The sequence below is a fragment of the Peromyscus eremicus genome, chromosome 23 (assembly GCF_949786415.1).
Source record: "Peromyscus eremicus chromosome 23, PerEre_H2_v1, whole genome shotgun sequence".
In the NCBI taxonomy this organism is placed as follows: Eukaryota; Metazoa; Chordata; class Mammalia; order Rodentia; family Cricetidae; genus Peromyscus; species Peromyscus eremicus.
In genome coordinates, this window is record NC_081438.1 from 42,861,148 (window position 1) to 42,913,289 (window position 52,142).

Genomic DNA, 52,142 nt, shown 5'->3' on the forward strand with positions numbered 1-52,142 from the left:
TGTGTTTACATTGTTTACTTTTTATTTATTTTGTATGTATGTGTGTATACACACATGCCATGGCACTGTCATAGAGATCAGAGGACAATTGTCACAGTTGGTTCTCCCCTTCTGCCTTATGGCCCCTGAGATAAACTCAGGTCTTCTGGCTTGGCAGCAGGGGCCTTTACCCAGTGAGCCATCTCAGCAGCCCTGCTATTTGGGTTTGGAGTTTGGAGTTTTTGTTGTTGCTGTTTTTCTTGTTTGTTTGTTTGAGACAAGGTCATATAATGCAGGCTTGACTCTAACAAGCTCGATAGGCAGCTGTCCTCCTGCCTCTGTCCTAAAGGATACAGGCATGTGTGCCACCATTCCAGGCTTTATGTGGTGCTGGGAATTGAACCCAGGACCTGAGCCAGCACTCTACCAACTAAACCACATCCCTAGTTCTGAGTTTGTGCTCCTGGGTTAAAGAACTCTTTGCTGTTCCTTCCTGGTCCCTTAGCATATGGTGTGCAGCTGGGGCGGCTGCCCGGGGTTGGGAGCATCCTCTACTTCCACTTCGGCAGCAGAAGCAGGGCCTGGATGCAGGGAGGAGTTTGCATGATCCTCCCAAGCCTGGCCGTGTGGGTGTGGGTAGAGATCAAAGATTGACTTGGGATGTCCTCCTCAATGGTTTCTCCACTTTATTTTCTGAGACATTTCTCACTAAACCTGAAGCTCCTGGTTTTTGGCTAGACCATCTGGCCAATGATCCTCAGGGATCCACCTATTTCACCCCACTGTGCTGGGGTTATGGACCTAGCCTGCCCTGTCCACTCCACATGGGTGCTGGGAATATCACTTGGGTCCTCAAACGTGTGCAGCAAGCTCTTTACTGGCTGAGCCATTGGGGTGCTCTCATTGGATGGAACAGAGCAGGTGCCATCCAAGAGGAGGGGGCCTGACAGGCTCAAATGATACTTGTAACAGTGAAATCTTCCAGGAGTTATGTTCGTCCTTCAAGACAAAGGCCTCTACACTTATGTTTCCAAAATTGAGATAAAATTCAGCACTAGGCTGGACATGGTGGCACACTTCTGTGATCCCAGCACTTAAGAGGCTGAGGAAGGGGGATTGAAATTTTGGGTTCATCTTGTGCTACACAGCCAGCACAAGGCTAGCCTGGGCTACACAGCAAGACTTTGTCTCCAAAAAAAAAAAAAAAAGTGAGGAAAGGGAGGGCTGGGTGGCTCAGTGGGTGAAGTGCTTGCTGTGAAGGCCTGAGGACCTGAGTGTGGATCTCCAGTACCCACATAAAAGCAGGACACTGTGGAACACATTGGTAACTTTAGTGGATTCCAGGGCTTGATGACTAGCCAGTCCAGCTAAATGCCAAACCCCAGATTTCAGTGAGAAACCTTGTCAAAAAAAAAAAAAAAATTGAGGGTCAGTAAAATAGCTTAGCAAGCCCAAGCATCTGACTTTGATATCCAGAGCCCACATAAAGACAGGAGAGAAGTGATGCCACAAAGTTGTTGCTTGATCTACACACACACACTCACACTAATAAATAAGTTGGAGAGCGGTAGAAGACACCTAACATCAACCACTGGGCACACACATGCATACACCTGCACACATGCATACACAATATAAAATAAAAACTCTTAAAAACCAAACAAATCAGCACTGAGAGCAGTGAGAGGCATTCTTTCATACAGACCCCCTTGCTGTTTTTCTCTACACGTCCCTCAGTTCTGTGAGTCGTTCCTTCTAAACCCTCCCACCAGCTCTGTTCAGACACAGGGAAAGGGGCCAGCCTTGTATCTGCCTGCTAGAATTTAATGGCAGGTTCTGGAAGGTTGAGTTTGAGTCATGGGGCCAGACAATGATAATCCCTGTGTCTCTCTCTGATTGTGTGTGTATGTCTGTCTACATTGTGTGTGTGTCTGTCTACATTGTGTGTATGTCTTGTTCCTGGGAGCTGAGCAGAGGGCTCCTGTTTTCTGGCCTGTGACTTGTGAGAGTGGGTTGGCAGCGCTGGGGAACGTGTACCGTTGTGAGATGGATCCTGGAAGGTGGAGACGGAAGTTGGTCCCTGCTTTTGCATGTGCAGCATGCCTTGGGCAGAGCCTCAGAAGGATCTACCATGGCTGCCCTAGGTGACAGGAACCCAATGTGGGCATTACTGTCCCTTGCTTCAAATGTCACCCCTGGATCTCAGTAAGATGCTCTGAGTTCATTTTCTTTTAAGATTTTATTTTTATTTATGTGTTGTGTTGTGTGTATGGCAGAGATTGTTGTGCATTAAGTATTCCAAGAGGCCAGAATAGGATGTTGGGTGGCTGGAGGCTCTAGAGCTGGAGTTACAAGTGGTTGTGAGCCACCCAGTGTAGGTGCTGGGAATTGAACTCTGGTCCTCTACAAGAGCAGTGTGTCCTCTTAACTGCTGAGCCTTCTCTCTCTCCCCTCTGGGTCATCATTTCTATCAGATAATGGAAATTGGGATTTTTTTTTTTTCCTTCAGTACTGGATGGAGACTCTCTTGCAAACACTCAACACTGAGCTACAGCCCCAGGCTAAAGGGGCAAAAAAAATGTCTTTTTGCAACATGGTTTCATGTAGCCCAGGCTGGCCTTGAGTGCCCTATGTAGCTGAGGATAACTTTGAACTCTGATCCTCCTGCCTCAGACCCCCAAGTGCTGAGATTACAGGCGTGTGCCATTATGCCTGGTTATGTGGTGCTAGAGACTGAATCCAGAGAACTGTACTTGCCAGACAAGTGCCTATCAACTAAGCCGTCTCCCCAGCCTGAGACTGTTTCTTTAAAGCTTTTTTCCTTAGGACACGGGAGTGTTTGGGGAGCATACAGGACCAACTGTCATATAAAGGATCTTGTTCTCTGGTCAGCTCCTTGCATGTATCTGATTCAGGATGAACTGGGGGCCCTGTCTTGTCTCTCTTGTATAGGAAGACTTAGTGCCTGCTCTCTTTCCCTCCTACTATATGGAGATAAATACCCCAGAGTGGTAACGAGGTCTGGTTGTGACCTGTCTCAGCCTAGTGAATAGGCTCTGAACCCCTCCCTACCTTGACCTCACCCACTACAAACCACTGGGAGAGACAGACAGAAAAAGGAGGCGTGGGTGCGTCACAACAGTTGCCTGGTGGCACAGATTCCCCATTTTCGGCCAGAGCCACAAGTAATCAGTACAAAGGGCTCCTAGGAAGCTGTTGATTTTGTTTCTCTCTCTTTCTCTCTGTCCCCCATCTCTCTCGAGTGTGTGTGTGTGCGTGTGTATGAGTGTTTGTGTGTGGGGCGGCACCTTCGGTCATGTGTCTTCCTTTGCCACTCTCTATCTTTTTTGAGACAGAGTTTGAATTGAACCCGAGGCTTGCCAACTGGGCTAGGCTAGCTGACCAGTGAGCCATGCACCACTCTGGCTTTTACGTGGGTGCTGGGATCAAACTCATGTCCTCACGGCTGTGTGACAAGCACTTTATCTACCAAGCCGTCTGCTTGCCGCTTTTGTTTTGTTGCATTGAGACAGGGTCTCTCTCTGTAATGAAAATGCTGGTCCCAAACTCATTTACGTTACAGCTTCCCGAGTGCTAGGATTACAGTGCCGGCCACCATACCTAGCTTCCCAGGAACTTGTTTAAGATAAAGGATAGATGAGGCCGGCAATATAGCTCAGGGTGAAGGCACTTGTTACCAAGTGGGATGATCTGGGTTCCACCCAAAGACCCACATGATGGTAGGAGAGAACTGACTCTTGGAGTTCTTCTCTGACCCCCATACCCACACCATGGCACATGTACGTACACACGTACACACACACACACACACACACACACACACACACACACACACACTCACAAAAGGCTTGGATGCTAACAGGGGGTGGGCTGCCCAGAGACCCTCACTTTTCGCTTCGCCCTCTGCCCTGAGCAAGTAGCTGACTTCCTGGAAGAGTGATGTCCTAGCTTGCATCCTACACCCCCGTGTGACTTAGGCCTGGCCTTTGCAATAATGATACCTTAGTAGAAAAGGAAACCAGAGATAGACAGAGTGGGCTGGCAGCCCTGGAGCCTGGCAGCCCAGCCCTGTGCCAGGCTCTAGCTATAGGTGTCACCCTGAGCGTTTTCCAGTTTAGGAATCCTCATGCTTCAGACATTCCAACACATTCCTCCCTCTCGGGGCCCAGGTTTCTTCCTTCTACCTCAGATTCTGGGCTCTAGTCCCTATCTGTACACTCAGGTGTCTTGGCACATGCCTCCAGGGCTCAGTAGCTTTCAGCCTGGCCACTCCCTAACCCTCCAGGCCCTTAACTAGAGCACAGCCACGCTCCAGCTTGCTTTTCCCCAGCCTGCTTTTCCGGTTGGGGATTGGAGGTGGTGCCCAGAGCACCCCTGTCAGGGGGCACACCCCGGAAGTCTTAAGCCCGGGGACACTCTGGTGGTAGGGTGGAGGTGAGAGGGCAGATACAGAGAAAAGCATACAGAATGAATGTCACAGGCTTCCTCCTTCAGAGGCGGTGGCTCCAGGAGGAGGCTGGAGAGCAGCTGCCCTGTGTTTTTACTCTCATGAGTTCTGAGAGGGCAGGCAGAGCAGCATAAGTGGGGGCTTTGGGGAGCAGGAAAAGCTACGAGCCTGGGGAGGAGTGAGTTCTGAAGGAAGCAACAAGCCCCAGGCTACGAGAAGAACCATATAGCTCATAGATTCTCGAAAGTTCTGGCAGGGCTGAGTGTATTGGGAGCACTGGCCTGTCTGCTCTCTCTGGGCTTTCCCAACAGGCATACCCTGCTCTCACCCTGTCTCAACCCCTCTTGTCTCCCTACTCCTCTAGGCAGGATGATCCCAGTGGCGGAGTTCAAGCAGTTCACAGAACAGCAGCCTGCATTCAAGGTGCTGAAGCCCTGGTGGGATGTGCTGGCTGAGTACCTTACTGTGGCCATGCTCATGATTGGGGTCTTCGGGTGCACCCTTCAGGTGAGGAGTAAGACAGAAAGGGCACAGCTGGCAGCCCTTAGGATTAGACTTTGAGGAAGTGCCTTTTTGACAAGGAGTGAGACGTGAAGAGGCAGGGCTGTGCTGTGGTACTGAGCTCTCTAGACAAGAGTCAGAGCAGACAGGGGAAGGGGTGTGAAGGATCTGGGTTTCACTTTGGCCATATTTGTGGCCATGCTAATGACTGGGGTCTTGGGTTGCTCTTTCCAGGTGAGGGGGAGGCCAGAGAGTGGTGAGGATGTGAAGGAGTGGCGCCACACCTTGACAATGCTCCTCATGAGGGTCTTTTTTAAAAAACGTATTTTCTTTTATGTGTATGAGTGTTTACCTGCATGTATGTACGTGTGCCACATGTATGCTTGGTACCTGTGGAGGTCAGAAGAGTGTATATTACGTTCCTTAGAACTAGAGTTATGGATGAGAGGTTTTTTTTGGGGGGCTTGTTTTGGTTTTTTTGAGACAGGGTTTCTCTGTGTCGTCCTGGCTATCCTGGAACTTGCTCTGTAGATCAGGCTGACCTCAGACTCACAGAGATTACCTGGCTCTGCCTCCTGAGTGCTGGGATTAAAGGCGTGTGCCACCACCACTGCCAGCTGCTGTTTTTTATTTATTTATTTTTTCTGGGTTCAAGTGTTCTTAACCACTCTCTAGCCCCTTCTGCCATAAAGGCACTAGGCTTCACTGTGGCTGTGCTCCTGACTGGGGTCCTGAGCTGCACCCTCCAGGTGAAGGGCAGGACCATAAGGGAGCATGGTTTTACCATGGCAACGCTTATGATTGGGGTGTCCTAACTGCACCATACAGATGGGTAAGGTCCTGCTATGATGATGAGATGGGAAAGTGTCCTCAACTGCACCGTCCAAGTAAAGAGTGATCTCTAAAGGAGTAGGCCTTGTACTTGAAGTCCTGAAGCCTTTAAGTCACCCAAGAAGAGGGAGAGAGAGCCTGGGCATCTTGGTGAGTGCCTATAACCCTAGTTCCTCTGTAGGCCGGGACAGGAGGATGACAAATTTGAGGCCAGCCTAGACATCTTAGCAAGACTATCTCTCAAAATTAAAATTAAGGTCAGGTGTGGTGGTATACTTCTGGATTCCTAGCACAGAACATGACTTGGGATCTAGGTTCAATAAAAAAAAAAAAATCACTAATAAAATAAAAGAAGGGGTTGGGGATTTAGCTCAGTGGTAGAGTGCTTGCCTAGCAAGTGCAAGGCCCTGGGTTCAGTCCTCAGCTCTGAAAAAAAAGAAAAGAAAGGAAAGTCAAACAAGAGGGAGCCATTGCCAAAGCTCACACACAGACCAATTCCGACCCTTACTTTCCTCGTCTCCATCCCCACAAGCAGTGTTACTAAAGTCTACAGTAACATTAGGGTGTTTCCCCCACTGACACACTTTTTTCTTTCTTGTGGCAATGGGGATAGAATCAAGGCTTCCAATGCTACACAAGGTTCCTACTGCAGAACCTAACACTCAGCCCCTCCCTGGGGGATTCTGGGCTAGAACTCTACCACTGAGCTGGATCCTGCCCACGTCCTTTCTTTGACCAGTGTCTACTGAAGTTGTCTAGAAGTTGCTCCCACTCTGTAGCCCAGGCCTCAGCTTCCCAAATAACTAAGACTATAGACTAGTATAACCAGCCCAACTTCCTTTTCTTATAAATGGAATTTTGTTATTGACAGAACTTTAAAATTTTTTAAAATTTGTTTTTTTTTTTTGGGGGGGGGGGATGACAGGGTTTCTCTGTGTAGTCCTGGCTGTCCTGTAACTCACCTTCTAGGCCCAGGCTGGCCTCAAACGCAGATTCACCTGCTTCTGCCTTCTGAGTGCTGGGATTAAAGGTATGCACCACCATGTCTGGTTTCACAACTTAAAAAAAAAAAAAATAGGTAGATGAACTCCCGATCCTCTTGCATCCACTTCCCAAGGACCGTATTACATATGTGCACATAACACTCAGTTTATACAGTGTTGGGGTGGGACTCCAGGGCTTCATCATGCTAGGCAAACACTCTACCAACTGAGGTATATTTCCACCCTAAATGTCTCCTTTCTGGAAGGATCTAGTCCTATAGGACTCATCATAGCCTCACTATGATTACCTGTGCAAAGACCCTACTTCCAAATGAGGTCACAGGGACTAGGGGTTGGGATTTAGTTTCTTTTTGGGGGACCACAGTTCAATACACATACACCCTCACACTCTTTTTTCTTTTGAGACAGAGTGTCTTATATCCTAGGCTGGCCTTGAACTTACTATGAAGCCAAGAATGACCTTAAACTCCTCATTCTCCTGCTCCCATCTCCTGTGTGCTAGGATTATAGGTATGTGTCACCAAGCCCAGTTTATGCGTTGGCGAGAATCAAAACTGGTGCATGCTAGGCAGGCACTCTACCAACTTAGCCACATCACCCCCACGCACACCCATATTCTTTTCATATGAAGACAGATGCTGAAGTTTAACAGCTCTTCCACATTTAAACAGCTGACAGCAGTCGAGGATCAGGGTCTCCCACCTCAGCCTGGTTCTCTTCTGTACAGTTCCCCAGTTCCTTCATTGTCTCTCACTTTTTGCCTATCCCCAGGTGACACAAGACAAGATCATCTGCCTGCCCAGCCATGAACCCCGAGAGAACTTATCAGAGGCTCCTTGCCAGCAGCTATTGCCTCAAGGGGTCTCTGAGCAGATGGGGGGCTTCCGAGAGCTGAGTGGCCTCAAAAACAACCTAGATCTCCAACAGTATAGCTTTATTAACCAGCTCTGCTACGAGACAGCCCTTCACTGGTATGCCAAGTACTTCCCCTACCTGGTGGTCATTCATACACTCATCTTCATGGTCTGTACCAGCTTTTGGTTCAAATTCCCTGGCACCAGCTCCAAGATTGAACACTTCATCTCCATCCTGGGCAAGTGTTTTGATTCCCCATGGACCACTCGGGCCTTGTCTGAGGTATCTGGAGAGAACCACAAGGGCCCAGCTGCTGGACGGGCCATGGTGACCACAGTAACCGCAACAGGGACAGGATCGGGAAAGGCAGGTGAAGGTGAGAAGGAGAAGGTGCTAGTCGAGCCTGAAAAGGTGGTGACTGAGCCTCCAGTGGTCACCCTGCTGGACAAGAAGGAGGGTGAACAAGCTAAGGCCCTGTTTGAGAAGGTCAAGAAGTTCCGTGTGCATGTGGAAGAGGGTGACATCCTCTACTCTATGTATATCCGGCAGACAGTGCTCAAAGTGTGTAAGTTTTTTGCCATCCTGGTTTACAACTTGGTCTATGTGGAGAAGATAAGCTTTCTGGTGGCCTGCAGGGTGGAGACCTCAGAGGTCACAGGGTACGCCAGTTTCTGCTGCAACCACACCAAGGCCCACCTCTTCTCTAAGCTGGCCTTCTGCTACATCTCCTTCGTGTGTGTGTATGGCATCACCTGCCTGTATACGCTCTACTGGCTCTTCCATAGGCCCCTCAAAGAGTACTCCTTCCGTTCTGTGCGTGAGGAGACAGGCATGAATGACATCCCAGATGTCAAGAACGACTTTGCCTTCATGCTCCACCTCATTGACCAGTATGACTCCCTCTATTCTAAACGGTTCGCCGTCTTCCTCTCTGAAGTCAGCGAAAGCCGCCTGAAGCAACTCAACCTCAACCATGAGTGGACACCTGAGAAGCTGAGGCAGAAGCTGCAGCGCAACACGCGTGGCCGGCTGGAGCTGGCCCTCTGCATGCTCCCTGGACTGCCTGACACTGTCTTCGAGCTCAGTGAGCTGGAAGCGCTCAGACTTGAAGCCATCTGTGATATCTCCTTTCCCCCAGGGCTTTCCCAGCTTGTGAACCTTCAGGAGCTCAGCTTGCTTCACTCACCAGCCAGGCTGCCCTTCTCTTCACAGATCTTCCTGCGGGATCGCCTGAAGGTGATCTATGTCAAATTTGAAGAGCTCCGAGAGGTGCCCCTCTGGGTGTTTGGGCTTCGAGGCTTGGAGGAACTGCATCTGGAAGGACTCTTTCCCCCAGAGATGGCCCGGGCTGCCACCCTTGAGAGCCTCCGGGAGCTTAAGCAGCTCAAAGTACTGTCTCTGCGTAGCAATGCAGGGAAGGTGCCAGCCAGCGTGACTGACGTGGCTGGACACCTTCAGCGACTCAGCCTGCACAATGATGGGGCTCGCTTGCTTGCCCTCAACAGCCTCAAGAAGCTGGCGGTGTTACGGGAGCTGGAGCTGGTGGCCTGTGGGCTGGAACGTATCCCCCATGCAATCTTTAGCCTGGGGGCTCTGCAGGAACTTGACCTCAAGGACAACCACCTTAGGTCCATTGAGGAAATCCTCAGCTTCCAGCACTGTCGGAAGCTGGTCACTCTCAGGCTGTGGCACAACCAGATAGCCTATGTTCCTGAGCACGTGAGGAAGCTCCGTGGCCTGGAGCAGCTCTACCTCAGTCACAACAAGCTCGAGACTCTTCCCCCCCAGCTTGGCCAATGCTTTGGCCTCCGCCTGCTGGACGTGTCCCACAATGGGCTTCGTTCCCTGCCACCTGAGTTGGGCCTCCTCCAGAGCCTCCAGCATCTAGCTCTCTCCTACAATGCACTAGAGAGCCTGCCTGATGAATTGTTCTTCTGCCAGAAGCTGCGGACATTGCTCTTGGGCTACAACCACCTAACTCAGCTTTCACCTCGTGTAGCCACCCTCCGAACCCTTAGCCGTCTGGAGCTCAAGGGTAACCGGTTGGAGGCTCTGCCAGAAGAACTCGGTGACTGCAAGGGGCTAAAGAAGTCAGGGCTGCTGGTGGAGGACACCCTTTACGAGGGACTGCCTGCAGAGGTGCGGGAGAAGATGGAGGAGGAATGAAGCCTGGTGGGGAAAGGGGCAGGTAGACACAGAGGCCTTCAGATGCTGCTTCTGCCCAGCTTTGTCTTCCAAGGGAAATGTCTAACAGGCCCAGCAGGAGAGGAAGGAGAGCCAGACATGTCAGTTTTGTGCAGTTCAGACAAGATCCTGGGACTGGTTTGTCTGGGGGAGAAATAGGAGCTGGTGGATTTGGGGTGTAACCCACAGGGAAGGATTAACTCAGTCTTAGATTCTTGGACCAAAACCACACCTGTGTCTTTGGCTGGCTGGCTTGTCCTCCTCTGAACATTCCAGCTTAATTAGTGTCTTATACAGGAGTGGGGGGAACACATCCCAGTGGGATTTCCAACCCTCCCCAACGACAAATCAGCATACATCTAGGGTTCTCTCCTAAGGAGAGGACACAGGGATCAGTTCCAAACTTCCTTATCCCAACTGTAATGCCAAGTCCTTATTTTATAAGTCCTTTGCCACAAAGATGGGTACTTAGAACAATGATTCTCACATTTAGCTATGTAATAAAATCAGCCGAGGAGCCAGGAAGAAAATAAAACATCCCACACCCCACCCCTGAAATACTGACTCACAATTTTTGGGTGGGGGCCAGGAACCTGCTACTAAATAAGTATACCAAGTAATTCTGATTCAGGTGGTCCTGAGACTGAATAATGGAGCTGTTGACATAAAGACTGGGCAGGGACCGTAACTCAGTTGGGAGAGTGCTTGCTTAGCATACCGGAAACTCTGGGTTCCATCCCAAGCATTTCATAAACCAGGAGTGGTGGAACATGCCTATATAATACTCTGGAAGTGGAGGGAGGAGGATTGAAAGGTTGAAGCCAGCTTGGGAGACATAGCAGAACTTGTCTCCAAAACAACTAAGAATGGAAACCGGAATGTCCACATACAGGGCTCCTCTTCTGGAGCCTTGGAGAATCCCAAGAAGCTAAGCACTGCATTTCCTAAGGAAAAGGCTTATTTAATATTTATGAAAAACTCTGTAAACAAAGTTAGGCAGTCACAGATCCCCATTAGACTACTACTGTCTTAGGGTTTCCATTGCTGTGTCGAAACACCATGACCCAAAGCAAGATGTGAGGAAAGGGTTTATTCAGCTTACACTTCCACAGCACTGTTCCTCACTGAAGGAAGTCAGGACAGAAACTCAAACAGAGGCCGTGGAGGGGCGCTGCTTACTGGCTTGCTCTGACTGATTTCTTTAGAACCCAGGACCACCAGCCAAGGGAGGGAAGCACCCACAGTGGGCTGGGCCCTCCCCCATCAATCACTAATTAAGTGCCTTACAGCTGGATATTATAGAGACATTTTTCTCAGTTGAGGCGCCTTCCTCTCTGATGACTCTAGATTGTGTCAAGTTGACATATAACCAGCCAGTGAATGTACTATTCATGGGTTTCTTAAGACTGGCTACCTTTTTCCTTAGTACATGCCAGGGTTTTCTTTTTAATGCTTCCTGCATTAAAAAGAAAAAAAGATGCATATCCCAGTGGGTGCTTAATAAATGAAAACTGTAATTCTGACCTCTTTGTACAGTATGGTTGTCTAAGCTTTCTATATCCAGGACCAAATGATAACACCTATCTATTAAATCAGGCTGTCTGTCCTGGGGGGAAAGACATCCAAGGTACTTTAAAAAAAAAAAAAAGGGTGAGGTTCTTTACCTCATCTAATCAAGAGAAATTAGGTGGAGTTTTCTGCCTAGTTTTTTTTTTTTTTCCCCTAAAGAATCCCTACCGGCGGTGGTGGCACACACCTTTAATCCCAGCACTGGCGAGGCAGAGCCAGGCAGATCTCTGTGAGTTCGAGGCCAGCCTGGTCTCCAAAGCGAGTTCCAGGAAAGGCGCAAAGCTACACAGAGAAACCCTGTCTCGAAAAAACAAAACAAAACAAACAAACAAAAAGAATCCAACCCCCACACACACCGAAGGGGGTGGGGAGCCAGGTGGTAGTGGTGGTGCACGCCTTTAATCCCAGCACTCTCCGAGGCAGAGGCAGGCAAATCTCTTGAGTTCAAGGCTAGCCTGGTCTACAGAGCGAGTTCTAGGAAGGCCAGGATTACATAGTGAACCCTTGTCTCGAAAATACAAACCAGAACAAAGAATCCAATTTCCTCTCCTCATCTTTTATCCTTTTAACTCCAGGCTTGTGTCTGCTCCACCCGTAGGTTACCATCAGAGGAGGTCCAGTAAGCTTTTAAAGGCCCATCCAAAGTGTCCAACTGTTGCTTTCAGACTTGTGGCACAGCCTGACTTCCTGGGTTTGGTCACTTGCTGAATGTCCCTGTACAATGCAAGCTGCTCCTTAGTGACCCAGATTTACTGATAGGGACGTTATCCTAGCACCCTTTAAACGACTTAACTCTTTAAACTTGGCCAGGAGCACCCTCAGCAGAGGCATCTAATCCCAGGGCCTGTCTTCAGATACCTTGGTTCAGGAGCTGAGCCCCGATTCTCAGGACGAAGAGATGGGGACTGGGCATCTTAAGGTCCCAGGAAGGCACGGCCAGGAAGTCTGGCCTTACCCTTAATTCTGACACCAAGCTCAGGAATCGCAGACTCTGGATTCCCTCTCCTCCTATCAGGCCTTAATCTACGGGATTCCCAGGGGTGCCTAATTATGGTGAGGAGGCGACTTCACGGTGACAGCGGGAGGTCAGGCCACAATTAAGCATAACAGGTCCTAATGAAGAACCGGTCAGGATGAGGAAGGTTGTTCTGTGAAGACGCGGATGCCAGGGAGGGCCAGGGCTGGGAAGAGCTCACAGGAAGTTAACCGAGGCACGGTGCGAAGAAGAATCCGGGAACAGCCGCGAGCGTGCGCAGTAAAAGCCGCGCGCGCGGCCGGTCTCCCCTTCTGCATGTATGCGTGCCGTCTTGCCCGCCTTCCGCTTTATTAAAAAAAAAAAAAAAGAGAGAGAGAGAGAGAGACAGAGAGAGACAGAGAGAGACAGAGAGAGACAGAGAGACAGAGAGAGAGAGAGAGAGAGAGAGAAACCCGTGGTTTTTGAATCGCGCCTCTCTCCAAAAAAAGCTGGGGACATTCACGCATGCGCACTGCGCGAGGTAGCGGCGGGCGATGACAATGCACACTGCCAGCCTGGAGCTCTAGGTGGCGTCAGCGCCCGACTGGGATACAGTGCGCACGCGCGGCGCTAACCACTCGAGACAAGGCAGGCACGCACTGGGTTGGGCTGGGCAGGGCAGGACGGCGGCTCGGCGGGGTCATTGAGGCGCAGGCGCAGTGCGGTGTTTGTCTGCCCCGGACTGACGGGCGGCCTGGCGGCGAGCGGCGGCAGCGGCGGCGGGGAAGATGGCGGCGTCCTCCCTGGAGCAAAAGCTGTCCCGCCTGGAAGCCAAGCTGAAGCAGGAGAACCGCGAGGCCCGGAGGAGGATCGACCTCAACCTGGATATCAGCCCCCAGCGGCCCAGGCCCAGTAAGCACGGCGGCGTGGGGGAGGGGGCGGGCGGGGCGGGGCGCGCGGTGGGAGGCCCCGCCCACCAGGCAGATCCCGCCCCCGCTTCCGGGGCGCCCGCTCTCCTCCCCTCTACTCCCTACCGCTGTCAGCTTGCAGAGAGAGGGTCACGGTGACCTGGGAGTCGGGTGGGCAGTCTGCAGGACGACTTCCTCCCCGCACGTACCGCGATCCTAGGGTTCACATCACTGGGACATGGGAGCTTAGCGGCTGGGTCCCCTCACCCTGTGGTGCGACCCCAGTGCCTTGTCACCTGCACCAGGCAGGCTGTCAGACCCGAAGCTGCTGAGACCACAGCCGAGTCTTTCAACACTACAAACACGTCTATCTCTTTTGACCCAGCGGATCCACTCGTGCCGTCTCTGTGACTGTCAAGAGGTCCCCTCCCCTAGCAGATAGTCCACACACATGCATACCCATCCGCCCACTTAGGTTACTTAGCCCTCATTTACACCTAATCCTGTTTTCAATAGAGGAGTCTTCCATTTGATTTCTCTGGTCATATCTGATGCCCCCTTCTCCTAAGCCTGGAAGGGCCTGTTATTGGGCTCAGCTGACTGCCTCCTTCGTACAGGGGCACCTCATACCTCTGTGACCAGCTTGCTTCAGGGTTGCTGACTTAGTGTGTCCGGCCCTCTGGAGACACAGCCATCTCACAGCCTGGCAGCTTTTGTCTCCTGGGCTGAAGTGAGTGCTGGTCCTACAGACACCTGTGGCCAGTGTGAATGTATCTCGTCCTACCCAGCAGACACACATCTCCTTCCTGGCTCTCCCATCTCTGGGCCTGCCTCCCTGACATGTCCTGTGCCAACAGCCGTTCCCCTTTCTTCCTATACACAGACCCGACTTGTCACCGTCATGACCACAGTTAGCATCCTTGTTGATTCCTACATACCACATCCCCAAGTCCTCTCTGCCGGAAGAAGTTTGACTTTGCTCCCTCCTCACCAACTCTGTGATCAGTGCCTGGCCAACCCTTTCTGTATCCCTCTTTATCCAGCAGAATGCCTTCTTTATACTCTCTGTGATACAATCTTTGGAGTATATTATTATAGTTGTCTGTGGGTCACCCTAGTAAAAGGGGAAAGGTAGTCTCCCATAGCTGAGAATTCTGTCCACTCCCTGGTCACCTGGCCTAACCTTCACAGCCTGATCTTCCCCCCTGAATCCCTCTTCAGGGTTCCCTCCATCCTTCCCTCTTCTGGTCTGAGTCTGCCAGTTTTCCTTCCTAGGGAGTTTCTTCCAGGGCCTGGAGATACCCAGAGGTGGGGATTCTTTTCATTGGATTCTTTCTGGGACCAGATGCTGGGCCAAGCCTTGGAGGGCCCCTGCTGGACTGTGCAGAGCCATCTTTCCCAGCCCCAGTGTGGATGAGTCAGGGTTGGGCATGGGGTCCTAGGTACCCTAAGAGGTGTCTGTCCCTAGAACAGAGTGAGACCTGGTAAGGCTGGTGGCTGGCAGGCCCCAAGGAGCCCCCGCAGGTGTCTGTGTCTGTCAGCTCCATGCCTTCCTCCCACCCTCCCATCTCTGTCAGTTCTACCCATCTCTGCAGTTTGGTGCCTTGCGCCTCCCCTCCTCTTCATTATGATTTGATTTCTTTTCTGTTGGACAAATCAGTTATTTCTGTTGTGATTTATCGTGGTGTTTTTTTTTCTTCCTTTCCCCATCCAGTTATTGTGATCACTCTAAGCCCTGCTCCTGCCCCGTCCCAGCGAGCAGGTACCAGCCTTTTTATCATTGCTGCTTGCATATCTGCACATTGACCTAACCGCTGCCCCTGCTGCAGAATGCCATCCATCCCTACCCCATGCTGTGTGTGTGTGTGTTCTGTCTCTTCATTCTCACGGTCTCTCCCTTCACTATGGCAGTGTGAGCCTGACCACACTTTCTGTGTCCTCTAGCCTTCTCATGTCCTCTTTGGCTTAGTTTGGAACCCCCAGAGGATGAATGGCCCCCCCCTGATAAGTGGGGGTCTGCTAGGTGGGCACACAGGGTGGGTAGAGGCAGGTGCACTGTTCCTATTCAGTCTGTCTCAACTGTGGAGTGAGTGAGTGGCATCACTTGTGTACTGTGTCTGCTCTTAGGACCAGGAATGTAGCAGTAAATAAAACAGACCAAGCTCCTGTCCTGTGGGGCTGAGGTTGCAATAAGGGGTCCATCAGTGGAAACTAAGCACATTCCTGATCCTGTAGAATAGTCTAGTAGGCTGAGGGACTCTGCACAGGGACACTCAAGGAAAGCCTATGGAGGATACTGGATTTGAACAAAGTGTCCCAGAAAGTTGGGGGAAGCAAGATGCCCCACCACCACCATGCACACATAAGGACCCTGTGCTAGGCAGTTCAGTTATGCTAGTTCCTAGGTGTGCGGTGTCTTGTGTGTAAGAGAAAGAGCACCTCTGTTGGCAGAGATGAAGAAAGCTGACTGTTGGTGGTAATGTGTTCCCAGCTTGTGTGTATACATGGATGTGTGTGTAGGATGGAGGGCTGGCCCTGTTCCCAGTGTGTGTGTGTGTGTGTGTGTGTGTGTGTGCGCGCGCTTATGTGTATTCCATGATTTTGGTGTACATGTGTGTACATGTATACATGCACATGAGCGTATGCATGTTGGGCTGGTCGCCTGAATAGTGGGCACGTGTCCCCATGGTCTGTCTTACTTTCTGTCACTCATTCATCTTCACTTCTTTCTCCCTCACTGTGTTATACTCACTGTTCTCTCCAGGCCTGCCATGTGGCTCTAAAACCGCTCTAGCCTCTGTTCTCGGGCCTGTGTATGTTTCTCTCCCCTTTCCACTCTAGCCCCCATCAAATCCATGCTTCAGAGAGTGGGACCAGCAGCCTTTTCCATGGGTCTGAGGCAACCCAAGAGGGCTCTTGGTCTGTGTGGGTAAAGGGGCTGGTAGGGTGTGGAGAGGGTAGAGGTATGGTCCTCACCCCAGAAAGCTGAGGTACCAGATAAAGAAGGATCACAGGTACCCGTGGAGGTGAGCTGTGGACAGTTCCTAGAGAGTCTGGATGCAGCTGGGGTCCCAACCACCAGGGCTAGAAAAGGACCTGGATATGAGCAGTTAAAGCCCATTGGTCTCTGCCAATTAATCTCTGGGCCCAAGTCACCAAAAGCCATTAGGTTGATTGTGGGAAAAAGAAGTAGTAAAGTTAAGGATGTAGAGAAGTGTGTTAGAAAGTAGCAGGCTTTTAATACGGCACTCAAGAGGCAGAGCCAGCCTCTCTATGAGTTCGAGACCAGCCTGGTCTACAGAGGGAGTTCCAGGATAGCCAGAGCTGTTACACAGAGAAAAAACCCTGTCTCGAAAAACCAAAGAAAAAAGAAAGGAAGTGGCAGGCTCCAGGCCACCTGGGAAGTGATGTTTGAAGGATGCTTATTGCTGATGGCCTGAGCTGAGCTAGTAATCCTTCCAGGGAACTAGGGCCCTGACAATTGAGAGGTTCATGGAAGGCAGATACTTCCAGAAGCCAAAGGGAGCTCACGGCCCCTTTCACTAGGCCAGAGACCCCCTAGCTCTCTAAGAAACTATATCCTCTCTGGCTGCCTCATGCAACACCTCTGGGCACCTGGGTCCCAAGTCTTGGCTCTTTTTCTGTCTTTCTCCTGTCCCCCCACATCTTAACACCGCCCGCCCATCCTGGGGTGCCTGCTGCCTGCCTGCCGCCTGCCTGTAGCATGCCCGAGCCATCCGCATGCAGGCCATTGGGAAGTACCAAACTCCCCTCCCTGGCCCAGCGTTTTCCCCCCTGCCCAGCCCAGCCAGCCCCTGGAAGAGCTTTGCCACCTAGATCCCCATCACCCTCTTCCCAAGAGCTCAGGCTTGGCCTGGGGTTCTGTTCCTGCTCCCTTGGTCCCAGCTCTGCAGGCCTGGCTGGGAGATTCACAGATGAGCCAGCTGGCCAGAAGGTGGCCCCCCTGACCTAGGAGTGGAATCTGGGGCAAGACAGCCTGAAACCAGAGTTCCATAGCTGTTGGCTCTTGTTCATCCACAGTGCAGTATTGGCCAGACCAGGTTCCAAGCCAGTCCTGGTGGGCATTCTGTCCTCATGTGGTTCCCATGTGAGCACTGTGGCCCTGGGCCTGCTTCCTGGCACTGGTGGGGGAAGTTCCTGGCAGAGAGTCCCCACACATACACCATTTCTCTGCAGTATGCACTTGAGGACAAACCCTCAGTCTCTGGGGCCACCCCTCTCCCACCAACCCATCCAATCTCCTTTCAGATCAGAGGGGCAGAGACAGTATTCTGAAGATGCCCCAGGGGGTGGGGAAGGAGGCCCCAGCCAGCAGAGCAGGGGGCTGTGCCAGCATGGCCGAAGGAATACGCGAGATGAGAACTCTAAACCTTTTGTCACCAGCTAGATGCTAACTCCTTTCATGCCCCTGGTTTTTAACCCGCCAGCCCTGCAGCTCCCACTGGCCAACGATGGGGGCAGCCGCTCACCATCCTCGGAGAGCTCCCCACAGCACCCTACACCCCCCACCCGGCCCCGCCACATGCTGGGGCTCCCATCAACCTTGTTCACACCCCGCAGTATGGAGAGGTAAGCTGGTGGAGCAGGGCTAGCACAGGGCCCTCCTTGTGCTAGACCTAGGGAGGTGGGGGATGTCAGTGGGACCCTTGTGGTCAGCTCCTGTTTTGTCCTTCAGCATCGAGATTGACCAGAAGCTGCAGGAGATCATGAAGCAGACAGGGTACCTGACCATCGGGGGCCAGGTACTACCTCCCTATAGGCACCCTGAGGGCTGTGACAGGACCCAGGCAGGCTAGAGGTGGTGGGTGACAGGAGCAGAGGCTCTGGGGACCCTCCAGCTGCCTTGCTCTCCACCCAGCGATATCAGGCAGAAATCAATGACTTGGAGAACCTGGGAGAGATGGGCAGCGGTACCTGTGGTCAGGTGTGGAAGATGCGCTTCCGGAAGACAGGCCACATCATTGCTGTCAAGGTGAGCCTTCCACACCCCAGTTCCAGGATGTCCCCTGTGCCCTTGCAGCCTGCGCAGCACTTGAAGCTCCCCTCCTGGCTGTCCCTCCTTGCAGCAAATGCGGCGCTCGGGGAACAAGGAGGAGAATAAGCGCATCCTGATGGACCTGGACGTGGTGCTCAAGAGCCACGACTGCCCCTACATTGTTCAGTGCTTTGGCACCTTCATCACCAATGTGAGCACCCCACATGTGGGGCCAGGACTTCTGCCCCTGTAGGGTCCTACATTCCCAGAAGTCTCGGGCAGCCTTCTGCCCCATAGGGTCCCACACGTCCCCAGGTACCAGAGTGTGGTTAGGGTGGGGAGGGAAGCATGGCTGCCCCAAGCCCTGCGTGCTGCCCTCCCTCTACAGACAGACGTCTTCATTGCCATGGAGCTCATGGGCACGTGTGCAGAGAAGCTGAAGAAACGGATGCAGGGCCCCATTCCGGAGCGGATCTTGGGCAAGATGACTGTGGCGGTGAGTGGCTAAATCTGGTCTTGTGTGGGCTAGGTGGGTGCCCTGGATTCTGTCCTCCCGTGACAGGTCCTTGAACCTGTCTGTCCTACAGATTGTGAAAGCGCTGTACTATCTAAAGGAGAAGCATGGTGTCATCCATCGTGATGTCAAACCCTCCAACATCCTGCTCGACGAGCGGGGGCAGATCAAGCTCTGTGACTTTGGCATCAGTGGCCGTCTTGTTGACTCTAAGGCCAAAACACGGAGTGCTGGCTGTGCTGCCTACATGGCTGTGAGTGGGGCCCTGCTGGACCTGATACAGGGACTGGGTGGGCCGGCCCGGCCTTCAGGGTATATCCTCTTCCTCTCCCTCCTTGCAGCCTGAGCGCATTGACCCTCCAGACCCCACCAAGCCTGACTACGACATCCGAGCCGATGTGTGGAGCCTGGGCATATCATTGGTGTGTTGGGGCTTCTGTTCTGAGGCTTGGTGGGAGAGCAGGGATCCTTCACCTGCTGCTCCAGCAATGCCTGTCACCCTCCCAGGTGGAGCTGGCAACGGGACAGTTTCCCTACAAGAACTGCAAGACGGACTTTGAGGTCCTCACCAAAGTCCTGCAGGAAGAGCCCCCACTCCTGCCTGGTCACATGGGCTTCTCAGGGGACTTCCAGTCATTCGTCAAAGACTGGTGAGCACTCCCACTCTGCCTGTCCTTTCTCCTACTCCTCTACTCTGGGATGTGCTGGGGAGGGCTGGGGAGGGGGAAGGGATGAGGTGGGCACAGCTCCAGGTAGGCCCATGGCTTGAGGCTGTAGATAGGAGCTAAAGCTGGAGCCTTTGGAATCACTTTCTGGGTTTGGACCTGCCCTAAGGGGACAGCTGGTCCTGTGGGTGTCTGGTGTGGTGACCTGGGGCTTTGCCATGGAGGTTATCCAGGAAGACCACACTTGAGTCTTAACTTTCTCTTGTGTGAACCTCACATTCTGGTTCCAGCTCCCCAGCTGGGTCTTCACCATGCTACCCTGGGCCAGGAGACTTTGTGGGTCCCCAGCCTGGTGGAGCCTGGCTGTGAGCAGCTGCTTCTGGCTGATGTGGAAGACCCCTTTTTCACTGGGGAGGGCCTGAGCACAGATGCGCATCCAGCCACAGCCAGGTCCACCTCCTTGACTCTCATTTCTCTTCTCTCCCTGCTCTTCGTCCAGCCTTACTAAAGATCACAGGAAGAGACCAAAGTATAATAAGCTACTTGTGAGTACCTAGCCCCCAATTCCCGCCACATGTGAGTCCTTCCGGCCTTGGTTGAAGGACCAGGAGGGCTGACTCCTCATCCTAAGCTAACTCTTGGGCCTACAGGAACACAGCTTCATCAAGCACTATGAGACACTCGAGGTGGATGTGGCGTCCTGGTTCAAGGATGTCATGGCAAAGACCGAGTCTCCAAGGACTAGTGGAGTCCTGAGCCAACACCACCTGCCCTTCTTCAGGTAGCCTCATGGCAGCGGCCAGCCCCACAGGGGCCCAGGGGCATGGCCACAGGCCCCCCTTTCCCACCTGGCCAATCCAGCTGCCCATCAGGGGACCTGGGACCTGGACAGCTGCCAAGGGCTGAGGACAGAAAGTAGGGGGTACCCATCCACCTCTGGCTCCCTACCTACCAGCTGTGGACAGACGGGCATGCTGGTCCCTAATTTTTCCCACTCTGGGGTCAGCCAGCTACGCGAACCCCACCCCACCCCGACAGACACTGTGAACGGAAGACAGCAGGCCATGAGCAGACTCGCTATTTATTCAATCATAACCTCTGTGCTGGGGTGGCCCCTAGGGCAGAGAGAAAGCTCCTGTCCCTTTCCCCCAAACTCCCAGTTGTCTGTCCCTCTACCTTCTCTCACACATGCTTGCTCTTCTCCATCTCTCCCTCCCTTCCCTCCCTCTCTACCTCTGTCCCTTTCTGGTTTCCTGTCTCCCTCCCAGCCTCTGCCTCTCTCCTAGCCTAAGCCTGGGCCCAGCCACTCCTACCCCTCAGTGGAAGCCCCAGGTCCACCCAGGCCTCCTCAAGTCCTTGTCCCAGGATAGCTTTGTGGGCATTGTGACTGCGGCCAAATGGGTTGCTGTCTCCGTGTCTGTCTGTCTGTCTCTCTTTGATCTCAGGGGGTCCTTTTTGGAGTTTATTGTATTTTATTGTACTTGGTGGGGGGGGGGGGTTGTCCTCATAGGGTGTGTTGGTACCTTCAGAAACTTTTACCAAAGTAATGTTCAGCTGCTGGTGGTGGGCCCCCTCCTCTCCATTGCCCTCAGGCATTTGGGGGGTTGGACTGCTTGCTGCTCTTTGTCAGTTCTGGCCTAGAGAGACCAGGCTCAATTAGGGAATCCTCATGTGGGACTGGGGACTGGTTACAGCTTGGGGTTGAGTAGAAGAGCTCAGGTGGTACAGAGGGAGACCAGGGGCCTCAGCCACACAGACGGCCTTTAGGAAAAGTGTGTGAGGGGTGCGGTGGAGAAGAGCAGGTAGCAGGGAGGGAACTGGAGGGAGTCAGCGACAGGAGTGAGGCCGAGGGGCAAAGAGGGGTTCCAAAGAAGGCAGGGATTGAGAGTTAAGGGAGTAGATGTGGAGGTCTGAGCATGTGTGTCAGGGACAAGATGGACAGGCTTGAGTGCAAGGGAGGTCAGGGTATTGGTATGTGAAGTGACTTACTCCCATTGTGCCCCTGAGCGTCCCTTAGCTCACCTAGAGCTGGCTAGCTCCAACCCAGCTTGTGGCCTGGACTGGGCCAGGTGTCTGTCCCATTGTCCTGCAATGGCCAGGACAGGGTGGGGTATGTTTCCTTTTTGTTGGTGATGCATGCAAATCAAGTGGTCAAGAGAACAATATAACAGAACAAAACAAAAAATACTTTAAAACCACAAACAAAACCCAGCACCAAAGCTGAGAAACCTTGCTGGATGTAGCTGATGCAACTGTAGGCTTAGGCGACACTGTGGCTCTTAACTATCCTATTGACTTCATTCATCATCATATTACACAATGCCGCATGTTTCGATCGCAATAGAAGTCGAAGTCATCTTCTCTGCCTGGGGCAGGGCACCCTCTCTCCTTACCCCTCATGTTGGGGAGGTAGAGTGAAGTAGGGGTAGAATAACAAGCCTGCCCCCCCCCCCCACCTTACCATTCTGAGGCTAGCCACCAGCATGGGCAGCCTTCATGGGTAGTTAGGTCTCTTGGCTGGTCCCCGGGCCAGCACAGGCCCAAGACTGGGCCGCATGGTTTTATTTTTATTTAACTTTATTTTCTGTGTGTGTCTCTGTCTGTCTGTCTGTCTGTCTGTGTCCAACCCCCTCCAGTGTTAAGTGGGAGCCTGGGGGAGTCTCTCACTTCCCCACGTCTCCCAAGTCCTTCCCTTTGTCACCAGCCATCCCTCTGGCCCAGGCAGAGTGGGTGTCGGGCAGGTAGGGACCTGGAGTGGCCTGGTCCTACCCTCTGGCCTGTGGACTCCTCCTCAGGCCGCCAGTGTTGCCCCCTCCCTTTTTAAAACAAAATACCCTTGTTTGTAAGTCCTTAGATGCTTGAGAATAAAACCCTTCCTTTTCTTCTGAGTGTGTTGTCCTAAGCCTGGTAGAGTTTATAGAGATCGGGGAAGGGGCTGGGGGGAGGGTGGGAGAGCTAGCTGGGCAGGAGGTGTTTGGAGTGACTTAGGGTATCAAGCTGCTTTGTGAGGGGCCCCCTTCCTCTAGAAATTTCAGCACATCAAGAAAGTCCTTACCCATGCAGGCCTTGAGCATGGGCTCTGATGTCAGCCCCTGCATCCTCCACCCCCCGCTCCCTGTTTCCCAGGGTGGCAGACTCACCAAGGTCAGGGCTGCCTACCCACACCTACAGGGCTGAGTACAGCCCAGCCAGGTGCCTGCTGCTGGCCTGGAGCATTCCAACCTGGACAGGCCACTGTGGTGGGCACTACACTCCTGCTCCTGGCCCTGCTCCCTGGGACTGCCACTGTGCTCAATGAACCACTTGTTATGTAGCTGTGGTAGCTGGCACAGGGGGCAGGGGCACCATGTTCCACCTCCCTGCTCTTCCTTCTCAACTTAGTTTTGCACCTGGATGTGTTGGGGGTTCCAGGTTGCCATCCTCCTGCCTTTCCCCCAGGCTAGCCCCTCTGCCTGTTTCCTCAAAGTTCTCAACAACCTAGTGATGGCAAGGGCTGTGGATGGGAGCAGGTGTGCAGATCCAATCGTTCTGAGAAAACCTCCCGCTAAACTGCCACTTGGCAGGAGTCATTGCCTGTATAGACGTTTTAGTGAGTGCACATAAGCGCAAGCCTGGATGAGCACAAAATAAGAGGTCATCCACCATCACCTGTTGGCACTGTCCTTTATCTGTCTGGGGCCTTGGATCTCTGTTGAACAGAAATTGCCATTCCAGTCGCCTGTCTGGACCACGGCTCTGCCTTCTAGGGAGGGCGCCCTCCTGACCACAACAGATGTCAGTCAGCACCCTACCTCCCCTTAGTGGCCAGTAGGTCATAATGGGTCTCTTAGACTTTAAGACTAAGACTCTTGCTCTAAGACTTAGAGCAACCTAGATGGGGCAGACCTGTCTTGATCTTGCCCAGCTGAACTCCACCAACACTGGTCAACCGGGTGTATCCCTAAATCCCTTTCCCTAGTCTGCAGGTGGTAAAAGAGGTCAGAAAAGGGAGCACGGCTTTATGCAGGTTTTGACTACTAGGCAGTGATGTCATTAGGCATACATAGTATTAACTTGGAGAGAGTTTGGCACACAGCAAGGGTAAAAAGACCATCTGTAATGTGTCCCTTTTCCAAGAGAGGCAAGGGCTGGAAGTGGAGGCCTTCCCCTAGAAGAAATGCGTCCTCCTTACTCTGTGCTCCATTCCAGCACCCCCATTCCCTGGGGCGCCTGGCCCCTGGCTGCGCAGACCCCTTTTCAGTCTGGATTTATCAGACACAGGATTCATTCCCTCCCTGCACTGGGCCACTGGAGGTTCCAGCCGACAGCCATGTGTTTGTGCAGGTGCGGGCGCCTGAAACACCGAGGGTGGGTGGGAATAAATGGGGACCGGTCAACCTTGATGGCGCCTTGGTTCCTCAGGCAGCCTTGGCCTGTCCTTCACCGAGATGGGACCTGGCCCTGCACCGCTGCTCAGTAACACCCTCACGCCCGGCCCTGGGGCCTGCTCTGGTGCTTCTACGTGGGGGCTGCCCTGCTGACGCCTCTGTCAACTTCTCACCACCTCCACATCCGGATGCTGCTCGCCCCACACGCTTCAGCTTCCGCCTGCGCCCGGTATTCAGCGCCTCAGTGCAGTTCCTGCACTGCCAGATAAGCCGCTGCCGTCGCAGCCACCGCCACCGAGCTCTCCACCAGACACCGACGCCTCTTACCCCGCCATAGCCGTCGCAGGTGCGCTTGCAGAAGCAGTAATCTGAGCACCCTCGGAAGAGTCTCTGTAGCTAGCCACAAGCGTCTCTGGCAGCGGAGGGAAGAATTCTACCAGGTTTAGGGTCCTGGGAAGCAGAGTGCTTTATGGTCTGGGTTCCTCTTAGGATGGGTACTGGGTACAGAGCTACCCCCCATGGATCTACCTGCACAAGGACTCTCCAGGAGACAGGAAATGCAGAGCATTAGGCTCTGGGATCCTTGGGTGGGAATCTAAAGTTCTTTTAGGGCTGGAAGACTGCATGTAGAAAACTGTGACACGTCCAAACTGATTTGGGTGTCTCACTTGGGACCTAGAGGCTGGTATATTGGGTGTTCTAGGGCTGAAACCACTTCTCTGTTTAGGGGTTGGGTCTAGGAGTCCTGTGACCTCGTAGCTCTAGTGGAAAGCTGGAAGTTTAAGTCCATTTTAGAAGCTCTGGGGAACCTGATGTCTGGTTTCTTCCCTCCCAACCTAGTGTCTGCCTCAAGATGAGGCATGCGCGGGCAGAGGTGAGAGCCTTGGTACCGACAGCCCCCACCTGCACACTCTGACGCAGCCCATCGTGGCCACAGTACCTCATCCACCCCCTAGTAAGCTCACAAGCGGCCCTGGAACTCGGGTGGAAAATACAACTGGGTCCAGAGCCTGGTCTCAGCCTTGCACACATCCCCATAGGGCCGTTTAAGAGCCTCCTCGGCAGGGCCGTGCGTCCAGAGCCGCCCGCTCCAGCCGCTGCAGCCCTGGAGTCCGCACCAGTGGTGGCGTTGGTGTTGGCCGCATTCGTGCTGGGTGCTGCGCTGGCCGCTGGGCTCGGTCTCGTCTGCGCGCACTCAGGTACCGACTTCTGTCCCGCCAGAACCCAGTACCTATTTCCACAGGTCCAGAAAGCCTATCTTCCATACCTCCTCCACGTCAGCCCCCCTCCCTCTATGTGACCCATCACGCTGAACTTTCTTGGATCTGGCCCTCTGGGCTAGTACACTGCAGCAGCTCCCACCAGGGGGCGCGCTTACCCTGGCGCAGTGCACAGGCAACCCCTATTCTAGCCAGCTGCTTCTTACAGCACCTCCAACCCCACCCCACCCCCCACCCCCCCACCCCACCCCACCCGCCAGCCTCCTAGAGCTTCACCCGGCGGCCCCCAGATCCAGAGGCCCTAGTAGGCAGGTAAGTACAGGGTGCGAAGGAGGTGGTGGTAAGGATCCTTCATAGAGTTTACCCATTGGGCTCCAAGTAGCTTGTATGTTTATTAATTTTTTGAACAACCTTCAGGCGGCTACTTTTATAATGTCCATTAGAGATTTAAAAAAATGAGGCACTTTTATGAGGTTAAGTGACTTGTCAAAGGTGAAGCTGGAAATAGAGTTTGGGGGATGGGGTCACCAGCAGTGAAGAAATGGGGTTCTTAAGATTTGAACAGGCACCAGGTAAATGTTAGGGATTTAGACACAGTTCCTAGTCTCACACAGGTGCATAGATTGATGGAGGAAGCCAATGCCTGCTGGGAAAATGTGACCTGGTGAGTCTCTGCCACATCCTCTCTAGAGATGGCACAACCCAGTGAGGTCCTGTGATACATCCAGCCATGGATTCAGAACCCTCTGGAAGGACTCATGCACATCTCTCCTCCCTCCCACCTTATCCGTACTCCCCTGGTTCAAAATAAATTTCTTACCTGCCTGCTAACTTCTAGTGGAGTTAATGAGCTCCCAAGCACGGGGTGGCGGGGAGCACAGGAAAGGGAGCTCCATGCTGTGCCTGGGAACCAGAACTTGAAAGATTCGTGGCTGGGAAAGACAGATTGGAGGGGCGCGACTCCAACCCCCATGAACACATATACCCAGGGAGAGTCAGGGGCCATTTGCCTGGAACAGAAAATTACGCCCACCCTGGCCAGCTTAAGTTTAAATTAAGTCCTGCTTTCTTCCTCCACTCCAACACTGCAGCTCACCCATCCCCAGACCCTGCCTTCTTTCAGGTCTCTTGAATCCTTCCTACCAAAACTCCCCCCTCCTCTGCATTTAAGCAATAATACAACTTCCAGGTTTAGTTTACCAGTGAGGAAACTGAGGCTCAGCAATACTAAACCACCTTCGCCAAAGTCCCCAGGGCTGTCTACCCCCATAATCCAGACCTATTTTTCTCTCAAGCTAGGCTTTCACTATGTAGCCCAGACTAACCTTGAAATCATGATCTTTCTGTCTCAGTCCCCGAAATGCTGGGACTAGTAGCCACCACTTCAGGCAAGCCAGGGTTTATTTGTTTGTTTAGATTTATGTGAGTGTTTTGCCTGCATGTATGTATGTGCACCATAGCAAGCCTGGTGCTTGGGGAGATCAGAAGAGGGCATCGTGTCATCTACAAGAACAGCAAGTGAGCCAGGTGTAGAGGCGTATGCCTTTAAATCCACCATTCGGGAGGATCTCCGCGAGTTTGAGGCCAGCCTGGTCTACATATCGAGATCCAGGCCACCAGGGCTACATAGAGAGAACCTGTCTCACAAATGACAAGCCCAGGATTTTTAGGGCAGCTGCCCACTTCTCTGCGAAAAGGAAAGCGCACGGTACGGGTTTCATGAGTTGGCTCAGGAATATAGGGTCTAAAGTTTTAGCTCCAGCTCATGAGTGACATAAAACGCAGATAAAACTCGAGGATCCTCCGCCCGCCTCAGTCTCAGCAACTCCTCCAGAGCCACGCCCCCATCTGCTAAATCGTCCGCGTAGTGCTTTTTCAGACCTTCAGAGCCTCCGTAGTCCCGCCCCAGGGAAGAGACCGTACGAGCTCCGGCATGAAGCCGCCGCAGCGACGGCGGAAGGTCCCAGCCCGCTACGTGGGTGAGGCTACCGGTCCCACGGCTTGGAGCCCCCGCGAGATGCGGAATCTACTGAGACTTCTTCAGGCTCGGCGGGGACAGCCGGAGCCAGACGCCGCGGAGCTGGCCAAGGAGCTGCAGGGCCGCAGTGAAGCCGAGGTGGTGTCCCGGGCTGGGGGCTCGGGGTTGCGGGCCTTGCCGAGCCGGAGCGGGCGGAGTGGGTGGAGCGCTGTGTCGTGGGCCAAGGTGGAGCTTAGGGCGGGGTTATGGTGGAGCTTTGGAGCCGACCAAGCTGTACCTAAGGGGCCTGACTGTTTCGGGCGGGGCGACAATGAAGCTTAGAGTGAGGCCTTGGTGAGGCTGGGACCTGGGGGGGGGGGGGGGGGGGGAAGCTTAGGGGCGGGGCCGAGATGGCACGCTACTGGATTGTAAGTGAGACTAGAGGAGCTGCTGGGCGGTGGTGGGGCACGCCTTTAATCCCGGCACTCCGGAGGCGGAGGCACGCGGATCTCTGTGAGTTCGAGGCCAGCCTGGGCTACCAAGTGAGTTCCAGGAAAGGCGCAAAGCTACACAGAGAAACCCTGTCTCGAAAAACCAAAAAAAAAAAAAAAAAAAAAAAAAAGAAAGAAAAACAAAACAAAACAAAAACCAAACAAACACAAAAATAGTGAAGCATGAAGAGGTAGTATGTGAGTGGGTACGCTTGGGAGTGGGGCGAGAGCAGTGGGATGGAGTGAGTCTGTGGGTAAGACTGTAGAGAGGAGTGTGGCCTGGAGAAATCAAAGAGCTGATTGAGCAGAGTGGAGGTGAGTGGAAGTGAGGCTGGGTGGAGTTGGTAGTGGAGGCATCTATGCCCTTAATCCCAGCACTCAGGATCCCAGCACTGGTAGACCTCCGAGTTCAAGGCTAGCCCAGTCTACATAGTTCCAGGACAGCCAGCGCTATTTAGAGAGAACTGCCAGTGCTATATAAATCAACCAAACAAAAAAGATGGAGTTGGACAGAGCCAAAGTTAGTATGAAGTGAGATCCAGGAGATAGGGTGGGGTGGAAGTGAATAGGTTAGTTCTCATTATAAGAGCAAGCTATAGCCCCCGGAAGGAGCAAGAACAGGCCCGGCATTTACATTTTCATTAGGGAGCTGGTCACACACTGGGTCCTTGGCTTGAGTCCCGGCAGTTTCGGGAATGTGCAACACTGGGCACCGGGATAGGGAGCAGTAGCAGTCCCTTAAACAAGCAAGGCAGTAGACTTTGGTCTTGTCTGTGTTTCTGAGCTCATAGAAGGCTTGTCCTCCTTCCCAGATCTGCCGATTTATCCAGCAGCTCAAAGGTCGAGTGGTTCGTGAGGCCACTGGGAAGGTGCACCCAGGAGGTTCAAGGCGTCAAGAAGCACAGCTCCCAGCCCCTATAGAGGTGAGGCAGGAAGGTAAGGTGAGGACTGCCCTAGGCTGGCTCCTGAAGGAGGAAGGATAACCTGGTCAGAGGAATCCAAGGAAGGGCAAAGCTTGGGAGACTCCTGAGGTCTGTGCCCTAGACTAACCATGTACCTACTGGCTTCACCCAGGTATGGATGGATCTTGCTGAGAAACTAACAGGCCCACTGGAGGAAGCCCTGACTACAGCTTTCTCCCAGGTACAGCCACTGACCAAGGGTATTTATTACAGGACATGAGTGGGTATGGCCCAGTGGTAGAAAGCCCCTGGTTTTAGTCAGGCAACAGTGTTGTATATAATCTCCAAATTTGAAGGAGAAGAGACTTGCCAGTGAGTTCCAGGCCTCTCCTGCCCCTACCCAAAAAGAAAAGTAAAGAAAAATGTAGCTCTGGATCCTGGCCCTTTCCTGTGCCAAACCAGTGACTCCAGTGGAGCATCGACACTTGAGCCATGGTGTCTAAGGGCATCTCTTGTGTGGGTCACCTTCAGAATGGCAAGGAGGATTTGGTGAGTGGGTGGAGGTGGAGGTCTTATTCTAGGCCCAGCGGGGCAATGGAAGATGAAAGACGCCCCCTTCCTCTCTGTCAGGTGCTCACCATTGCTGCTGCAGAACCCATCAGCCTCCTGCACTCCAAGCCAGCAAAGCCCACAAAGGCCTGTGGAAAGCCACTGCTGTTCTTGAGTACCCAAGGAGAGCAGAAGAATCCAGTCCTTGAAGCTTCTGGGCCTGGCCCTGTGACTGCTGACTCCACTCTCGAGGCCTCTGTGCCTCTCCCTGAGGCTTCTGATCACAACCCTGAGACCTCTGGCCTTGCCTCTGTGGTTCCTGTGTCTGATGCCCCAACCAAATCCCTAGCTGGCCCCTCCACAGAGAAAGACTTTGTTGTGGACTTTGAGAAGATCTACAAGTATCTGTCCTTCTCCTCTAGAAATGGCCATGGCCCTGAGCTCTCAGCAGCTGGTAAGAGGAGCTGGGGAGGAGAGGGGTTGTGGGAGTTGGGGTGCAGAGTCAAACCTTGTCCTCTCATTCTTCCCTTTCCTTCTGTCAGAGTCAGCTGTGGTCCTTGACCTGCTCATGTCACTTCCAGAGGAACTGTCCCACCTGCCTTGCACAGCCCTGGTGGAACATATGACCAAAACATATGCTCAACTGATGGCCCCCCAGACCTCCCTCCCTAGTGGGAAGAGCCCCAGGCCTGGGAATGAAGATGGAGGGACTGGCTGCAAGGGGCCAGAGGAGCCTGGCCAAGCCAATCCTCAAGCTTCTGAGCCCATAGAACAGAGGCCGGCCTGGCAAGAAGTTGGGATCTGCCCATTGAACCCATTCCTGGTACCCCTGGAGCTATTGGGCCAGGTGCCCACCCCTGCGAGGTGAGGAATACAGAAGACCAGATATGCTGACTTCTGCCTGGAACTTCAGTCCAACACCACTTATTTACTGGGTGGCCAGGAGGATGATTGTGGAAGTCCTTGACATGGTGTCCAGCCACAGGCTAAGTCTTCAGATGCTGCCTCAGAAAGGGAAGTATAGTTGTAATGAATGGAGATATAGAACTCTGCACACAGGCAGAATTCCTGGACACACAGACGGGGCTCTTCCCTAGCCCAGTTGTGCCCTGTTCTCTGCTGTTGGGAACCATAACAGCATCATCTGTTTCAAGTATATGCCCTCCTGAATCTGCACTTGCATTTAGATTCTCCTAGCTCAACTGACCACTGTACAGTTCTCTCCACTCTTTTCTGGGGTGTCTTGTAACTTTCAATAAAGTAATCGAAGCAGCTAACTGTGCTCCGTTCCTCGTGACAAAAGTGGGAGTTAGGGTTCTGAAATGACACAGTCTGGGAGCTGGAGCAAGAGGCCAGGGAAGAGGGTGCTGTCCCCAGCAAACGCTGGTGCCTGGGGTGGTGAGAGAGCTCCAAGGGTGAAATGCTTGGTGTGCAGCCTGGCAATCAATTAATTCCTTGATTAATTCCTCATGTAAAGGTGAAGAAAGCAATTCCTGAAAGTTGTCTGAACGCACATGCTATAGCACGTATATCCACATCATGCGCACAAACATACAATAATTTTAAAAAGCTGTCATCTAGAGTGACCTTAGTGTGGCCGTAAAGAGCTCCTTGGTGACTGTGTGGAGGTGGCTCTTTGTCAAAAGGAAAGCTGGGCTGGCTGGTCTCATGTGGGAAGTAGGGACAAAGTTTCAGAGCAAAGCAATGATAGATCTACAGATGTCTGAAGCTGGCAGTGTGGCAGCCAGTGGAGCAAAGCCCTGGTTCCAGGGAGGTAAGAGGTGGATTCCTCTGGGGGATGAGCAGAGAGGTGGAGGAAGACGGGAAAGCCCCTTCAAGTGGCCTTGGAGCCTCAACCACCCTTGGAAATGAAGGGAGGAGGGAGGCAGAACTGGAGGGGGTTTAGGATGGTGTGGGTTAGAGCTGGGGGCAGTGGTGGAGTCGTAGTTGAAACCCAAGACCCCACACTTGCCTTTTGCTGTTGGGCTTCCCACCATAAGCTCCAACTTCCCTGTGAGTATGAAGTACAGGACATGCCTGAGGAGCTAGGCCTCTTTTTGGGAAACTAGGTGCCCTGCCATGATAGCACCCTCCCCCAAGCCTAACGAGTTGTCTGAGAGTGAGTAAAATTTCTGTTCCCTGAGCTGTGCCTTCGCCTGGCTTTCCTTTTATAGAAAGGCTCGATTCTCCCCACACACATTGCACACGGCTCCCTCAGGCTCACAACACATCTCCCAGGCAGACTATGGAGCCTAGCCAGCCCACTCCATGGTCACAGGCCCACAAAGCCAAACCCACAGGTTCTGAGGCACACTGGATGGTGGGGACAGGAGGGATCAGGCTCAGCAGTTTGGGGGCTGCAGTTTGGTTTTTGGAAAACAACCTCCAGGATAGCTGGAGGTACCCCATCCTAGCTCCCCATAGTCCCCAGTGACTCCCTGGGTCAAGGGGGAAAGAGTGTATGTGTGGGGTGTCTCAACTATGCCATGAGCTAGGGGGATGGAGATGACTGTTAGCCTCCCCCCACCCCCTCCAAAGCTACTGAAAGGTTGTGTATGAAATTGGGTATTTGCAGGACTAGGCAGCAGTTAAAACAGCAGATCTGGCTTCTAATTTCAGATCAACGGCCTGTGGCAGGCAAGTCGTTCTAGCAGCTTGGACTTCAGTCCCCTACCCTGGAGAATGGGGATCCTAACAGGGGCTTGGCTTTCTCACAAATTCCCAGAAGCAAACGGGCTAAGAACAGGACTAGCTAACTCAGCACTCTGCTTGGCATGCAGTAAGCGCTCAATAATAGCTTTTATTATCATCTCCATCGTTCAGAAGCAGGGAGGAGTGAAAAGGCAAGGGAAGGCTGTGGGGACATGGAGACGGGAGGTGGGAGGCAGAGGAAAGGCACTCTAACCTGGGCTGGGGCTGGGAGGGGGACAGGCCTGCGTGTACTCCTCCTGCATAAAGTGCAGACATTCTCTACACAGCAGCAGCCGTGGTGGGGTTTCGGGTCTGTCTCTGGGGCAGGCTGTACCATGCATTGTAGGTAGGCAGCATCCACAGTGAACTGAAGAGAGCCTGCCTGCCAGGGCCAGAACTCAAGGAGCGCCTTGAAATTGGCGATGATCACAGTAGGGGAAAGAAGACAAGGATAGAGGAGTCCGCACTCTCAGGAAAGGATGTAACACTCATGCCTGGTAGCTGGGGAAGGATGAGGTTGGTGCGAGATGATTCGCCCACTAGGGAAACAGAGTTTAGGGAACAGCAGTGAGGATGAGTGTGCAGAGAGACGGGGACAGGGCAGATAAAGGCACCAGGTGGGGTTCTGGCCCGGCCAGGAAGGGAGATGGGCGGCTAAGGGGGTAAGGACTGGATTTCTCCGAGCGCCTTCAACTTCGGGCTAGGGCATCTGGGTTACAATACTGAGTGCAGTCCAGGCTTGTGGCATTCCTCCACCGGGCCGGCCCTCTCGGGCCCTCTCGGGATCGGAGGACCGGCCCGGGACCCCGTGCCCCCTCACACCAACGCGTAGTCGAACTGCCCTCGTTCGAGCGCCTCCTTGTGGTCGGTCCAGGACGAGGCGGGCATGCGGCTATAGGGGTCTAGCAGTATGCGCACACAGCGCACCATCAACAGGACCAACACCACGAGCAGGCAGAGCACGAAGGCGAACACCGTGCGTTGCTCGACGTCCAGGCCCGCGCCCACCGGGGGCCCCGTCGATGGCGGCAGCGGCTCCGGTGACAGTGTCCACGCCGCGCTCATAGCTCACATCGCCGCGCGCCCTGCGGAGAGAGGGGTGCCCACCCCGGGGTCCGCCGGGATGAGGCTACGCCCTCCCTGCACCTCCATCCACCCCTTCTGGAGTCGCCCCTTTGCAGTATCCTCAACATCGTCCCTGTCCGTGCTGCCGTCTCCGGGCTACGCCCATGCCCAGCCTGTGTGCTCCGCCGCCACAGCCACGAGGGTACCCAACTCTAGCAGTGCTCGCAAGTGGGGTCCCTGAGAGCCAGGACAGGGCTACTCAGATCCGCCCAGCCCGCGCACAACAGGTGCGAACGCGCTGGGCCAGGGACCCGAGCTGCACGGTTTAAACTGGCCCCCATCCCGCTCCCTTTGTTCTCCGCGGCCCAAGACCCCCTCCCCCACCCGTCACCGCCTCCCCAGCCACAGCGCGCCCCCCTCACCCTTGGTCCTAGACGGGGACCGGCCGCCCCGCAGCCCCTCTCTCTCCCGGGACTCGTGCGCTGCTCTGCTCTGGTCTTCCCGGGGTGGCGGCGGTAGTGGCGGAGGCTGTGGCAGCCCCGGCTCAGCCCACCCCACCCGCCCCTGGAGCGGTGGAGACCGAAGGAGGAAGGAGAGACGCGCGCCAGCCGGGCCGCCGCGGCTGTTCCCATGGCGACGGGGGCGGGGCCGCGAGGGTGGAAGCTGTGCTGGGAGCAGTGCCTGGGCTTGTGACCCCGCCCCGGCCTGCCTACCGGGAGACTGGACCTACCCACCACTAGTGCCTGCAGAGACAACCCCAGCTCCAACTCCCAGAGCACCCAGGACCTCACCAGGGTGTGGGTAGTTGCTAACTTCCACCACGGAAGCCTCACCCTGACCTTTGTGTCTGTATCTCTATTCTTCCTGGCTGACCCCTCATCCCAATCTCTGTTTTAGGAGGATCCTGATGCCCCCAGGCACCGGCCATTAGTGTTTAAGCTGCTCAGTCTCAGGGAACCCCCAATTCAACAGAGACCCCAGATAGCTAGGGTGGTTATTCTCCCCAGAAGAGGGCAGGGTCCTGGACTGAGAAAGCGGCACCCTATCTGGCCACAATCCTCCCCTGACCTTGAAGGTCTCTCTATGACAAGCCTTCCGTCCCAGCCTTCCCAGCAGAGACGTACACTTCAGACTGTTCAAATGGCTCTTCTGCGCTTTGGTGTTTTATTATGTCCAGATCTTAGGCTTATGTACAGGAAGTAAGAGCATTGATTAAAAGGAAAAAAAAATAAGGACCTAAAGTGAGTGGCCTGGCAGGCAATGCCAGTGGACTACTTAGAACAGCAGGCCAGGCCTTACCCCACTGCCCACAGGAGTTCCTGGGCTGGGGCCTCTTGACACTACCAGCCCTCCCCCCCTGTAGCATTCTGGGGAACATCCCAACCCTGCGAGGCACCTCCATCCCGTTTGTTGTCCAGCTGGTTTCACAGCTGCCCTGAAGAACTTGCGGCAGGGGCCATACATAGTCTTGTGCCAAGCTGCCTCAGGGAGACTCTGTCCCACGAAGGTCTAGCTCCTCAGCTGCCTAGACTCCATCGCTGCCCTCACAGTATCTGTTCTGTGCTGGAAGCTGAGATGTCCAGGAGGCGCCAGGCAGCATAAGGGTTGAGCTCTTCCTGATCTCTGCAGAGTGCCCACACGTACATCATGCGTAGCACCTTGTCCTGTGGAGACCCGGCAGAGTGAGGGGCCAGGCTTGGTGGGTGTCCAGGGGAGGCTTCTGAGGGAGGCAAGGAAGACTCTGGGAGGGGCCAGGGAGGGGTGCCTGGGACTGTTGGCTCTGGTCACTGCTCAGACAAGATGGTGGATCCTCTGACTTCAAAAAGGTCCCAACTCCTAGTTGTTTCTCTTCAATTCCAGAACCCTCCTGGCTCCAAGCCGGGGTCTATGCTGGGCAGGTATGCATAGGGCTTTCTGTGTGAGAAGCTGTCCCAAACCTCCATTCCCTCAATCCCCACTCACCGGGTCACCCTCAACCACCTCGTCTTTGGGGTTCTTGATCACCATCACCAACTGAGCCTGAAAGGTGACGATCAGCACAGGGCCCTGCTCCATCATCTTGCCCATGGCCAGCTGCAGGCAATAAAGAAGCACGGGCCTCAGAATAGCATACCCTCCCACTACCCTGGAGATGAAAAGCCCCAAAGCTGCACCCTGTAGGAAAGAGGCCTGACACCTTGCCCTGATAAAAGCATGGTACCCCTCCGCCACTTTGGGTTCCTTCTTATAGACAACACCAGGCCTTCACTGTGGGACTTCCCTGTTCCCAGATTGGGGGTGAGGGAGGGCAAGAAGTTGGCTCTGCTTTGCCTGCAGCTGCCACCAGGGAAGAAGTCTGTGACTGAAGCTCAACTGCCTGTTAGGCCATGCTACAGAGGCAGAAACGCCACTGCAGTGGGGCTCAAGGGCACCAAGGCCTTGGCAACGCTCACCAGGGGCCCAACAGCACAGGTGCTCCTGGATGTAGGATGAGGGGCATCCTGATAAACCCACTTGAAAATATCATTGACTAGGCTTGGTGGTGGTGCACGCCTTTAATCCCAGCACTGGAGAGGAAGAGGCAGGCGGATCTCTGTGAGTTCAAGGCCAGCCTGATCTACAGATGAGTTCCAGGACAGCCAGAGCTGCACAGAGAAACCCTGTCTACAATTCCCCCCCGCAAACAGAAAATATCGAAAACTCACTAAAATACCAGATGTAATATGCATCCTAGCAAGTAAGTTGGTCTTTACATGAACAAAATTATCTAATACAAAGCCCATTTTGATTTTGACACGACTCAAGTAACCCAGGCTGGTCTCAAACTCACTATATGGCCCTGAATTCCACTGCCTCGGCCTTCAGATGCTAGAACTATCACATCCAACCAACAAATCTATTTTATAATAAATAAAGCTGTTATATGGTATTCTTTTTTTTTTTTTTTTAAATATGGTTTAATTATTTAACCCAGATTGTCCTTGAACTTTTGGGATCCTCCTGCCTCAACTTCCAGAGTGCTGGAATTATGGTGTGTGCCACCATGTCTGGCTCACTGCATAGAATTTTCCTTTTTATTTGTCATTTCTATGTGATTAGTATGTGTGCTAATACGTGCACACAAATAAAAACCAGAAGAGGGTAACAGGATCTTCCTCTACTGCTTTTCACCTTGTTTTTGAGATGGGGTCTCTTACTGAACCTTACATTCAACATCTCGGCCAGGCTGGCTGGCCAGCAATCTCCCAGGACCTGCTTGTTTCCACATAAATGTTTGGGGTTATAAGCATGAATAGCCAAGCCTGGCTTTTTAAACTCAACATCTCTTGCTTTTACAGCAAGTGCTCTTACCCATGGAGCCATCTTCTCAGACCTGACAGAATTTTGAGTAAAATTTGAAGTATGGTTTCAACCAAATTCACTACTATGCAATAATCACTTTTGCACCATCAAGAAGTTAAAAACAAGCCGGGTGGTGGTGGCGCACGCCTTTAATCCTAGCACTCAGGAGGCAGAGCCAGGCGGATCTCTGTGAGTTCGAGGCCAGCCTGGGCTACCAAGTGAGTTCCAGGAAAAGGCGCAAAGCTACACAGAGAAACCCTATCTCGAAAAACCAAAAAAAAAAAAAAAAAAAAAAAAAGAAGTTAAAAACAAAAGAAAACAAACAAACACAATCTCTAGCATGGTGGCCCAGGCCTTTAATCCAAGCACTTAGGACGCAGAAGCAATGAGTGTGAGTTTGAGGTCAGCCTGGTCTATATAATAAGTTCCAGGCCAGCGAGTGCTACAGAGTGCTACCCTATCTTAAGAGAGAGACAGAGACAGACACAGACAGAGACAGAGAAAGGGCCAAAGTATAGCTCATTGACAGAGCACTTCCTACTATAGACAAGGCCCTTGACTTGGTCACTAGCCTCCTCAGTCCACCCACTGCAAACCAACCAAACATCAACTAATAATTTAAGACACATCATTTAGCTGAGGATCACTTGTACTCCAATCACAGAAACATGAAAAGCTTCATGAGGCAGGCCATACATTTTTGTTTGTTGTTGTACTAAGAATTCAACTCCAGGGTCTTACATATGCTAGGCCAGAACTCTTACCACTGAGCCTAGGCCTCTTTTTACTTTTTCTTTTGAAATAGTGTCATTATTACCCAGATTAGCCTGGAACTCACTCTGTAGCCTAAGCAGGCCTTGAACTCAAGAGCTTCCTGCCTTGAGTAGTGGGAACCAGCAGGCCTGGCCTTGTTTAATTGGTTATGTCAGCTGGGGCTTCATACTGACCACTCCTTTCCTTGGGTGACTTACGTCCACGTTGCTGATGTCCAGGATTCGGGAGTGGAACTGGAAGCCCAGAGCCTTGGCTTGCTGGATAGGGTGGGCCAGCTGGCTGTAGGTCTGCAATGAGAGGCAAGAGGCCCATGTGGTCAGTCCCTGATGGAGGCTGGAACACACCCAAAGGTGGTGCCATGTTCACAGGCCCCACAAGTTGGAGGGGCCGAAGCCAAGAGAACAAATAAGTCCAAGCCCAGAAAGATGCCACTCTTCGCTGGCCAGAACTGAACACTTGCTTCTCATTATGGAAAGAGCCATATTCCAAAGTGGGAGCAGTATCAATCAGTGTAGTAGGTAATTCCACAGCATCATCCAAAGGACACTCCCAGGGTAAGCGGGTGAACTCTTGGCCGATCTCTACTGCTCCCAGATTCACCTCCCCTAGAATCCTGGCCTGGAATCAGATGTCTTTTCTAGGATTGGTCCCAATCTGTGGGCTGCTCTGGAACTTTCTGCTTGGGTGGCCTCTCTCATAGAACATCCAAGGTGCCACTCTCCACTGCCCCAAGAGCCTCAGGGACATTTGGCTACATGCTAGAGAGCAGTTTCACTGAGCTTGGAGGCAACAAGGATAGAAAAAGGCTTTGGAGGCACTGACTTAAAGGGGGCAGGGGGACAAGCGGCTGGGCTGGGCAAGTGGCTCAGTAGACTAAGCGCTTGCTACACAAGTGTGAGTTCAAATCTCTGTAACCCATGTAAAGCTGGGCATAGCAGCACTTGTCTGTAATCCCAGCATTCCTGCAGTGAGATAGGAGGTGGGGACAGGAGAAATCTCTGGAAGCTCTTGGGACAGCTAGCCTGGTGTACACACAGTGGTGAACAAGAGAACCTGTCCCACACAAGATGGAAGATGAGGATCAACGCTTGAGATTGTTCTATGACCTCTACAAATGCATCACGGCACAAGCACACATGTACATCACACACACACACAAAACAGTGCCAACCCCAGCTGGTGGGTTTCTGCTGTTTGTTGCTATAGAGATGAGTTTCATATAGCCCAAGATAGCCTTGAATTCTATGTAGCAAAAGATGACTCTGAACATCCCAGTAGTGGGATGGTAAGCATATGTCTCCATCACCCAGTATATGCAGTATGGAGTGTCAAACCCAGGGCTTCCGGCATGTTAGGCCAGCACTATAAAAACAAAGCTATACCCCTGCAGAACCATGGACTTCTTTAAGACAACATTTTAAAAACACCTCATTGGAAGCAACTAGAATTTCAGCTGTGTTCTAGGGGGTACTAGGCCATTCTTGGGTAGAGGATCAGCCACAACTTTGTGGCTCCAAAGGAGGAAGGAGACAAGGAGGGGGAGGAGGACTCCGACTGACTCCAGCTCCTCTCATAAATGCCCGCTGGCTTAGTCACAGTGCAGGGGAGTATTTCAAAAGAAAACCTGACAAGTCTCTGCTTTTCCCAAGCTGTTTGTGAGCTGGGTGCAGAATTGGATGAGCCAAAAAAAGGGCCCTAGATTGCTTCACACAAAGAAGCTGGAGGAAACAAAACAAAACAAAAACCCCACAACCCTGCCTGGAGAGACAGCCAGAAGCCAGCAGGGTGAGGTGAGGTGGCCTGACCAGACCAGACGAAAGCAGGAGTTCCATGGGGACAGGGAGGCTGCCAGGAGTGAGCAGACGGCATGTGCTCCTGGGAAAGATGCTGGCCTCCCCACAGCCTGCTCTGACAGTGACCCTGGGATTCTGAGCCCTGACTCCGGGAAGCAGCTGGGGCATCATCAGGACACAGTGTTCGTCCTCGGGCGGGAAGTCTAACCATACTTCTGTTTTGATCTGTGTTACATTATCTTATTAGAGGGAGGACCTGCTGGGACACATTATACTTCAGTATTCACAGTTAACTCCCACAATCACCACGAGGGGCACCATGTGGGGCTCAGGAGTGCCAGGGGAACTTCAAACACTCAAGTGACCTCTTCTATCCTCTTTCTGAACTTGAGGCCCCCAACCTGCACATTCCAGGCCATCTTACATGGGGTCCTGGTCATAGCCACTTGAACCAGGACAGAAAAGAGACAACAGGCCACACTGGAAATCTCACATCAATCCATGGCATAAATCATTTTTGCAATTCTCTTTAATCAAAACTAGTTTATGGGTGCTGGGGAGACAGCTCCGCTGGTAACGCACTTTCTGTGCAAGCCTGAGGAGTGGAGTCTGGATCCAAGAACCCACATAACACATGGACAGGGTGGAGGCTTTCTAAGTCCAGAGCCCAATAGGTGGAAACAGGGAAGCCCTGGACAAGCTGCCTAGCCAGGCCAGCTGAAACAGTAAGCTCTGCACTCAGGGAAGACTCTGCCTCCACATAAGGTGGTGATCGATTGTCATCAACCTTCATCAATCTTTAAGCCTCCAGATGCATGTGCCTGCGTGTGTGTGTGTGTGTGTGTGTGTGTGTGTGTGTGTGTGTGTGCGCATATACACCCACACACCACATAAACATGCACACACACCCACACACCATACACAGATACATATGCCACATGACACCCCCCCATCAATTCACAAAGCTGAAGATACAGTTCGATAGGAGAACCCAGCTTCATGCACTCATGACACCTCAGCACCAACCACATAAAAACAGACTATAACTAAAATTAGTTTATGATGAGGGGTCAGAAGGTTCAGGTAGAGAAAGGGGAGCCAGGAGACTGGCAGCTATGGATCAGGCTTCGCATTAGGCACCAAACAGAGAAGGGATCATTTCTGACATTTCTAACTTCCAGCTGAAGACTCAGTGCCTGACCTGTAGGTACCTGTGCATCACACACAGAAGAAAGGGGAGATGGATGGGCTGTTGAGCTCTGTGGGAACCAAGTATATCAGACACGAGGCCCTCTCTCCCACTGGACATAGGTCAGAGCCACCCAAGCAGACTTCTATACTACTTATTTGTCTTTGCAGTGCTGGGGATGGAACCCAAGACAACATACATGCTAGGAAAATGTCTGGCCTGAGGCATCCCCAGCCCTTCTGCCTTTTTTTTTTTTTTTTTTTTTTTTTGCTTTGCTTTGCCATTTGGCTAAAATGAGAAAAGCAGTACTCACAGCTTCATAGCACCAGTCTTTGAGAATGTCAAGCTCCCCAGAAATCATGGCCTAAATAGGGAAAAGGGAAAAACAAGCATGAGAAGGTGAGTGGGCTTTTGCAGCAGAATGCTTGAGAACAGTCTCTGGAAGCAGCCTTTCCTGGAGACCCCTGGACTCCTGCCCATTCGCTTAGGCCTGGGGAAGAGAGGGAGGCTGGGTCAGGTGGCAGGCAGCTGTGGATGTCCCGGATGGGAGGGGGCAAGTCCCTGCATTAATGTTCACAGCTCTGGTCTTCTGGGTGCAGGATGAGGAAATGCAGGGAGAGCAAGGGAGCCTTCACAGTGGAGGAGCTGTCTTCCAACTCTACCTCCCTGAGGACCAGGCTCTGGGCAGCTAGAAATGAGGCAGGCTGCAGAGGGGAGCAGACGACATAGCCACAAAAACCAGGGCTAGTTCTGCTGAAGAGAGGGAGGGAGGTGCCCAGAGAGAAAGCAACAATCAGCTAGGGCATGTCCCCAGAGGCTGCCTGGGTAACTAACACCTGCTGTTCTTGGTGCTCGCTTGCTCGCTCCCTTCCCACCTCCTCCCAGCTCTGCCCAGAGTGAGAAGGAGCTGAGAAGTTGCAGAGAGGACAGGATGAAGCACCTGGAGGTGAGTGGGAAGAGTAAGGCCTGGGGTTGGTGGGCTTTCCTGTAGGGCTGCCCCAGATCCTGCCATACTCTGGGTGCTTCCGAGAGGTAAAGACAGACAGACAATGCATTGTGACTTGAACAAGACATGATCTCCTGGTTTACAAACCAAAGAGGCAAGAGCAATTGAGTATGAATGTCAGGACTGCCAGAGACAGTGGCTCCAGACCTCAGCTCTGGTCTGGCCAGGGCACCCCGGGTCTGAACACAAATGCAGTGGCTGTCTGCTTCTCCCTGATGCCCAAAAAGCCAGGGCCCTTGGGCTGTCCCCAGATGGCTCCAGGAAAACTGTATCCAAAGGCACAGTGCAGAGCTTCAGGGACAAGAGACATGACTGTCAGACCACAAAGACAGAGAGAAACCCATCCTGGAGCTATCCTGCCCCACAGTGACCATCACTGGAGCCAGTACAGAGCAAAGATTGAGGGCTAGTGCCCACTTTTGAGAGCCCTGTCATAGGTAGGGCGCAGAACTCTGTAGGTGGGGAAAGTTAAGAGACATAACCTAGGGTGCAGCAGCAGCAGTCAGGTAAGCAGCCCAGGAGCAAAGTATCTGCTAAGAAAACAGCCTGAGCAACTCGGTTCCCCTGAGGTAATCTAGACTCAGTCCTAGGGTACCACCCGAAATGGGGAGAAGTGTCCAGCAGGCCAGGGCCCCACCACAGTTGCAGTATAGCTCACACCTCTAGGATGTTGGGGATGATGTCACTCTCACACTGTCGAAGAAAGCGGTCCTTGTCAAAGGTTGGGTCCACTCTCAGGATCTCCGTGAGCACCTCTGACATTTCTGTCTTGGAGAAAAGGCCACCTGCAGGGAGATGAGCCCTCGGGTTAGGGCCTACCTTCCACCCCTGGCTGCAGCCACGGCAGACAGGATGGTCCTGAAGCCACACTCACCCAGCACGTCAGTGACTTTGTCGGTTAAGGCCCGGGATGCCCGGATGAGAACATTGTCACTCTCATCATACTTCATCTTCATCTCAAAGAAGCCTACGGAGGATGCACAGGACTTAGGAGGCCCTTCCTGGTAATGTGCCCTGACTCCAGTTCCTAGGAACTCCCTGCAAGACTCCCCTTCTTGACATGGGTCAGATCTAGGCAAGCCAACTGTGGGCCTCAACTTTCCTCATCTTAGCATGTGGATTAGCTATCCACCTACCTGCAAAAATGCAGAAACTCAGCTACAGCCCCAAAGGGACTGTGCAAAATTTGGGATGCCACCCCTGCTGGCTGTTGCCTCCACTACAGAGGAAACACAGGCCTCTAGTAGTCCTCACAGGGGAAGGAACCAAGGTATGTAGCCAGTGGCTCTCCTGTTCAGATGCTGGAGAAATCTTGTGCCTGGCTGAAAAGTGAAGACCAGTCCCACCACCTCTGTCAATCCCAGGGCTCCTAACACCCTAACTCTTCTCTGAGGGGTGATCACCTAGTGTCTTAGTGACAGAATCTACAGCTAGATGGGCTGGGGGCCCTAAGGAGGTGTGCATCCTTAGGTGATCCCATCTCTCCTTCTGTAAAGCGGAGCTCTGTGTAGAGCCTGGCTAGTATCTGCTACCCCGGTGCTACCCAGTCCCCAGCAGGCTGGCCACACTCACGGTTGAACACCACATTGTTGTCTTTGAAGTCCTTCCACTGCTGGTACCACTTGGAGTCCTTGTGTAGCACAACCCCTAATGCTTCCCTGGGGGAGAAGGCAGGTGGCTAGAGTGAACTGCAGAGCCCCGGGCCCTGCACAGTCCTGTGACCACTGGAGGAGCAGCAGAGGAAGGGCAGCAGAGGACGGGCAGCAGAGGATGGCTTCACACCCAAGAGCTTCAGCTCCACCATTCCTTCCTCCTCCTGCCCCGCCCCTCTCCCATTCCCCAGTTGTCTGGAGGGAGTCAGGAACCCCGAGGAGAGAAACAGACCTGGACAGGCACCTCCCAGAGGACCCTGGAAACAGACCCCAGGTGGCCAGGACCACTGAGGGACCTGTCTGGGACCTACTCATTAGCCTCGAACACTTTGCTTTCTTTGAACTTTGCTCCAGCAAACTCTGTCCTTTTCTGGAGCCGCTCAGGCCGGCGGTAGGGCCCTGTCTGTCCTAGTACGCTCTCATCAATCTCTTTCTTCACGGACTCTACACCCTGCAGGAGAGAGCAGGCCCATGGTCACTGAGGGCCACCAGCCTAGGGGGTCCCTGCCCATGCAGGGCCTGGGCCAAGCTTACTCACCTGCGAGATGGCTTTGAAGGCTGCCGTCTTGCCCAGCTTCTCCCCGCCCTTGGACACTGACTCTGCTGACTGCTTGGCTGTCCTGGCAGCTTCTTCTACCCCCTCCTTGATCTTCCGGCCAAGATCACTCTTACTGACCTCGTCAAGACTCTACTGAGACAGAGACAGAGGGGAGGATGTCGCACAGGTCTATAACACAGTCTCGAGAGTAATACTGCATTTCACCTCTGCAGGTCAGGATTCCCCCTGGAATGAGTAGGGATGGAATGGGACTTCCTAGCCAAGGGATTCCAAGGAAACAATTAGCCAAAGTGAGAAGAGGATGCCTATGCCAGTATGGAACGCTGCCGCTCTAGGAGGGGCCTGTACACCCCCTCCCCCGACCCTCACCTGGGTTGGAGTGTCCCTCCCTTCTATTTTCAGCCTGAAGAACAGAAATCCCCACTTTACCTTCTATTCTCGTCCCAGGCTAACTTAAACACTTACATCTTGTGAGTGCCAGTGGGATTCAGGGCCCTAAACTCTTGAAGGCCCTCCCTTATCCCCAGTTGTCAGGTCAGCCTTGGGCCTTACCTCCTTCACTGTCCCTGTCAACTCCCCAAGCTTCTTCTTTATCGCTTCACTCGTACGCACAGTTTCTGACTCGATGGTTTTCTAGGGTCAAAGAATTGCCTCTTTTTATTTGGATCCAACAGTGAACTTGATCATCCAACCAAAGGTCTCTAGGATCATTTTCCTGGCTGCTGAAACTCTGTGAAGGGCTCCAACCCCATGCACGCCCATCCCGAGGGCTCTTATTGCACAGCAGCCTCAACCCACCTGGCAGCCATCTCCAGAGCACGGAATCCCCAAGCCCTGGGTCTTTCTCTGACTGGAAAGAGATGTTCCTGCCAACCACTACTCAGAAATGCCATTTGACTTCTATAGCTCAATCTTGGGTCCCTGGACTGCTCTGTTCCCAGATAACTCACCCTTTACTGATGGGACAAGGCCACCTTCCACCAGGCTGAAGCCACATAGGAGTGTCATCCAAATAAATAGCTTGGGAATACATAGAAGGAAAAGGCCTCGCTGGGGACTGGTGGAGATCAACAGAATGCAGAGGGACCCAGGCCATGGGCATGGCATTCTGAGGCTCAGCTGTTCATTGGTAGACAGGGGCACTGTGCCTTTCCACAGAGCACTTGCATGGTACAAAAATGCTAAGACTAGGCCCAGTGGCCAGAGCTTGATGGCTGTTCAAGAGACACCAGGGGGGCTGGAGAGATGGCTCAGAGGTTAAGAGCACTGACTGTTCTTCCAGAGGTCCTGAGTTCAATCCCTGCAAACACATGGTGGCTCACAACCATCTGTAATGAGATCTGGCACCCTCTTCTGGCCTGCAGGTATATATGCAGACAGAATACTATATACATAATAAATAAATAAATCTTAAAAAAAAAAAAAAGAGAGACATCAGGGAGTAACCAGGCTAAGAGGTGGCCCAGTGCATACAGTGCCTGCTAAACAAGCATGAAAACCTTTCATCTCCAGAACATATGTAAAAATCAAAAAGCTGAGGCAAGCATGTGCTCATTTGTCCAGTGTTGGGAGAGGGGAGGGATGGTGTCAGGCATCGGAGACAGGTGGATCCCTAATGCTGAGTGTTGGCCAGCTAGCCTAGCCAAATCAATGAGCTACAGGTTTAGTGAAAGACCCTATCTCAAAAGATAAGGTAGTTACCAATCAAGAAAGACACCTGCCGCTGTCCTCTGGCCTTCACATGGATAAATATGCACATGCACACATACAACATGAACTCATACCATACACACAAAAGAAGAGATAGCAGCAAACAGTAGATCACACCAGCACTATGACCCACTTCTTATTAGCATGATAGCTCCAAGCTGTCATGAGTCACAAGATGCACAAGTCAATCTGGCATGTACTGGATATCTCCCCAAAGTGATAACTTTTATGACCACGCTGTGCTATCTATCTACAGTGCCACAGATGATCCAGTATCTCTTACATGCTAACACACAGGCTTGGCAAACGCTATGACCATTCCTGCACTGGCTAATCACAGTGCCACACTGTGCCACTCTGCAAGGCCAGGAAGCCTAGGCAGCCTGTTCCTGTCCTGGCACCTTTGAATCAGTGCTGTGACATCGCCACCTTCCCCAGCAGCCCTGGTCCAGGGAATAAAGACAGGACTGAGGTACTCACGTATTTTCTTCTGGCTTCCTGGAGGGCATCTGACTCTTCTAACTTCTTTGCCTCATCTCGGAACTTTTTTATACTTTCTTTCATCTCTTTGTTTTTGGCTAATTCTTGCTTGATGTTATCTACCAAGCCTGACAAAAAACCTTTTCTGTTCCCAGAAGAATAGGATTTGGTCTAGAAAGAATGTAAAATTGAAAAGAGGGAAAGTTTAGAAACTGGAAAGGCACACACGGTAACATCTGTTACCACTGGGTGCCCGATTTCCTCCCTTCTGTAACAGTGGTATTTTGCTGTGGGATGGTCTGTATGTCAAATGTGTTGCTGATTGATCAATAAATAAATCACTGATTGCCCAGTGGCCAGGCAGGAAGTATAGGCAGGACAAGGAGGAGAATAAAGCTGGGAAGTGGAAGGCTGAGTCAGAGAGACACTGCCAGCTGCCACGATGACAAACAGCATGTGAAGATGCCGGTAAGCCACGAGCCATGTGGCAAGGTATAGATTAACGGAAATGGATTAATTTAAGCTGTAAGAACAGTTAGCAAGAAGCCTGCCATGGCCATACAGTTTGTAACCAATATAAATCTCTGTGTTTACTTGGTTGGGTCTGAGCGGCTGTGGGACTGGCAGGTGACAAAGATTTGTCCCGACTGTGGGCAAGGCAGGAAAACTCTAGCTACAGTATTTAGCAGTGAATAGATATTTCTTTAATTAAACAAAATTTGAGTTATAGAAATACCCATGATAAGCCACCACAGTAAGCCCTACATGTCCACAGGTTCATATCTATTGATGTTATCAACAAGTCAAAAATAAACACTCATGTACCAATGTTCATTACCACACTAGTCACAGTATGTAAGATACGGAACCAAACTAGGTGTCCAACAACAGGGAAATGCACAAAGAGGATGGAGGTTTTTTTAGTTTGGTTTTGTTTTTTTTTCAGACATAAAGAATAAAGTCATGGTTGGGTATGGTGGCGCATGCCTTTAATCTCAGCACTGGGAGGCAGAGGAAGGTGGATCTCTGCGTTCAAGGCCAGCCTGGTCTACAAAGTAAGTTTCAAGACACACAGAGTTACACAGAGAAACCCTGTCTCAAAAAACCAAAAGTAAATAAATAAATAGATAAATAAATAAAGTTATGTGGTCTTCTGGAAAATTGGAGATAATCATATTAAGTGAATTTAAATTACACTCAGACAAATACTTGTGCACTTGCTCAGTTGTGGGTGTGAGATTTTATAGATACATCAAGTTGTATGTATACAGATGATATGAAAGTACAATCAAAGCTGGGGAACAAAAGGGACTAGTGGGAGGCTCAAGAAAAGGACGGGTGGACTGGGGAGACGGCTCAGCGGTTAAGAGCACTGGCTGCTCTTCCAGAGGTCCTGAGTTCAATTCCCAGCAACTACATGGTGGTTCACAACCATCTATGATGAGATCTGGTGCCCTCTTCTGGCCTGCAGGAATACACGCAGGCAGAACACTGTATACATAATAATTAAAAAAAAAAAAAAAGAAGAAAGAAAAGGAAGGGTGGGGGGGGGCATGTTAAGTCAGTTACACACTTGCACAAAAATGGGCTTATACAATTGTATAGTTAAAAACAAACAGCCGGGCGGTGGTGGCGCACGCCTTTAATCCCAGCACTTGGGAGGCAGAGCCAGGCGGATCTCTGTGAGTTCAAGGCCAGCCTGGTCTCCAAAGCAAGTTCCAGGAAAGGCGCAAAGCTACACAGAGAAACCCTGTCTTGAAAAACCAAAAAAAAAAAAAAACCAACAAAAAAAAAAAAAAAAACCAACAACAACAACAACAACAACAAAAACAAACAAAGCTTCCAAGCCACCAGGTGTAGTTGTACATCCTGTAATCCTAGCACTCCAAAGACTGATGCCGGGCTGGAAAGATGGCTCAGAGGTTAAGAGCACCGACTGCTCTTCCAGAGGTCCTGAGTTCAATTTCCAGCAACCACATGGTGGCTCACAACCATCTGTAATGAGATCTGGCACCCTCTTCTATATACATAATAAATAAATAAATCTTAAAAAAAAAAAAAAAAAAAGACCGATGTCTAAGTTCTATCCCTGAGACCTACACAGTGGAAGGTATGAATAGATTCCTCTAAGTTGTCCTCTGACCTCTACACACATGCCACGGCACATACTATTCTTCAAATGTAAAAATAAATAAATAAATAAATTTAACACAACAACAGAGGCTGATGTAGGAAGATTTTGAGGTTAAAGCTGGCTTGGATCTTTGAGTTTGAGGCCAGCTTGGTCTACATCACAAGTTCCAGTTCCAGGCTACCCAAGGCTACATAGTAAGTAAGACCTTGTCTCAAAAAAAAAAAAAAAAAAAAACCACCACAAAAAACAAAACTGAACACATAGAAATTTGTTTTCCTTTAATTAGTCCCTAAAATTACAGTGTAGCAACTACCGACACTGTGTCAGATGCTACCAATTACTTGTCACTGTAACCAGAAAAAGGAATCTCAACTAAGGGGTTGTCTGGATCAGATTGGCCTGTTGGGGGAGCGGGGTGCCTTGATTGATAATTAAGGTAGGATGGCTCAGCCCACAGTGGATGGTGCCATTTCCTGGGCAGGGAGGGAGTCCTGGCTAAGCATTAGTCTAAGTGAGCCAGTGAACATGGTTTCTTCTGTATTTCCTGGGCTGTAAGTGCATTCCCTGGTTGGAGGTAATATTGTTACGTACAACTAACCACCTGATATATAGCTGTATGAAGAGGCCACAAACCTTGTGAGTCAACAGAATGACATTCTGAAAAGGGCAAAACTATGGAGACAGTACAAATACTAATGGTTGTCAAAGGGTCTAAGGGATAGAAGAACGAACAAGTGCAGCCCAGAGCATCATTTGGGACAGTGACGCTGTTTGATAACAAAGACCATGGCTTCTGTGTGGAGGAAATTAGAGGAAAACTTGTAAGTGGGTTACAGGGACCAAACTCAAGTCCTGAGGCTTTTACCCACTGAGTCATCTCACGAGCCCCTGTTCTTTGCAGAGGGTTTGTTCTGAGATAGGGTCTGGGAGCTGGTCTTGAACTTGTTATGTAGCTGAACTTCTGATGTTCTTGCCTCCACCTCTCAAGGGCTAGGGATTACAGATGTACACCACCATGCCTGGTTAGTGAAACTGTTCTGGATTCTCTCTACAATGAGAGACAAATCCTTATCTACTTGTTATAACCTCACAGAAATGCATAACACAGAAATGAACCTGATGTAACCAGATTTCAGATTTTAACAATATATTCACTCTGGTTCATCGATTGTAACAATGTCACCCACAATGGGAAACATGACTAACAAGGACCTGTGAGCAGGAAAGGGGAGAAAGTGGCTAGGGAGAACCCTCTGTACTTTTTGTTAAATTTTTATGAGTTAATTTTGCTTGTTTGTTGTGGGGGTGAGGGGTAAGGGGTTGTTGAGATAGTCTCATATGTAGCACTGGCTAGGCTGGAACTCTGGAACTCTCTATGTGGAGTAACTTACAGAGATCTGACTGCCTCTGCCTCCTGAGTGCTAGGATTAAAAGCATGCATCATGAAGCCTGGTCCAATCTATTTATTATTTACAGGATCTCATGTAACCTAGATTGGCCTCTAACCTGCTAAGTAGCTAAGGATGACCATGAACTCCTGGTCCTTCTACCTCCAGAGTGCTGGGATGACAGCTGTGCACCTCTTTGTCTAGTGTGTGCTGTGCTGGGGACAGAACCTAGGGCTTTGTTCATGTTAGGAAAGCATTCATTAGGAGCCACATTCCCAGCCTGTTTCATTTTTCTGTAAAGCTAAAACTGTTCTAAAAGATAAAGTCTGTCAAAAGTAAGATACCAAAACAAGGCCACTGTGGTGCAGACCTGTAATTGCAGCACTTAGGAGAGGGAAGCAAGAGGATCAAGGAGTTCAAGGCGATTCTCAGTTACACAGAAGACAGCCTGAGCTACATGACTCCTATCCTTAAAACAAAACAGTTTAAGGAACAATGAAGAGAATGTCAACGGGAGTGGCCATGTGTGGCTGATGCATGTTAGGCTTGCCCCAGGGTCAAAGGCCGCTTGCCTTCCTGGCTCTTGTCAACCCCAAGGGAGAGCAGTAGTGGGGAAGGAGTTACTGGGACCTGTCCCACACCTAGCTGCGGGACAGGATCGGGAAGAAGCTGAGAAGAGGCTCTTGCCAGCATGCATATTTGAGGCTACCTGCCTCACTCAGTCATGACACACTAAGAGAAGTAGTGACCTGGACACAATGAGACCCAAGGAATGATGGAGTGACTCTTTTCCAATACTTCAAATAACCAAGCTTGGTGAGGAACCCACAGATAGAGAGGGAGAAGGTAAGTCGATACACGATGCTTTTTCTAGCCATCAGAGCTAACTGGATGTATTACTCTATGAAGTAAGAGTGCCTTGTTGCTGGAAAAATAAAATAAGAGGCTGACCAAGCATATCCGAGGACATCTAGAAACAAGGTCTACTGCTCTTTGTACCTCTGAAGGCCCAGAACACAGAACTCTTCCTGAAGTGACTGTGTTGGCATGATTTTCTTTTTCCAGACCTCTGTTGAGTCTGCTTGTTGGCATCCTGGGTCACTCACCAGTGTCAGCTCTCCTCGTGGCCGGCTTATCTGGTAGCTTGAACCATGGGGTAGATTGTGGCTGGAGAGAAATTGTACTCCGCTGCCTAGGCACCTCTAATTGGTTAAGAAAAGAGAAAGATTCATTCAGAAAAATGGGTGACTCTGAAGGTCACCTGTGAGTCATTTGCTGACCTTGACTTCATGCCTGCTGTTAGCTAATATGCAACCTTTGTAAAATCTGAGAAGCCATTGGAATTAGGCAGAAAGAGAATATGTTGCATCTGCATCTCCAGGACCTATTCCCACCTCTGAAACTTGGCAGAACATAGATAGATAGGTACCAGGAAACAACGAGAGTAGTATAAATGTAGCGTACAACAATCTTTAGTTAAGCCCACTTCACTTTTGCTGATCTCCGAAAACTTATAGACATGAACTTTCAGAGAAAAACCAATAAGTTCTTGGTCCAGGGAAAACTACGGAATAAACTTATAAGATCCTGGTCAACGGTTCTAAATGCAGAGTCCACCTGGGCAAAGAACGAGGTAACATCATGAGAAAGTCCCTTTCTTCTACCAAATGATGAACTTGTAGCTGTGTGCAGCTGAGTCCAGCATGGGTGCACTGAAACTAAATGACCTACCAGAACCACTTTTCATTTTATGGATTCCTCTTCTCCATTTCTTCCTAGCTGTGTGATCACTAGTAACACCTCAAACTTATACAGGTGCAGAAGTGAAGGAGATCGGGCTCCATCATTTGTCAGCCCACTATCTGTCAGGGTTCATTCATATGATGTGCTAGCTAGTCTCTTTTTTTCCCCCTTCCTCACTTACAGCTCCATGTGTGTTCTTCCTGAAGCTGCACACTTAGTCAAAGCAGATGACCTTTCTTTGCTCAAGCATATACTCGTTGCTGTGCTCTCCAGGTAGGTCCTCCAAATAAGCTCTCAAGGTCCAAACGTGTCCAAGTGCCAGTATGCCTACAGTTACTGAAGGTAGGAGCTCTTGGGAGTGTAAATAACTTGTTTTACATTTTCCTTCCTCTTAACAGTCAGCGATAGAATCATACTGATTTGGGCTTTAGACTAGCTATGGGGCTATGAGCAGATTGCTTAACCTTTCTGAATTTCAGATTTCTTACCCGAATGAAACAGAGCCAAGCAACAGCAGTATGAAAAACTAAATTGTGAGTGTGTATGAAAGGCCATTGACCTAATCCAAGAGTCTTATCCAGGGCATGAATTATCTCCCTCACTTCCACGCTGAGCGTTTGGAAACACTCTCCGCAGAGAACTGGACATTCAAATGCGAACTGTGAGGGTCACTTTAAAGAAAACAACTTTCATCTGGCTATGTTTTCTTCACGGGGAACCACCTCCCCAACCACCAGGGACTCCTCGTGCACGTGGGATCAGATCCACCGAAGAGTGAGAGGTGACAAGTTCCCGGGCAGGTCAGCGCATTGCCGCTTGTTGCCGGGGAAGGGGTGAGGAATCGGTTCCCGCCCTCAGGCCTCGTTCCCTGTTCCCTGCCCAAGCATCGGCTGACCCAATGACCCAACCCCAAACCAGCCGTGGAACCCACAGGGAAAGCCAAGAGAGATCAGGGACTGAAGAGAAGGAGGTCTCGAAAGCTGAGTGTCTAAACCCCTAAATTCTGCCCTCCTAGCCCCACGCGTCTGCTCACCCGCGGACAGCGGCACCAGCCGCCCCGCAGAGCTGCCGCCGCCATGTTGGAAGAGCCCGTGTGACCTTCCTGAGTCGCGCCTCGATAGCGTCATCAACTGCGACGGCCTAAAGAAGCACCAGCCTGGGAAAATCATGAGGGAAGAGGGGTGGGGATATAGAAGGAAGAAGCTTTTGATTGGTCTTCGGAGATGAGGTGGGGCCTGAAAAGGGACGTGCTTAGGACAGGTCCGAGTCTCCTGCCCACGAACTCTGTGATCCAGCCTGCGAGGGGCCGAGTTTAGGATAGATAAGCCTCTGGTAGAGTCTCAGGGAGGAAGGCACTTTTGTGAGACCGTCTGTGGTTGGGTACGACTACGAAAGGGCAGAGGATTTGGGTTCAATTCTCAGCACCCATATGGTGGCTCACAACCATCTGTAACCCCAGTTCCTGGGGCTCCAAGGGCACCAGGCAGACATGTGGCAGGTAGACATATATGCCGGCAAAGCACCTACCTACATACATTAAAATTAAGGAGACTACAAAACGGCAAAGATTCCGTACAGAGTTGGAATAGCCCAAGAGACATCTCTATGATGGGTTGTTTGTTTGTTTTTTGAGGGTCTCATGTAGCACAGTAAGCAAAAGACTCATACACATAGAAATCCATTAACAAAAACAAAACAAAACAAACAAACAAAAAAAAAAAC

General features: G+C 51.7%; 6 protein-coding genes across 7 annotated transcripts; 4 read left to right on the forward strand and 2 right to left on the reverse strand.

Moving 5' to 3' along the window:
• Window positions 1-4,457: 4,457 nt before the first annotated feature.
• On the forward strand, window positions 4,458-11,254 carry Lrrc8e (leucine rich repeat containing 8 VRAC subunit E). Its single transcript, XM_059249608.1, has 2 exons — window positions 4,458-4,954; window positions 7,555-11,254. The coding sequence occupies exons 1-2, from the start codon at window positions 4,817-4,819 to the stop codon at window positions 9,802-9,804; spliced, it is 2,388 nt and encodes a 795-aa protein (XP_059105591.1). The 5' UTR covers window positions 4,458-4,816; the 3' UTR covers window positions 9,805-11,254.
• Window positions 11,255-13,044: 1,790 nt separating this feature from the next.
• On the forward strand, window positions 13,045-22,317 carry Map2k7 (mitogen-activated protein kinase kinase 7). Of its 2 annotated transcripts, XM_059248790.1 has the most exons (12): window positions 13,045-13,258; window positions 14,969-15,016; window positions 17,703-17,844; window positions 17,951-18,017; window positions 18,134-18,247; window positions 18,342-18,461; window positions 18,639-18,746; window positions 18,838-19,017; window positions 19,106-19,186; window positions 19,272-19,414; window positions 19,929-19,974; window positions 20,080-22,317. In XM_059248790.1, the coding sequence occupies exons 1-12, from the start codon at window positions 13,135-13,137 to the stop codon at window positions 20,212-20,214; spliced, it is 1,308 nt and encodes a 435-aa protein (XP_059104773.1). In that variant the 5' UTR covers window positions 13,045-13,134; the 3' UTR covers window positions 20,215-22,317. The 2 variants fall into 2 exon arrangements, with proteins under 2 accessions (XP_059104773.1, XP_059104774.1); XM_059248791.1 differs by lacking the exon at window positions 14,969-15,016 and having other exon boundaries at window positions 13,047-13,258.
• On the forward strand, window positions 21,364-25,410 carry Tgfbr3l (transforming growth factor beta receptor 3 like). The gene is given in 7 exon segments (XM_059248990.1): window positions 21,364-21,388; window positions 23,618-23,684; window positions 23,686-23,752; window positions 23,831-24,142; window positions 24,637-24,751; window positions 24,837-24,995; window positions 25,257-25,410. Coding segments are annotated over 7 exon segments (810 nt in total). The 3' UTR covers window positions 25,322-25,410.
• Window positions 25,411-26,830: 1,420 nt separating this feature from the next.
• On the forward strand, window positions 26,831-30,192 carry Snapc2 (small nuclear RNA activating complex polypeptide 2). The gene is made up of 5 exons (XM_059248792.1): window positions 26,831-27,132; window positions 28,277-28,387; window positions 28,539-28,607; window positions 28,997-29,369; window positions 29,458-30,192. The coding sequence occupies exons 1-5, from the start codon at window positions 26,950-26,952 to the stop codon at window positions 29,781-29,783; spliced, it is 1,062 nt and encodes a 353-aa protein (XP_059104775.1). The 5' UTR covers window positions 26,831-26,949; the 3' UTR covers window positions 29,784-30,192.
• A 2,192-nt stretch (window positions 30,193-32,384) lies between these two features.
• Ctxn1 (cortexin 1) lies at window positions 32,385-33,293 on the reverse strand. Its single transcript, XM_059249208.1, has 2 exons — window positions 33,094-33,293; window positions 32,385-32,691 (listed from the first exon to the last, which is right to left on the reverse strand). The coding sequence occupies exon 2, from the start codon at window positions 32,669-32,671 to the stop codon at window positions 32,423-32,425; it is 249 nt and encodes an 82-aa protein (XP_059105191.1). The 5' UTR covers window positions 32,672-32,691; window positions 33,094-33,293; the 3' UTR covers window positions 32,385-32,422.
• A 513-nt stretch (window positions 33,294-33,806) lies between these two features.
• Timm44 (translocase of inner mitochondrial membrane 44) lies at window positions 33,807-51,573 on the reverse strand. Its single transcript, XM_059249206.1, has 13 exons — window positions 51,454-51,573; window positions 49,784-49,879; window positions 45,156-45,326; window positions 43,518-43,598; window positions 42,945-43,094; window positions 42,718-42,857; window positions 42,327-42,412; window positions 41,629-41,721; window positions 41,415-41,539; window positions 40,062-40,112; window positions 36,964-37,053; window positions 34,634-34,744; window positions 33,807-34,335 (listed from the first exon to the last, which is right to left on the reverse strand). The coding sequence occupies exons 1-13, from the start codon at window positions 51,496-51,498 to the stop codon at window positions 34,216-34,218; spliced, it is 1,359 nt and encodes a 452-aa protein (XP_059105189.1). The 5' UTR covers window positions 51,499-51,573; the 3' UTR covers window positions 33,807-34,215.
• Window positions 51,574-52,142: the final 569 nt, after the last annotated feature.

Coding starts and splice junctions, on each gene's coding strand:
- Lrrc8e (XM_059249608.1), top strand. CDS start 4,817: ATGATCCCAGTGGCGGAGTTCAAGCAGTTCACAGAACAGCAGCCTGCA. Junction 4,955..7,554: donor TCTTCGGGTGCACCCTTCAG/GTGAGGAGTAAG, acceptor GCCTATCCCCAG/GTGACACAAGACAAGATCAT.
- Map2k7 (XM_059248790.1), top strand. CDS start 13,135: ATGGCGGCGTCCTCCCTGGAGCAAAAGCTGTCCCGCCTGGAAGCCAAG. Junction 13,259..14,968: donor CCCCCAGCGGCCCAGGCCCA/GTAAGCACGGCG, acceptor TTCCCCATCCAG/TTATTGTGATCACTCTAAGC. Junction 18,747..18,837: donor TGGGCAAGATGACTGTGGCG/GTGAGTGGCTAA, acceptor TCTGTCCTACAG/ATTGTGAAAGCGCTGTACTA.
- Snapc2 (XM_059248792.1), top strand. CDS start 26,950: ATGAAGCCGCCGCAGCGACGGCGGAAGGTCCCAGCCCGCTACGTGGGT. Junction 27,133..28,276: donor AGGGCCGCAGTGAAGCCGAG/GTGGTGTCCCGG, acceptor CCTCCTTCCCAG/ATCTGCCGATTTATCCAGCA. Junction 29,370..29,457: donor CCCTGAGCTCTCAGCAGCTG/GTAAGAGGAGCT, acceptor TCCTTCTGTCAG/AGTCAGCTGTGGTCCTTGAC.
- Ctxn1 (XM_059249208.1), bottom strand. CDS start 32,671: ATGAGCGCGGCGTGGACACTGTCACCGGAGCCGCTGCCGCCATCGACG.
- Timm44 (XM_059249206.1), bottom strand. CDS start 51,498: ATGGCGGCGGCAGCTCTGCGGGGCGGCTGGTGCCGCTGTCCGCGG. Junction 49,880..51,453: donor GCTGGTGCCGCTGTCCGCGG/GTGAGCAGACGC, acceptor TTAACCAATTAG/AGGTGCCTAGGCAGCGGAGT. Junction 42,413..42,717: donor AAAGTGTTCGAGGCTAATGA/GTAGGTCCCAGA, acceptor CTTCTCCCCCAG/GGAAGCATTAGGGGTTGTGC.